This window comes from Manis javanica, chromosome 14 (assembly GCF_040802235.1).
Source record: "Manis javanica isolate MJ-LG chromosome 14, MJ_LKY, whole genome shotgun sequence".
NCBI classification, from domain to species: Eukaryota; Metazoa; Chordata; class Mammalia; order Pholidota; family Manidae; genus Manis; species Manis javanica.
The window spans coordinates 80,274,234-80,345,426 of NC_133169.1; the positions used below are offsets into that span (position 1 = coordinate 80,274,234).

The following is a 71,193-nucleotide window of genomic DNA, read 5'->3' on the forward strand; positions in this document are numbered from 1 at the left end:
GTCAAGGGCAGGGCCTGCAGAGCTGTAGGGACTGTTAGTGTTGACTAAACAAATGATAGCACATTAGAAACAACCAACATACTCAGTATCAGAGGACCTGTTAGACAGAATATACAATCAAAACAATCTCTTGCAGCTAATAAAAATATTGTAAGAATGACAGCTGTGCAACTGTACAGAAAAGTGAGTGTGTATACTCAGGATGGGGGGAAAAGTACTATAATAGTTAAAAATGAATAAAGAAATAAATCTACCATAAAAAAAAGAGCCTTTACCTTTCTGAGATACATACTTGAATATTTATTGGTAATATAACATCTGGAATTTGCTTCAAAAGAATCTGGGAGTGGAGAGAAGTAGCTTAGGAGTATAAGTGAAATAAGTTTGGCCACGAGTTAGTAATTATTAGAGCTGGTTGATGGGTATAAGAGGGTTCATTATATTGTTTCCCCTCCTTTATATGTTTTTGAGGTTTTCCATACCAAAATATAAATTATCCTCTAAGCATTGTTTTTTAGGAAGTTATTTGAGAGCATGGCTCAGCACTTCCCAGGAGAAAGAGCAAGATGAGACATTCAGAAACGGTGTACCCGACTCAGGAAAGCAGTTCCAGGAAGTCCCAGTATGAGGGCGGAGAGCTGTGCAGCTGGCCCCGGAGGCCGAGCCGCCGGAGACCCTGCGGAGAGGTGAGGGGCCAGAGGGACGGATTCATCGGAATAGACAACGGCTTGGAAAACTCACCGACTGCAAAAAAAAAAGATGGCAATTATGCTCCCAAACTAAAAGTATACAAGAAAGGCTGAACCAAATATGAAGCAAATGGAAACACAGCGCAGAGTTGAGTTGCAGGGAATCCTTTCTCGTGGTTATTATAAAGTCAAATTGTTTTGCCTTTTAGAATCAACTCGGAAAAAGTTTATAGAATATTCATTCTGGTTAAATTAAATATAAATGTCATCAAACTGCATAGCGTGTAAGGGAAGGAATAGACGGTGCAGGGAAGGTGGATGGTAGACTGGGAGCTCTCACGCTCCCATCCTACAAAGTGCAAGTTAGCAGTAGATCTGTGCAAGATGGATGAGGCAAAAAATTTAGGTTTAAGTATATTTTTTTAGGTTTGAGAAGTGACCTGAGGAGGAACTAGGAAGTGTTTGGTGATGGAGAAGAGAGACAAAAGGTAATAGAAGTCAACTAAGCCATTTACTATATTAGGGTGTTCAAGACTGATAAACCGAGGAACTTTGATGTAAGCATAGTACGTGGATATGGAGGTAACTACTGCAAGTACCAAAACCCAGAACCAGCTGAAAGCTTTCTCTGGAGGATGGGGAGCTCTAGGTCAGAGCGCAGCTGCTTCCATTATAATGGGGTCCTTCGTGCACGTATTGCTTTGATCAGAGGCCATATTACAGAGTGTCTTGTGAGCCATTTAAAATAGTTTATAGAGTTTTACACAGACACCAAGTGATATGATTAGATCTGTGTTCTAAATGGATTACTCTGGCTGCAGGTAGAGAATGGAATGGAGGCAAGCCCCACTGGGGGCAAGGGAATGGGGCAAGACGGGAGGACCACCGCAGAAGTCCAGGCTGGAAAAGACAAAGGCCTGGCAGAGCAGTAGAGAGAGCTGGATGGATTCAGGAGGTAGTAAAGAGGGTACAGAACAATCGTGCTGATGCCCAGGTCTCTGCCAGCTAGGTGCGCAGTGGTCCTTTTCTTGAGCTGGAGAACTCTGGGGGAGGGACAGGAGAGTTCTGGAAGAAGATGGGCAGTTCAGTTTGGACATGTTGAGTTTGAGCAATTGAAGATGTGTGAGGCCCTCAGCAGTCTGGCACCAATCACCCTCTGCAACCTGGTTCTTGCACCCCACCTGTCCTCACCCCGTTCTCTTGTCACTCTGAGCTTCTTGCTGTTGCACAAACATACTATGTCTGCCTTTGCTTCCTCTGATGCCTCTGCAGAGAATGTTTTCCTCTCCTCTCTCAGCCTGCAGAGTTCCTGGTCATTATTTGGCTCAAATACCCTGTCTTCTCAGAAAGCTTTCAGATTCTCCCAAGAAGTGCCCCCTCCGCTGGGCACCCAGCACAGTAACAGATCGCTGTCTAGCCCTGAGCACATCCTCCCATAGATCTGTTTATATGTCTATGTTCCTCACCAGGTGATTATTCTATAGAGGAAAGGAACTGTTGCTTATTATACTATATACTATAAGCATGAAGATATTACATTGTGTTTGTCAGCTCTCTCTGCTGGGTGATGAGTACCTGGAATGCCACACTGTAGATGATTCTGGAGGGATGCGGGCAGGGCAATGTGGTGATGGGGTTCTGGGAATATGAAAGCCTGCCAGGGTGAAGGAGACAGGAACCAGGAGCTCAGGATGAACTAACAAGAAACACCTCTCCCAGAGCAAAAACAGTCTGTTGGCCTGACATCTCATCTCATAAAATACCTGCTAGAAAGAGAAGCCTGCCTCAGGATACCAAATGTACCAGCCACTGGGAAATTTTTCTCTAAAAATTTAATCTATATATCAGGACTCTCTGACACACAGGCACAACATGGGTTTTAGTTGAGACATGCCTGGGCCAGATCTCGTCACAGCCCTGGGACATCTGAGTCCTAGGGCCCCAAGGAAAGTCATTTCAGGATGGAATCTTCCAGTATAGCAAGATGTGGGTAAATACTCTTATTTCCTTCTAACCTTTGGTATTAGCTTTCTGTAGCTGCCATACGAAATTGCCACAAACTGGGTGGCTTAAAGCAACAGAAATGTGTTCTCTCGCAGTTCTGGAGACCAGAAATCAAAAGCAAGTGTCAGCAGGCCGCACTCCCCAGAAGACTCTAGAATGTTTTCCTTCCTTGTCTCTCCCAGCTTCTGGAGATGCCAGGAGGTCCCTGGCTTGCTGGGCTGCATTGCTCCAGTGTCTGTCTCTGTCTTCACTTGCCTGTCTCCTCTTCTGTGTCTTATCCTTTCCATCTCTTATAAGGACACTTGTCAATGAATTTAGCAACCACTTGAATAATCCAGGATGTTCTCATCTCGAGATTCTTAATTTAATTCCATCTCAAAGGTCATTTTCCAAATAAAGCCATATTCATAGTTTGGGGATATAGGCATATCTTTCTGGGGGGATGCCATCCTGCCCACTACACCATCTGCATGGAAAATGCAAGTAGAACATAGGACCTGTCAACTTTGGGATGTAAACAATTTCTCTTAAAGGAGACATACACAATATTCTTTAAGAATTTAGACTGAATAGTGAAAAACTACCACAAAAAAGCAGCAGCAAAAAAGCCCAAACCTAACCAACAACATTAACATGATTGTTTCTGTCTTTGTTGTCACAGTCACACAGAAGCCTCTGTGCAGACTGTGGTCTTATTGTCTCTCCCCTGGAAGCTTCTAAGGCCCAGTGTGTTGAGCTCTGAGGACAGTAGATCATTGTGACATTTTGCCAAAAATTTTTAGTTAAAAAAGAAAGGATTATTTTGCACAGGAAATTCTATCATCACTGCTAAAGAAGAGAATGATTGGAGAAGGAAGAAGAGAGGAAGAAGCACGGGGCCACGCATGAGGGGCCACGCATGAGGGGCCACGCGCAGCCTCCAGCCTTTCCTGCCGAGAGAGACCCTCGTGGTTTGCGTTTTAGTCTGGATGCGGGAGCAGGGCCTTTCCTCTTAGCCGAATGCCCTGAGCACATCTGTATTTCTGTTCCTGGCTCCTGCTCCAGCCATTCTGTCTAGAATTGGAGTCCTGTAGGGTTTGCATTGCATTGCATAGATGTTTGCATTGCTAACTATGTTATACTGGCCTCTATTTGATCAACATCTGAGAATGTAACCAGAAGTTTACATTCAGAAAAGTCCAGGAAAAACAGCCCCTCCATGGCCTCATTCCTAGCTACTGAAATTAATGGACTCTTGAACCACATTAACCTATTGTTTACAGACTCTCAGATGAGAGTCAGGTATGTAGACAGTAAATTCTGCCCCTATTTTGAAAGGGACAATCCAAGTGATGAGAGTCACTGCCATGTGGCAAATTGACATTTAGCAATGATCACTGAACATATTGAATAACTATTGGATAGTTATTGAGAACAGTGCCCTCTGACCCTATTCTGAAAAAGAAAAATCATAGCAATGAAAATCACTATTTATGTGACAAATTGCTGCCATTTCATCATGATCAGCATCTCTTGAACATTCAGAGTTATATTCCAACTGATGAAAATATGGTATCTTGATCCTGGGAGCTTGAGCCATCTTGGGAATAGGTCATGAAAAGAGACCTACATCATCCTTGTTTGCATTTAACAATGCTAATATTTCATCGATGCTCAGTCAGATCAGCAAACCCCGTTCTACTTGTGATTTCTTCCTCAGACCACACAGTCTCAGAGGCAGAGCTCATCTGTTTCTTGCTCATTATTCAATGTCACAAATTATTACGCTGAGGGCTGTTAAAACTGTTCTATCTTCATTTAATAGTCTCAAAGCTGCCAGTAAGCAGCTCTTCTGAGAATGTGGAACTCGCCCTTTGGCTACCTGTGCACCCCAACTCCCGCCTCCCGCCACTCCCCCAACTGCACGGACCTCAGCATGACTCCCCCAACATGTCCTGTCTAGAAGGGAAGGTGTCCATCAACATATACTTTTCAGTCTTTTGGTATAACTTACTTCAGATTGTCTTATTTTGAGCTCTCTGCTAATGAGCTCATAGCACCATTGAATAGAAAGCTGTATAAGTTGATGTCTAAGGATTTTTTCTATGTGTACCCATGTTGGTAAGTGGAAGGTAAGTTAAGCAAGGTATACTAACTGGGACAAGAGTTTAGGTAAGAGCTGAGCTGTTCTTACCTGCCATCTTTAAAGCCAGATGCAGTTGGTGGATTTCACATTTCCAAACATTTGGTGCTGTCTTCTTCTCCAAGCCCATCTGAAGGCATATTCCATAATGCAGTGGAAGTCTGGCCTCTGGGTTGCTGATTTTGTCCACCCTGACCCAAGCAGGTACTCCACTTTACAATTATGGAAATGGTTAAATAGCACTTTGCAGGTCTTTCAGATTCAGCTTTCCTGATTTGGACACTGACCTATGTGAAAGGAATACAGAGTCCCAAAATGTCACTCTTGAGGGGAAAAAAAGAGGCTTTTAAGTCAAAACTCATCTGTGAGGTCTTTCCATGTCTCCGTGGACCAGGCCTGCTGGTTCCCTTCCAAGCAACCAAGCAAGTCTGAGGAATCACATTAAGTGGCCTGAAAAATGAATCACAAATATAAAAATTCAATTTACAACAGGTGCAAATGATCTGAGATTTGCCACTATGATTTAGAAATAAAGAAAGTCCCTCTGACCTTGGAGAGGAGTGGGCTTAACAAGTTGCAGGCCTGAGAAAGAAGAGGCCCTTTTTGCTTCCCCTGGGCTCCGTAAGCAAGAACAAAACATGATTTGTTCCAGTCTTAACTGCAAAAGATTGGTATCTGTATCTGGGCAAAGTCCCTTTACAGCCACTCCGGGCGGCCCATCCCCCTCATGTCCTACAGCTCCTGCCTACAGGTGCCAGACACTCCTCTTCTTTACTGATGATGATACACTGGGGAGACACCAGGGGGCACAGGAGCCAGACTGGTGCGCTGAGCCTAATGGAAGGGGCTGATGCACGTGGCTACCACCACGACAGGGACAGTTACAAACATAAAGGATCCGGGATGGGACTCTGTGGGCCCAGGCATAGGGTTCAGAGTGTAGTGTGAGTTAGAATAGGTAACACAACGGAACATAACACAGATTACAGAGGGCTTTTAATTTTATATTTATTTAATAATGTGGCTTTAAGAAACACAAAAGGCCTTCTTTCTACCCTGACCTCTCCCAAATTTAAGATACTGAGATAGGAACAAGTGGCCCTCCTACTGCTTTTACCCATGTTCAGGACACATCATAGAATCTGGACAGAAAAAAGAATTCAGGACACATGATAAAACCCTTGCTATAAATATACATTTTACATTTGATTTTCCTGATGTTTACAGGCAAACTGCAGGGTCACTGGAAGAACTGATTCAATGGCCTTACTGGCAGCACGGCACCAAAATTTAAAGCAGTCTGGGGAATTGGATGTCATTGGCATCTTTATTCTGTTTGCTCACACTATAAGCTAATCACTTAAAATATTAAAGTAGAGAATGTTCAGATGCACAAGTGTGAAGATTTAAGGTGATTTTTATTTGAGGAATTTTTCCTTTTATTTATTAAATATTCAGAATATTGATTTTAAGCAATTGGTGATCTAATTTTGCACAGTAAATAAGCACAGACTTTAGAATCAGACAGCCTGGGGTTCTGGTTTGAGCTCAGCCAATTATTAACTGTGACCTTGGGAGCTTCCCTTTGTATAGATCAGAGACTAAAGCCTATTAAGCACTGTCAATAAACTTTGCTTGTACAAGCAATTCCTTTTTTTAATATAAATGAACAGTATTTTATTAGTTTTACATATTTTTAAATTAAGGTATCATTGATATACAATCTTAAGGTTTCACTTGAGTAACACTGTGATTTCAACATTTACCCATAGTATCAAGTCCCCTCCCCCGACTCCACTGCAGTCATTGTCCCTCAGGGTAGTAAGATGCTATGGAGTCACTACTGTCTTCTCCCTGCTGTACTGCCTTCCCCGTGACCAACCTACATTACCTGTGCTAATCATAATGCCCCTTGATCCCCTTCTCCCTCCCTCCCCACTGCCTTCCTTTGGTAACCACTAGTCCCTTCTTGGAGTCTGTGAGTCTGCTGCTGTTTGTTCCTTCAGTTTCAAGCAATTCCTTTTGAATCAGTATTTAATCCCTTGCCTATTCTTAGTGATCATAATCAGAATGAGTTCAAACCACACAAATCAATAATGATCTTTAATGGGAATCTTCTCCTTCTCCCCTTGAAGACTGGGGATGGTAACAAAATTCTAAGTTGATTAAGGCTCTGCTACCTATAAGTTAATGGCAATAATTTTTCCAAGGGACCCAAAAATTTGTCATCAAAGAGCTAGGAAAATAAAATATAAAAGTAGCTACTGGAATGAAAATTGCAACAAAGGGAATATGACTTTAACAGTGAAAACAGGACATATAATGCAAATTCTGTTTCTAAATCATCTTTGCCTCCCCTCCCTATCTGTCCCCACCGCCCTAGCTTGATGACCCTCACCACCTTTTCCGGGGACCCTCCGATCACCTCCTCCAAGACTCCCTCCTCCCTCTGTTCACCACCAGCACTGGTAACTGCAGGCAATAAAGAAACATGGGTTATGAAATAATGTGTGTGTGGTCTAATTCTATCTGTATAGAATGGTATATAGGACTGTGAATATATTTATGGATGTATAAAGAAAACCCCCACACAGAATAAACTTAACAATTTTGAAAGTGGTTCTCTAACATGTTCTCTAGTCTTTATATTTTAGAAACTATTGAGAATTAGGAAAGTATTATTTTACAATCTGAAGATAATTAAAACTACTTTTTAAAAAGAAAAAATAAGAAAGAAAGCTTTCAGTGACATTTACTGCAAATAGGAAAAAGACCAAACTAGAATTTAAGGTCCTCCAGTCATGACCCCAGATTACTTTTTCAGCATTATCTTCTCCCGCATTTCTGACATGTACCCTAAACCGAATGCTAGGCACTGTTTACCCTGAATTCAGCCTTCACAGTCCAACTTCCAAGCTCAGCCTATTTCATAGCCTGCATTTTGACTACTTCCTTTGGGCCTGTACCTGCTGGTAAGCGCATGAAGCATTCATTTCTTATGGATATGTAACAAAATTGTGTTTTCTCTCCTTCGATAAGCAGTAAGCTCCTCAAAGGCAGGTGTGTCTTCTTCCCAGAATACCTGGCTCACTTTCCTTCATCCAAAAATAGCCAACAGAAGTATGCTAAAGAAGCAGAGAGGATGATACACCTGGGGCAGCTGAGAAGACTTTTAGGGTGGGATTTGAGCTGGGTTAAAGAAGAGGTAATATTTAGACAGAAAAGACAGCTGATTACACTTACCATTGGATTCTTTCAAAGATTTTATCATTCTTAGATTACTTAATACTACAGAGAACATTGATCCTAAAAGTTATCTTTTATATGGGAGATGTATCTTCTTATTTTGCACTTTCATTCTTAAACTAAAAGAATACAATATTTACAATGAAAAACTAGTTAAAAAAGAAAGTGTCATCAGACTGAGAAGTGACTGGTGGTTACCGTCGAGGAGGGGTTGGAATGGGTGAGTGATGAGGGTGAGGGGGATAAAGGGGCACAAAAATTCTCAATGATACAAGTTGGTCATGGGGTGTTAGTACATCGCGGAAAAATATAGCCATTGGATCGGTAACATCTTCCTAATGTTGACAGATGGTAACTGCACTAGTTGGGGTGAGGACTTAATAATATGGGTAACTGTTGAACCACTGTGTTGAAAGCAATATAAGATTGCATGTCAGGAACCCTCCTACACTGTTGGTGGGAATATAAATTGGTGCAACCCTTGCAGACAGCAGTATGGAGGTTCCTCAAAAAACTAAAAATAGAAATACCATTTGATCCAGTAACTCCACTTCCAGGAATTTAGCCAATGAAAACAAAATCCCTGATTCGAAAAGATGTATGCACCCCTATGTTTATCACTGCACAATTTGTAATAGTCAAGGTATGGAAGCACTGTAAGAGTCCATCAACAATGAAATATTATTCAGCCATAAAAGAAAATAAATCCTGCCATTTGCAACAATATGGATTGATCTAAAGAGTATTATGCTCAGTGATATAAGCCAGGAAAAGACAGACAAGTACCATATCATGTCACTTATTTGTGGAATAAAAACAAAGCAAAACAGAAGGAACAAAAAGTAGACTCATGCATTTTGGAAACAGGACTGAAAACAAAAACTGCCTCTGAGGAAAGCGAGATCTTTCACATTTTACTGTTCTTTTTTTTTTTTCAATGAGTAATAACAATAGTAGTGACTATACTACTAATGATAATTTGAATGTTTACTGTGGGCCAAGCATTGTGCTAAGTGTTTTGTGTTTATTTTCCCACTGAATCTCACAACAACCTGATTAGGTAAGTACTGTTATTATCATTCCCCTTTTATAGATCAGGAAACTGAGGCATAGAGTCTCAAAAAAGTAGCTCAAAGTAAAGCTAGGATTCAAGTGTGGAATTTTGACTGCAGTCTTAGTCTCTTTAAAGACACGGGGTGCCTCTGTTTATATATTTGTAGTATTGTGTCTCTAAATTAAGAAATTGACCCCACCTCAGCTCTGGCCGTTCCTTTGGGTGTAAAAGCTTCTCCGACCCAGCTGCCTAACTCCCTGATCTCTTCAAGCCCTTGCTTAACTGTGACCTTCACAATGAACACAGGGTTCAAAATTGCAACCGGCTCCTCCTCTGCTTTACTCTGCTTTATTTTTTCCCATAGTATTTATCTAGCACATTATACAGTTTTCAGATTCGCCGTATTATTTCTGCTCCCCCTTCCATGTGAACTCCACTAGGTCAGGGGTTTTTATCTGTCTTGCTAACTGTTGTATCATATCCTGAAAAGGTACTGGCACAAAACCAGATGCTCAACAAGTATTTGTGGATTAAATAAGTTTTTAAAACGGTGTAATTCCAACTTTGCTTTCTTTCTTTACATTATAAGCATGTATATTCATGTATGATGGGAGAGAAGAAAAAAATTCAAAATGGTAGTGGTGATTTCAAGTGATATGTTTCCTTTATTATCGTTTTTGTTTCCCTGTGGCTCTATTCCTAAAATTCGATGTTAAAATTCATTATTTTAATCATGAAAAAATTGCTTTGAAAGTCTCTCCTAAACCTCGGGTAGCATGCGTTGCCAAGCACAGCTAATTATCTTTGCGTTTCAAACAGAAAAACGGCTTCATACAATTTGCAGCAATCGATCACTGCAAAGGTATTGATATTGATGGTTCTGAAGTAAATGATTGCTTTTAAATACTCGCCCGGTATACTGTGGTTAAATATTCCTTCAAGGAATAAAAGTCCTTGCCTCGCCTGTTGACTGCGCATCCCCGAGGAACACACCCACCCACCTAGCAACCGGGAGCAGAGCTGAAGCACAGCGCTGCGCCTTTAATTCCCGGGTTTGGGGGAGGGCGGCGGAGAGAATTTCCGCTCCCCCCACTCCCTCCGCAGCCCTGGTGGCAGTTGTCACCTGTAAGGCGAGCACCGCGCGCGGGGGATGGAGCCCGGCGCCCACTGGACAGAATAAAGAGGCAGAGACCTACCCCGAAGCCTGGGGGCCCAGAGGGGAGGCGGGGGTGGGCGCGCGCCACCGCCCCCAGCGCCTTTCTCCAGGAGACACCTGGACTCCGCGGCGCGGGCGCGACCAAGGTCCAGCATCGGGGACACGCCCGTCCGGCCCCGGTGAGCCTGGCCCAGGCTGATGCGACTTCCGGAATCCTGCTCCGGCGCCGCGACGCCCACCTGGCCCAGCAGCCGGGACCCGAGGGCCGGTGGGAGGCGACGGCCCCGGCTCCCCCGCACGGCGCTCGCTGACCATGGCCCTGGCCGCGGCCGCGGCCGCTGCGGCGGCCGGGGTGAGCCAGGCGGCGGTGCTGGGCTTCCTGCAGGAGCACGGCGGAAAGGTGCGCAACTCGGAGCTGCTGAGCCGCTTCAAGCCGCTGCTGGATGCGGGCGACCCGCGCGGCCGCGCCGCCCGCAGGGACAGCTTCAAGCAGTTTGTCAACGACGTGGCCGTGGTGAGGGAGTTCGACGGCGTTAAGTTCGTGGTGCTGCGGAAGAAGCCGCGGCCCCGCGAGGGACCAGAACCCCTGCCCTCCTGCGTCCCCAGCACCTCCGCGCCAGCAGCCGCGCCGTCGAAGCTCGCTTCCTCCTCACCGGGGGAGGCCGCTGCCGCAGAGGCTCCAGCACTGGCCTCGGCACAGCGGTCCGTGGAGCCACCCGAGGACCCAGCCCTGCCATCGCAGCCACCGGACGCCCGCCGGCCTCTGGCCTCCGAGCCCGCTCAGCCGACTGGGGCGCTGTTGTCTGGCCCAGCACAGCAGTCAGGGGGGCCCTCGGGCGCTCGGATTCCAGCCTTTGAGCTAGTCCAGCCTTCCGAGGAACTCCCTGCAGATGTGTCCCCACCGTCTAGGGCACTGTCGGCGGCGGCCTTGTCCCACCCGGAGGCGTCAGACCCGGAACCTGGGTGTGGGGAGACAAGAGGGCCTCCACCACCCCGTCCGCGCGCGCCGCCGAAGCCCTGCATGTTGCCCGTGCGCTGCGTCCCGGGCCCCGCCGCGCTCCGGGTCCGGGCGGAGGAGCAGGGCCTGCGCCGACAGCTGTCGGAGGAGCCGAGCCCGCGGAGCTCCCCGCTGCTGCTTCGGAGGCTCTCCGTAGAGGAGTCCGGCCTGGGCCTCGGCCTCGGTGCGGGCCGCTCCCCGCACCTGAGGCGCCTGTCGCGCGCCGGCCCGCGCCTGCTGAGCCCCGACACGGAGGAAGTACCCGCTGCGCCGCCGCCGTCCCCCGTGCCCCTAGAGCCGGCCGAGCACGAGTGGCTGGTGCGGACGGCCAGTGGCCGCTGGACTCACCAGCTGCACGGGTTGCTGCTGCGCGACAGCGGCCTGGCGGCCAAGCGCGACTTCATGTCTGGCTTCACGGCCCTGCATTGGGCCGCCAAGAGCGGCGACCGCGAGATGGCGCTGCAGCTGGTGGAGGTCGCGCGGCGTGGGGGCGCGCCAATCGACGTGAACGCGCGTTCACACGGCGGCTACACGCCACTGCACCTGGCGGCACTGCACGGCCACGAGGACACCGCGGTGCTGCTGGTGGTGCGCCTGGGTGCGCAGGTGCACGTGCGTGATCACAGTGGGCGGCGCGCCTACCAGTACCTGCGGTCCGGCGCCTCGTATGCGCTGCGTCGCCTACTCGGCGACCCTGGTCTGCGAGACTTTACCGAACCCGACGCCACCGCTGGAGGTAGTGGCAGTCTTGCGGCGCGGCGTCCAGTGCAGGTGGCAGCCACTATCCTCAGTTCCACCACCAGCGCGTTTCTGGGTGTCCTGGCCGACGACCTGATGCTCCAGGACCTGGCTCGAGGCCTCAGGAAGTCGGGCTCCCTCAGCAAGTTCTTGGGTGCCTCACCCATAGCTCCTCGTAAAAAGTCAAAGACTCGCAGTGGCTTGCCGGCCTTTTCAGAAATCTCTCGTCGGCCCACTGCGGGGCCCCTTGCCGGTCTAATGCCCAGCCTCCCCCCTACAGCCTGACGGTCCTTGGGGCTACTGCTTGGAAGATCTAACCGGGCCTGCCCCTCATGATGTAAGCCTGCCCAAGCCGGCGCCCCAGCCACGTGTGGCTCTGTCCTGTTTCCAGCTTTGTCCACTGCAGCCTGTTTTACCCAGGTGGGCCTATGCTTCTAGCTTCTGTGTGAAGCTTGCCCTCCTCTCTCCAGAGATGAGATCCAAGATCTCAGGGAGAGCCTCACTATGAAGAATTCCAGAAATCAGGCTTGAACTCTGAAGGCTTGGCATTTAGGATGAAAGGTTAAGGGGCCCCTGAGTGAGTTCACCAACCAATGCCTCTGCCTCTAAAAGACTCCCAAGCCAGAATTGCAGCAAGGGTCTTTTGAAATGTTGACTGATGTTGGATTGTCAGCTTTAAGATATGTAATGGTTTTTGTAATTTGATGCTTTTATCCAGTTTTTCAATTGAAATGAGGTAAAACAATTTTCATAATAACCTTTTGAAATTATATTTTTCCACTGTTAAGCAAAATGCTAAGAAATTTTCAATCTTTTGTTAAATATTTTGGAATTCTATTTTAAAGAAATAGATGATCAAGATCTAAAGGTATTTGGTCCCAATCAACAAAACCCTTAAATGTTTATCTACCTCATTTTAGGCAATCAAGGCTCTCGATAGGGAGTCTTGAACACAGAATGTGACCATTGTGAACGTACTTAATTTCAGTTGTACTGTGAATGCTAAATTGTAGGAAACAAGTACATCTTGGGAGTAAGGTGATTTAACAAGGAAAGAAAAAGGGACATTTTGGCAAATACTTTTAATTTGTGGTTGTCTTTACGGTGAAATATAAATATCTTTGGCACTAGTGGGTGGCTACTTTGATTTGGCATGAATATTTTAATTTTTTTAAGTGCAATTTATTTGTGAATTGCACCATTGTGCCATGTTTCTGAATCTGTGGTTTTCAAATCAGGCTGAGCTTTTCACTGCATTAGGTGAATATTCAAAGGAAAAACAATGTCATAATATTACAGCAAAAAAAAAACACAAAAAAACTGGTTAAACAATAATGGATACACTTAAGCAACCATTTTATAAGAAAGTTCTGTACAAGTAAAAATTATGTGCTAACCACTTTAAAAACCATCTGAAGGCAAACAACTTATTCCAAAATAGCAACTGTAGAATTTCTTTGCACAGTGACCTTAGAGTGGCGGCTTAACTTTTCTGGACCTTTACTCCTGTCTGTAATTGAGAATGTTTGTAGGTCTTGCCCAGATTTCCCACGTTCAATTAGAATGGCTCTTTTTCTGTTTTAAAGGTGTGGAATCTAATTGATCAATCAACCTTCTTTATATTGGGGTAATGCTCTACTTTTGCAAATCGTGTTTGCATGTCATTAGTTACATCAAATGATTTGTGTTGCACAGGGCAGTGGGGCTCCCCTGCTATCTATACATACATCAGATTTAAATTTAATTTAAGATTTTAATTAAATATTCGATTTAAGTAATGAAATAGTCTCACATTTTGTTCCTGCTTGTGTGATGATTTATTTCCCTTAAGTATTTTATAGCTCTTACTACTGTTTTTTTCGTAGTTTTTTTCTTTTCATCTACTTAATTTCTTCCTTTTCTCCTCATTCTTCTTCTGCTTTTTTTCAAGCATTCTATTATTGAGAATGTTTGGATTGCTCTGCAAAATGAAAGGGTCAACCACATACAGATATGGTAGCCAAAAACTGTAGATAAATGTAGGTAGGTCCTAATCTGACCCTTTCCTCCTTCCTTGCCTGGAATTCTACTAAACTGCGTAAATTGTTTTAAAATGCAAATGAGATCTTCTGCCTCTGCAGAAAAATTGTGGGAGGCAATAATTACAGCAACCTTGAGGAGCTGAAGGTCTAGAAGACAGAATAAGGTACTAGCGATTTCCCATGGTAAAAGAGAGGTTTGACTGCGGGGAATCAATGTCACAAACAAGGGATGATCTGTCTTAAGAAAGACAAAATCTAAACTAGCAAATTCGTAATAACAATAATTCTTATTTATTGCACATTGAAATCACAGCAGACTTACTTCACCTTCCAGAAGAAGCTTTGTATTTGAGAAGGATGTACTTCAGCCAAGTAAAGTACAACATTTGGCGAGAGTTTAGGATCAGTAAGAGTAAAACTCAGGTGTTAGAAACCACTGCTTCTTCCTTACAGGCCAAGACTTTCTGAAACTATAAGGTAAATCACTAGGAAACTACAGTTAATGTAGAAGGGTATTTTCCACAACTGACAAAAAAATAGTCGTCTGCAAGATAAGGCAGTTTAGGTGGTTGGAACTGTCACAAGGAAGAGAATTACTTCTTTTAGTAGGGGAGAAGTTGATCATTGATGCAGATGTGTATGAGTCATATCCAGAGCAGGCTTTTTAATAAAGTTCTCCATTTCCTCTAAAGGAGGCTGGAGGTTGTTCTTGAGCACAGCTCTCTTACCTAATGGAGACCAGGGATTGCTTGGGTAATACATATGTGACCTGTGTTTATTAAGTGCCAGGCACAGTTCTAAACACTTGGCAGTTATCAATCACGATCTTACAAGGTGTGTACTGTTAGTATCTTAATTATAGAGTGAGGAAATTGAAGCCTAGAAAAATCGGAATTAACTTGTCCAGGTCTCACGGCTATTAACTGTCAGTCGAGATGGCATCCCGGTGCTCTTTTCCACTACATTGTCCTATTGCAGAAAAGCAAGGTGGTCTCATCTCAGCTCTTTGCTCACTTAGTTACCTTTCACAAGTTATCCAATTCTCCAAGCCCCATCTCCCTGGCAGTGCCCATCCCACAGGCAGTGGGGAGGGAGGAGCACAGGGAGTGAGGCAGCAGACTTCTTTGTGAACTGCAATATACCATCCTGAAATACCAAGGGGGCTGAGTTGTTCCCAAGGGGTGTCTGGCTGCATCCCAAGGCCAAACAGCTGATCTGTGGCTCTGCTTTACATGATCACCATTCTTTTACCATGTTAGTATTTGTATTCATAAAGAACAATGGGGTCTGCTGGGAAAAAAATATTCCCACAAAAGGGAAGTTACCCCATATTCTTTATGTGCTATCTCTTTAGTTAAAATAGATATAACAATGTCTTTCTTAATGCAAAGTCCTCTAGTGTCCCTACCTTCCAGGCGTAAACCCCTGAATCAAAAGCATCTCTCAACAGTTATAAAGCTGAGCCCACTCAGGCCCCACAGTCTCCCTCTGTTTTGGCCTTTACCTGGAAGAAATTATTTGACCTTTTAACGTGGTTTCATAAATAGACTCGCTGTTGCTCTCCAGATAGCTTTTTGCCTTGAACCTCTTTGTCCTGGCCTCACCGTCCCAGAACTGCCAAACCTCTGGACTTGAAGCAAAGGGAGCTCAGGAGTTTCTGCAGGTGGGAAGAATGAACGAAGAGGTAGTGAGAGAAATGACAGGCAGAGAGCCTGAGACAGAGACTAGGAGGCAGGGTCTGGAGGCCGAATGAGGGTTATCAAGCTGGTGCTGATCTAAACGCCAGACAACCAACACCCATCGTGACGGTCTAAACTGTACCCAGGCTGCGAGAGTAACCGACGGGGTCGCCGAGAGGCTTGCCTTACAGCAACTGCTGCCCTCCCAGCACCCCATACCCCATTCCGCTTTCACCTCGTCTCTCCGCGGTCCTCAGCCACATTTGACCTAAATTTCCTCCAAAGCTTCTGACTGGCATGTGAGGAATGGCACCGCGGTCTGTTCCTGCGAGGATCCCTGAGGTTCACGCCAGCCGCCCGCGGAGGGCTGTGGTGTGCAGAGCAGCCTCCTGAAGACAGGACACGCGGGTTTGGGTCACCGCGCAACACTGCTTCCCTATGCAGTTTCCCATGCACAGTCTGAAGGGGAAAAGCGCACTAATTAAATCCATATTAGGGAGAGCAGCGGGGGCGGGCTGAGGCGAGAGGCGGGGGCAGCAGCAGGGCTGCCTGTTGCCCAGCAACGAGCCCCAGCGAAGCCAGCGCTTGCTAAAGCCCGGAGGCGCCGCGGCGGGCAGGGCGCCCACGGCCGAAGGAGGTGGGGGCAGAGACCCCAGCGGGGACCGCAAAACCCTCTTTTCCATCCTGGAGAACTAAGTAACGCTCTTTTTTATACTGGTTTGGTACATCAACACTGCCGTCTTCCCCAGTTATTAACCAACAGCTTTCCAGTAAAAACCCAGTGGCAAAGAAAAGCGAGACAGCAAAAAAAAACCTGGCTGGCCGAGTTTCTTTCCGACAGGGCAAAAAGGCTCGGCCCCAGCCTTCAGGCCCAACAGAGGCCCTGCTCACCTGGGCAAGCCCAGGTCCCTGAGGCTAGCTAGCCCACTGGGCCCGGGAGCTGGGGTGGCGGCAGGAAAACGTGGGTAGTTTTCATCGCAACGAGAACAGTGCCCTCTGCTGGCAGTGTCCTGGGGGGTGGCATTCCCCTGGCTTCCGGTGCCCTTACAATTCTGGTTGTGGTGCCAATACAGAACGACGGAGAGCTCATTCTTGCTCTCTAAAGGAGTGTGGAAAGGAGACAAGTGGGGCAAGAGAAGGCAGAGGCACAATGGAAGGACGGGCACAGGAGGTATGGCCCTAATTTTGGGGTTTTCCCAGTCTGGCTGGGACCACCACAGAGGCCTCTTATTTCCCCATGGAACCACCCCCCACCTCCAGAACCAAAGTGCAGTTCAGTGGGACAACTGCTCCCCATGCTCATCCTGTACTGGGGGTACTTTGTCTGATGTATGCAATTTTCACTGGCCTAAAAGACCATGTTAAGTGTGTTTCTAAAAATATCACAATGGTTGAATGCAAAGTGGGGCTGTACAGGGCAAAAAGCAGAAATAAGAATAAATTCTATCCAGATCAGGTCTCCGAGTGAGCTGCCCAGCCAGGATGAGGGCCTTGGAGGGGAGGCCCCACCCACAGTGTTCAAAGGAGAGAAGCAAAGCATAATGTTAGAACCTGCAACTGCCTCAGCAGAAGCCCCATATGTTTTCTATAAAAAGGAACAATGTGAGCATTGTTCTGTGCTCAATAGTCCCACTGTTAGAACTAATGCTTTGGGTATGAATACGACCATTTTAAATTCCCAACCAGTTGCATTTACTGACAATACATTTCAGAAAACAAACCCAGAAGCAAGAGATTTCTCATTTTGGGGTCAGTTGGCTTTAAATACACATACACATGCCTTTTAATGTGACCGACTTCCAAAAATACACTGAACATTTGCATGAACAACGTTCTTGTCCCTAGACTTGCAGCTACAAACACTAAAGCAGATTTTCACATGCATATTTGAGAACTTAACATTGATTCTGTGTACACAGGGCTGATGCACAAATAAAGGAGAGTATGAGTCTTATGTTTATACCATTCCAGCCCCTAATTCCCGACTCCCAACCCTAGCCTGTCCCCAGATCAGCATCTCTAGCACACAAGTGGAGCTGCCACTCCGGGTTCTCATCCCCTGCATGGTAGGCCTCCAAGTCCCCTAAGCCTGAGCTTCAGCTCCCACCCCCAACTGCCTCCTCAAGCCTGGGGGACCCAGTGGGGTTTCCAAAGGAGAGTTGGATAAACTCTGTTTTCATAACATAATTGAAAGAGGAAGAAAGTTCTTTCTGGGTCTTGGAATGAATGTACTGGAACTTTGGAATGTACTGGAAAATCCAAGTGTACTGGACATTTGTCAGGGTTATTAGGCAGCAAAGTAACTGAACCTATTCTCTATCCCTGGAGTCTTGAAGGGAAGCAGTACCCTACTTCCACTGTGGGACTGTGGGCTTGGGTAAAAACAGCAAAGGAGAACTGGACTCAGCCAGCCAGGCCTAGGCTTCTGTTGTGTGACAGTCACTGAAACAGTTAGGAATTGGGGCATGGGGGCAGTAGCGTTGAGGGCCCAGCATCCCCCCGATTCCTCCTGTCTTCAGGCCTTTTCTCTCCAGTCTTCCTAGCAACTGCCGTCCCTCTTCTGCTCTAGGCAGGCCCGGTGCGGATCTATAGTTTGTAAACAAGATAGCTTCAGATCTTTTCACATCATTACTGAGAGAAGAAAAGGTCATTTTGCAACTTAAATTGAAATACAACTCTGCCTTCTTTCCCTCCAACCAACCCTGACCAGGCCTCTCATCACAAAAAGGGGAAATACTAGTTTTTAAATCCATAAATTAATTACCAAATAATCCATAAGACCCAGGTGGAGCCACAGGAGAACACCTGGAAGAAGCATTCTGGGAAGGCCCGGCCTGGGTCTTCTCCTTCCCCAAGGGAAAAGAGCGAGGAAACCGGGGGCTGTCCCAGTCATGTTGGTAAGAGGCAGGCGCCATGCTCCCCACCCCCACCCCGCCCCCACGGCCTGTAACTAGGTGAGGGGAGCTGGGGAGAGGGGAGGTTTATCGGAAGGGCGGGTTCCTGGGGGCCAGGTTGGCCTGCGGGGTGGGGGAGGATGGCCAAGGTTGCTCCTGACGGCGTCCAGTTGATCCTGAAGGACTCGGACCCGCTCGTCCAGGCTGCGCTGCTGGGCCAGGCCCGCGGCCTTGCCCGCCAGCAGGGCACTGTAGGCGTGCAGCTCTGCAGCTGACAGGGCCTGCATCAGCACCTCCCGCAGGGCCAGCTTGCACCGTGCCACGTGCCTCTTCAGCTCCTTGGCATCTTCCTGCTGCCACACCAGGAGCCCCAGTCGCTGCAGGAGAGAGGCCTGGAGCCACAGGGAGAGGGCACTGTGAGTGGGCCGAGGGTGCCAGCCAGAGCCGGCAGGCCCATCACCACCCTCTAACCCCTAGCCGGAACTAGTTACTTGTTCATCAGGGTCACAGTCTGCACCAGCCCTAGCCAGGGCACCGCGCACGCGGTCCAGGCGACTGCCAAGCAGCATAAGGAGGCCAAGCACCTGCTCTAGGTCAGCCATGAACCCGCTGAACCGCTCTAGCTCATGGGGTGCACAGGCCTGGCCCACTGCAGCCTTCAGAGCAGCCCCACGCCTGGCCCACTCCTGGGCCGCCCCCTGCAGCTGTTCCTGCTCAGCCTGAAGGACCTGCAGCATCTTTTGGAGGAGGTGAGCTAGCTCCACCTGCAGGGAGAACCGGGGTACTTAAAGCTGGGGCCAGGGCCCAGACTTACACAGACTCTGGGCTCTTGCCCCACCCAGCATCCAGCAGCCCTTCCACACTCAGTTTCTTGACTTGGATGCTGTTATTTGGCTCAGGGAGACCCTGGCCACATGGTTGGTCAGGCACAGGGTGGGTACTAAGGTTTTCAGGCCTTGTCTCCTCCTGAGAGGTTGGCAGGAGCTGGGTGGAGCTAAAGAGATAGCTGGGGACAAGGCCAGAGCTCCCTGGGTTGTCCTGCCCCAGACTGCAGGGACAATCCCGAGTCCCTGGTGACCCCCTCACTCACCCTGACTCGGAAGGACCAACAGCCTCCTCTCCAGTCTCCCCACAGTCGGGCCTCATTGCAGCTCTGACCTCAGTTAAAGGAATCAGCCCATCCAGAAGCCCCACAGGTGGCTCTGGGCTGGGATAGGAGTTAATAGTGTCACTCAGAGAGGGATCTAGTCTGGCCAGCTCCTGAACCAGTTCCTCGAGGTGTGGACTGGACCATGTTGACCTGGAACCAGGCTGGCCAGTGCCCCAAACTAGGGCAATGTGGGAGGGAGTCTCTGGGGAATCATTGCCTGGAGGTCCCAGGGTATCAACTGAGAAAGATTTGAAAGGCTCATTCTCTGCAGCTGTGTGGGGGTCAGTAGTTAGCAGTCCAGTGGGGTCAAAGGTTGGGATGTCACCATTTGCAGTTCCTGGGGGCCTATAGCAGGACCTGTACACACCCACAGAAACATCTATCCCCTGCCAGCAGTCGTCTATCGCTGCAATCTCTGGGTGCTCATTGAGGGAGTACTCTTGGGGGACTGCAGCATGGTCAGCTCGTAGCCCAAGCCAGCTCCATACTGCTGGTCAGAGGCATGTACACTGGAAGTGGAAGAGACATTGAATTAGAAAAAGCTCTGGCCAAGACAAGTGGCGGCTTCCAAGGGCCACCTGCCCCCACCCAGCCCACCTGGGTTCCCAGGCTTCACCTAGGAGAGAGTTCCCTGCCCTTCAGGCATTATGTAGACATGTGGAAAGGGAAGGTCTCACTCTGCTTGGAAGCAAGAGGGAACTCACTTGGTTGGGAGCCCTGGGGGCACATGAGAGTCTGGAAGTGACCTCATCCTGACCAGCGGGGCTTCTTCCAGGAAAACTTCATTATCAGGAAGGGATGGGAGCCAGGCAGACACCATATAGATCTCGGAGACCCTCTGCACACACGCAGGACTGCTCTGGAGGCCCTCTGCAGGACATGCCACTGCGGCTTCCTTCTGATTCAGGACTCTGGAAGCAGGGACCCCATACTGACCACAGTGACCAGGAAGGAAGCTCTTGGTGCTGCACCAGAGACAATAGGGTGTTGTGAGGGGAGTAGGGGATGTAGTTTGCAAAAGACAGTAAGGAAGCTCAAACTGAGGGTAGGTGGGAAGCCCTCTCCTTTCCTGCTGGGCAAGAGCTATGAAAGCTGCCTCCCAGTTTTCAGCCCCCCGAGTGGTCTCTCTCTCTCTCTCACCTGCAAAGTGTGGTCTTAAACAATGGTCTGGGGGTTTCTGCTCCTTGGGGAACAGCCTGGGGGAATGGCAAACGGATGAAATGTGGCTCAAGTTTTCAGTCTCCCAGATGCTCCCCACCCCAAGCCTGCTGCACCCTCTATCTTCCATACCTGGATAATGGGCATGCCCTCTCCTGGTCCTCCCCAGGGAGCCAAGACTTCACCTGAAGGGCTTCGACTCTGACTGCGGGGCCTGTAGGCAGCACTGAGCTTTAAGGACCCAGGATCTGGGTCTTCTATGCCAAGGGTCTGGGGCTCAGACAAACCTTCGAACTCGGCCAGTACTCCATGCTCCTGGGACCCCTGATGCTCCTGGGGCCTGGGACGGCAAGAGCTGGAGCAGGCCTCGCCGCCGCCTTCCCCGACCAACCCACCACCGCCCCGACCCACGCGATCCAGCCTCCCTGGCTCAGTGAAACACCACTTCCGCTGCTGCTTGGCGAGGTCTCCGCGCCCACCAGTTTGTGGCGCGGAAGCCCCAGAGCGCGCCGATTCCACTTCCCCGCCCGGGTGGCTGAGCGGTGCGGAGCGCGGGTGCGCCGCCGGGGGCCGTGCGGGTGCGGAGGGCCGCCGGCGGGCTGGCGGGCTCATGCGGAGCTGCTTGCGCTGGAAGGACGTCTCCCGGAGCACTCGCCGCTGCGCTCCCCGCAGCCGCTGGCGGTAGGCGGCCCCTGAGGCCGGGGGGCTGGGTGGCTCGGCGGCCCGCGCTGCAACCTCCGCCTCCGCGGTCAGCGCGTACAGCAGCGGGGTGGTCTGCCGGCTGAGCGGCCCGGGGGTCCCCCGGACTTCTGGGGGTCGCGGCCCACCACGTACCGCGGCTGCGGGGATGTGTGCAGGACAGCGGCGGGCGTGGCGGGGGCCGGGCCGCCCCACACCACGCGCACGTACTCCCAGTCGAGGTAAGGAAGGACGCCGGTCCCAGGCGACGGCGTGTGTGGCTCGGGACCTCCAGAGGCCGCGGAGAAGGAGCTGTAGGCCGAGTCAGCGCGTGCAGACAGCCGCCGCAGATCCAAGCTGTGAGTGGATGAGGCTGGGGAGGTGCGGACATCCCCAGGACCCAGGGCCTCCATGGGCAAATGCTGAGGCTGGCCAGCTCCGTGGGGCCCGGTGGAACACAGCACGAGGGTTAAGGAGCTCTGGGTGAGGCTCAGGACAGCCTGCTGGCTCCTCCAACCTGGACAGCCAGGTTGCTTACACATCCCCTCCCTCGGCACACAATCCTTAGGTCTGGCATTTCCCTCTAGGTCAGGGATGGCATAGGACCACCCAGCGAGCTTAGCTCAGGGACAGGAATTGGTGAGTAGCCCATTCTCCCCGCCTCCCCCACCCCACCCCCACCCCCAGGACTCTCCTGGGCTGAGGCCCTGACCTCTACCCTGGCTCCTCCTGGAGCACGGAGAGTGTACCCATGCTTCTTCCCTCCCAACCCTGTCCCACCCAGGCTTCTTCCTGGCTGCTTTCTTAGCCTCTCCCTGTGATCTTTCCCTGATAAACAATGGTCAAGAAGTTCTGAGGTCACAGGGGAGCCAAAAGAGGAGGCGGGAAGACCCAGACCCAGTGGCAGGGGCAGCTTCACAGCCTCCCGCTGTCCCTCTGTGCCTGTTATGTTCCAGGTGCTTTCTATAAATATTTATCTTGGTCCTCACAACTGCTATCTGCATTTCACAAATGTGGACACTGAGGTTCAGAGGGGGAAATGACTTGCCCAGGAACACACAGCTGGTAAGGGGCAAAGCCCTGCCTGGAAGCTGGGCCTGCCTCCAAGCTTACTGCAGCCAGAACCAACTTCCTAGAAGCAAACCCTGCTGAAGCCAGTTTACTTCTCTACCCAGATGCCTGCAGCCTCCAGCAAGGCCCAAACGCCACCGTGGGAAAGTAACCCCCACCTCCTTCAAAACACTGGCAGGTTCCAGAATATACGGCCTCTATTTCAGAGACTGCCTTTTGTCTAGGCCCACCCCCTTCTTCTTCCTGCTACTCTTGCTCCTCCTAGAGAGCAAGACTTAGAGATCTCACCTTCAGGGACCCCTGCAGTGCCCATCACAGCACTGGCCACCCTGCATTGTGATTGTTGGCTTGCTTGTGATCCCCTCTTCCCATTCCCGCCCCTGAGCTTCCTGAGGACACGCACTGCACTTACTCATCTCTGCAGCCTAGTGCCTGGCAAGCAGCAGGTGCTGAAGTATTTGTTGAATGGCGGACTTGCAGGGAGTAGACAGGGGTGGCTCTGGTGGAGAAGGAAGAGGGCTCTTTTGCTTCTGTCCACTCTTCTCTCCCTATTAGTCTTTTCTGGGGAGGTGAACAGGAGTGAGGCAGTTGCCACCAGGACACTGACCATATTGCTTGTGTATTAATAGGAACTCAAAGATCAGACAAGCACAGCTTAGAGGAGGACTGGCAAGAAACCAGTACCTTCCTAGTTCTGGGAGAGGAGCGAGAGGAGTTGGGTGGGTGTGGCTGGGTCACGGGTGAGAGAAGCTTTGCGTCTTGGGGACCTGGGTCTCCCTCTAGCCTATGTGCTTGCCTTCCCTGAACTGTTTGGCAGGGGATGCAGAGGAGGGTTAGCTGCAGCTGGGGTGGGAACTGAAAAAGCAGGCTCATGTGAGCCATCCAGACACTATTTGGAGCCCAGGATCACCCTCTATTCCCTTCCCTGAGGCCCCAGTACAGTTTGCTGCTCCAGGCAGGTAGGGAGTTAGGGGTGGGAGGATATAGCGTTTCCTAGAAGGCAGAGGTGTACCTGCAACATTTCTCAGCCAACCTGGGATCAGAACATTTTGGTGTCGACCACCTGGAGACATCTTTATGCCAACTAAGGCCAGCCCCATAGGTTGTCCTCACACTCGGGTTGGGGGACCTCTTTTGCAAAGTGTTTCCAGTCTCTGGACTTCAGGAAGATGAGAAGCTACTCTGCGTAGCAGCCCCTAGTGACTTCCTGTAGGAAACCCACCTTAGCTGCCCAGACACTAGCTCTCTCCTCCTGTCCTTCTGAGCCCAGCTTGGGAGCATTGCGTACCCTGGCTCAGGCCGCCCATGCCTGGCCCTGTTGGCTTGCTGCACCTAGAGTCACGGATGACTGTTCAAATAGCAAGATGTTTCCTCAGAAAAGGCCTCAAAAAATCTTATTTGTGAGTCACTGTGTCAACAAAGGACTCTGAGGTCAACAAATAAAAACAGCTTGAATGGATAATGAAAATGTGTATATCTATCTGTTTTCTTATTGACACTTACTTTTCTCAAGGATGCTTTTGCATTGGTGGCCCCAGTAGGCTGATACCGAGGTAGGATGCTTACTTGGTGCCCTTTGCAGAACCAGATGCACCAGGAAAGTCCAACTCCTTTAGTGTGTTTTGGGCCTCATTAAAAAGATCAAGGAGTTTTCACACTGTGATGCTGCAGGGAGCATAATGCAGTCCAGCCAACCCCTGTGGCTGGTGGTGGCCAAAACCCAGGTGTCTTAGCGTAAGGTTAGGCTCTGAGTGAGCTGGGCTGCAGAGCCAGTTCCTGCACACAACAGAGGTCCAGAAGCTGGAGCTCAAAGAGCTCTTCAGGCCTTTTGCCAAAGCTCGCCAGAGCAGGGAGGCCAGCATGGAATCCCTGCTAGACAATGACTGGGGTCGTGCTGTGTGTGTGTGTTGGGGGGCATCTGAGATATATTTGCCCCCTCAATGAAACAGCAAGAAAAGAAAAGGAGACAAAAATGACTCCAGAGTTCAGAGCTGGGGGCCAGGGAGTTGGAGGTGCCAGTTTCAGGAAGGAGGGAGCTCAGATGGGGACTGGTCAAGGGGCCCACTGCTCAACTGGTCTGGGGGCTGTGGGCTTGGCACTGCTTGTGGCAAGTCTGGCAGCAGCTGGGAATTTGGGATGTGGGTCTAGACCTCAGCAAAGAGGTTGGACCAAGTGGGTAAAACAACATCAAAGCAATGGGAGCATATCCAGGTAAGGCGACTAGGAAGGTGGACAGCCTCAAATGATCGGGAATAATCCTAAATTAAATCACACCTCTTTCAAAAGCCACCTCACATCCCACGTCACCCCACATCACAACTGTGGAGGGGTTGCCACCTCTCATGGATGGTCTTCCCTCAAGTTGGAGGCTTACTGTGGGGACGCTACCTGCACTGCAGTCTCCCCGCCACTCTAGAGTTCCTGGGCCCAGACCAGCATTTGGGGAAGTCCCGCGGCTCTCCAAGTACCCTCCGGGCGCCCCCGTTCTCCCGTCCTGTCACCGCTGGTCCCGCACCCCGTGCAGCATCACTCCAGCCCACATGCAGAGTGTCCAGAGGCTCTCGCTCTGTGCCGCGCGCGCAGAAAATTCGAGATGCTGGCCGCATATGTACGTGGGGAGGAGGACCACATACCTGGGACTTCAAGCTGAGAGGCAAGGCGGCCGAGGGAGGGGAGGGGCTCCGGCCTGGCCACCGCAGGAGGCGGCAGAGGCACGCGGGTCGGCGGGACAGCAGGGCCTGGGGCCGCCAGGAGGGCCGATGGCCGCGGCGCCGGGCACTTCTCGGCCTTTCGTGCTGGGTTCACCGTCGGGGAAAGAGGTGACAGTAGGGGACAGCGCGATGGGAGGGCCGAAGGGCGCGACCGGGGGGGGGCGCGTTGGGAGGTCGCCGGAGCGCCCCCCCGCAGCCCGGCCGTCCGGCGGGTCCCCGAGCCCTCTGGGAACGCAGGCCGCGACCCCGCTCGCGCGGCCCGCACTGCCAGGCGCCCCGCCTCGTCGCGTACCTGCGATCCCGGCCGGGACGCGCGGCGGGAAGCCCGGCGCCGAGCCGTGACATCAGGGCCCCGGGCTCCGGCGCCAGACCCCACCCGAGCCTCCGGCCGCCGCGGGGGGTAGGGGGGGCGCACGTCCAGTCCCGGGGGCGGGGGCGGCGGCGCTGCCAACGGCGGGCCCAGAGGTGGCCGCTCACCGGTTCCCCCGCCGGCACAGAGCTGTGGCTCCCGGCAGGGGGAGCGGGAGAGGATGGGGAGGAGGGCGGCCTCGGCCCCCCCGACCGCCTCCGGCGCCGGCCGGCCGCGCAAGTCCCCAGCGCAGGTGTCGGCCCGGACCCCGAGAGGCTCCAGACGGCCACCCCATTCTTTTCAAGCCTGGCCAAGGAAACAGACCCTCCTGATACCTCTGCCCCCCTTGACCAGCTCTCCCTCTAGCTGCTCCGTTTCCAAAACTCTTCCAACCCTTGCACTCCCATTTTTGAGGCCTCTCTTTCCATCCCTCTCCCTACCCTGCATAGTCTAGGCCCTTCGGACCAGCCACCTGACCCAGGGAGCCGGGTGGGAAGGGGAGGGCGCTGTTGGGTGTTCATTCCAGCTGCTTTCACGAGGCTCTTGGGTGCTGGACGAATGCGTATCTGCTATGGCTTGGAGAGGGTTCTCTTCCGCCTTAGAGTTTGGCTCTGTCTTCCTGGCATTTGGGGATCTTCAGAACTCAAAGAGTGCTCTGAATTCACCTACGACGGTGCTTTCCTCTCTGCCGTGTCCTCAGCCTCCTGGACCCCACTTCCCAAAACTCTATCCTATGAGTCCTGGCTAGTTCTCTGCTGATGGTGTGGGATGCCCTCACTCTCCCGTAGAATCAGCATGCCTGGGAGCAGGGACCGTGTCCCCCACCTTGGCATCCTTGGCTGATGAGGTTTGCTGGGACAATAAGCAGGGCCCAGAACTGAGGTGGGTGTCAGGGCTGCCAGTTTCTGGGGACACTGAGAGCCTAGGAAACTCTGTCTCCTTGGATCCTCAGGGGATGGAGACAGTGGGTACCTGAGCCTGGCTTCTGATTGGTGCCCGACTGGCTCTGTTACTTCTTCAAACACATGGGGACCCAGGCATCAGCTTCAGCTGGAGCCCAGGCTCTGGACTCTAAGACAATAGCTCAGCATCTCCTGGCTTTCAAAGCCTACCCTTTAAGATCCTAATCCACATGATTGGTCTCACAATACCAGGAACACAACGCAGCAACCAAGAAGCCAATTCAAAATTGCTCAAGTTTTTAATTTATATTTAAACTTTTATATTAAAAAAACATATTTCTTGAAAACCATGAAGCAGACACAGGGTCTTATCAATTCATATTAACCTACTCCGCCTTCCTGCCCTGTTACTGCCTGTACATACACTATACAAACTCTCTACCTAATTTTCAGAAAACTGAAATCCCGCCCACCCTCGTCTCTCCTCGCCTCCTCTCTTGAGAAAGAGAAAAGCAGCCCCTGACATCTGGAAGTTGGCCCGTACTATCAGCTAGACCTCGGTGTTGCTAGGAGCTGACCTGACATCCATAGCCAAGGCCTTGGAGTTCTCCTGTTGCGCACAAACAATTCCATGGGACATTACATCAGACAAGCGCAGCTGCAAGGATGCTGGACCGTGCTTGCAAAAATAAGACCACTCTGTAATCATATTTTGCCAGGAGCCATGCTACACAAGCTGTGTAGCGAAGCTCAAGCTGGAAGAACACCCCCACAAAGCAGGGGCTTTCACAGCTGGCTCCCCCTATTACCCACCTTGATTTTGCTTTTTCTATTATACTATTGGCTTTGCTTTTACCTGCATTTTTTGCTAAGGGTTAACTAACCTTTGCTGAGCAGTGTGGAAAGGATGAGAACATAAGTTTCCCAGGAGCTTTTCAGGACAGTGCTCCTGAAGAATGGAACACCCAGGGGCCCAATGGCGATCTTGGCATAAAGTACCGAAACCTACTGTTAGTCAGTCAAACATTGACCACCCCATTTCCACTGAGATTACCCCCCTTTTTTATTATTACAATGCTAGTGACACTAGTGATGGAAAGTTTTCTAGAAATAGAGTTATGAGAGAATGTTGAATAGAGTAACCCCGTCTGACACATCTTCTCATGTTTTCTTCCCTCTGCTACTTCTATAGTTTTTTTTTCTTCTATCCTAATTACAGTCATTTACTGGACTTTGTGCCTTATATGTGAGATTACCAAATACCATAATTTTCCAGGAAGTAAAGATACCTCAAGACAAGTGCTGGGCATAGAAGCCATGGAGCATAAATCTGCAAAGAAGTGAAAAAATAACCTTTTCAAATATTACTTCTCTCTCACTTACCAGCTTTACATCTCCCTGTATGGCCCCGTAAGATGGCTGGTTAGCCAGAGACTGGTAAGATTCCTCAAGGGAGGAACAACCTAAGACAGGCACAGTCGCAGGGGGGCCATCAGGTGAGAAAATGGGGGCCAACAGAGGTGAGGCTTAGAACCTCAGCCCCCCAGTTCTGAGAGAAATTGTCTACACCCGTGGATATTTAGTTGCCCTTGTTCAGCTTGGATTAATATGTGGTCTGTAGGCACAAACCTGATCATCTACACCTGCCTTCTTAGTTCTAAATCATGCTTTCTATCTGTATCTTGCATCTACCTACCACATCAACATTTTATTAGAATCACATATAAAGTATAAAAATCAAATGAATAATCATACATGATATTTGATGTGATTGTTTATGGTTTAAGGTTTGTAGTTAAAACAGAAACAGTTTCTATGATATGAATGCCCTTGCATTGTTCACCATGTAAGAACTTGTTTAGTCCCTGCAGTAGTGGAGTCATGGAGACCTGTGTAGCATATGTCAGGGAGATTTTGGTATCCACACAGAAGAAAGAGAAATGTAGATAAGAAGGGGAAATTTAGTTTGCTGCCTACTGTGACCTATAAAGGGGTATAAGGTAAAGATAGATTGATTATAAATTCATTAAAGCTGCTAAGAATATTTTTGTGGGAAAGAATCCTAGCTAACTGTGGCACTAGGTGACCTGTATTTCACCCTGAGCTGATAGACTCCATAGTTGCTGCTACATACTGCACGCTCCTACGGTCACATGCACTACTTAGAAACTGCATTGCATAGAAACTTTAAACACAATAGAGTCCATGTTGATAGGAAAAGTTTCGGTCAAGGAACAGAAAAACAATCACCTATCTAACACTTGACCAACCATGAATAGATTAGAAAGAAAAAGAAAGGAAAAGCTTGCCTATACCTATTAATCAACTGCCTATATCAATTAATCTACAGAACAATAAAAAATAATCATATCCTTGTGAAAAATGGTATAAATAAAGCTGTCATCGGTACTTTGTCGAAAGACCACCTCCATCTGACTCCACGTCCTGTCTCTCCACAGGTCGACTCCGTCCTGCACTTTCGGGCATCCCACCCCTACGCTGGAGCTGGACTCCCACGATTTTGAACACAAACCATGAACATTGTCCAAGTCACAGAAATGACCAAACATCTTGCTTGCTGTCCTGGCTAACTTGAGAGACTACTGTTTCTGTACCAATTGCAGCATTAGCTTTGCTCTTTTTAAATAAGATGTATTAATATAACCAATCATAGAATCACACTTGCTTCCCGATGGCATCAAACACCAAGAAAAGTCCTTCTCACTCTCTCCAAAGTCACTAACACAGGCCCAAATCTTCTAAGTCCTTTCTAATGCCCTCTTCCTGAAATGCCCCATGGTTCTCCACGCTGTGTGTTCACTCTGACTGCCGTACACCCGGTTTGTTCAACCACAGGCGTGTGCCTGGGGGTCTTTGACTGGAGGGCATTGGCATTTCCTATCTCTTTATTACAAAAGCCCAGAGACTCTTGGAGGAACGGAAGGGTAAGGAACTCCCGCAAATTTGGAGTCTCCTTTAGTGGTGGTGGTGGGGAACAGGCTGTGGTGAGGGTGGAGACATGCACATATGTCATGTTTCATGCTATATAAAAAGATGCCCGTGCCCCTCTGTAGTTCAGTACTTTCCCAGGCCTGGGAGACTTGTTTCAAAGCCCACTCCACATGGTTTGGCACTTATAATCTGAACTACTGAAACCGTACCAAAGCAACTGCCCACCTCACTAACCCCTGTGGTTTCTTGCTCTGATTCTCATTCTCTCTGGCGGATTTCGGTGATTTGATGTAACAATGGTTTGCATACTACAGACCACCTTTGTTTAGAGCACTGGGCTAAGTGCTCTACGTATCTTTTCAACCTTGTTATTCCTGAGAAATAGGTATCATTGTAACCCCATTTCACAAGTGAGAAAACTGAGACATGGAGAATTTAAATATCTTGTCAAGGTCAAACAGCTCATAAGCAGTAGAGGCAAAATTTGACCCCCTGGTGGTTGGTTCCAAAGGCTATTTTCACATGACAGGTGAAAATAGCTACAAGTTGTGGACATCCATGCAGGCTTCCTGAGAAAGTAGGATTTGGACTTCAGTTTGAACAGGACTAGAAACTGAGTTGGGAAGATGAGAAATGAGCTGCAGCAAGACCCCATCAAGACTTCCTTCTCTCTGTGTGCCAGCAGTCCAGCATGTGCCTGAGCTAAATTTCATATATGGTTTCCAGAGCTTTATTGCAGATGGCTTATAAAAACATTTCTTACTATAGGTACATTTTCAAGGTACACCTTGATTTTTTATTTGAAGTTTTATCTTGGAGCTCATTAACTGTCAGTACACAGAGGTGTATCATTCATTTTAACAGGAGCGTAGCTATACATTGCATGGGCATAAATACGCTGGATTATTTAACCTAATCCCCTTTTGGACATTTGGGTTAATTCAGTTTTTTGCTATTACTAATTCTATAATAAATGGCCTTGATCATATATCTTTGCTCACATTTGGAAGTCTATATGATAAATTCCTACAAGATGAATTGGAAGTGGGTCCTCCTGTGTCAGTCACCCCAGCTGACACCATATTGATCAGAGAACTGCCCAACCCAGTCCTTCCTCAATTTCTGAACCTCAAAACCATGAGCCAAATAATTGTGAATGTGTAAGCCGCTAAGTTTTGGGGTAGTCTGTTACACAGTAATAGATAACTGTGACAGGGTATGCAAATTTTTAATTTTGGTTGATCTTGTGAAATCTCTTACAAAGAAGTTATACCAATTTACATTCCCATAAATATATGAGTACCCACTTTTCTACATCCTCACTAAAACAGTGCACTGTCAAACTTTATCTCTGAAGTCTGAAAGGTGAAAATAGTATCTCATTGTTTTAATTTACATTTTTTTAATAAATGAAATTACACATCATTTTGTGCATTTAAAAGCCATTTGTGTTAATTTCTGTGATCTGTCCATTTCCTTTGCCCATTTATCTATTAGGCCATTTGTCATTTTCTTATTGATTCATAAGATCTCTTTATATATTAAGGGAGGTAATTTTTTTTCTCTATGTGGGGCAAATATTTTCCCACGTCTGTGTCTTTTGACTTTGTTTGTGGTAGCAGTTAATCTATAAACCATGGTTGAAGTAAAGGATGTATCTTTCTTTTAGACAGCAGCTACATAGCTGTCTTAATTCAGAGATGGTCATGTATTGGTTAAAATACATTAGAGATGAGAAATCTTTCAACAAAATCATGTTATTTTTGAAATCCAGCAAAGCATAAATCAGTACTTACATAAATGTCTACTTAAATCGCACATGTTCCCTTGGAGCATATTTTGTTTGCTTGTCAGTTATGCAGTGTATTCCCCACACTTACCCAAAGACAAGGCTTTATAAGAAGGCAGCCACAGGAAGAAAGTACAGGGAGAATGGAGCTCACCCTCTCCTGTGGGGGCTTCTGACAGGCAAGATCTCCAGGCAAGGTTGGGTAGAAATTCATGGTCCCAGGGATTAACCAAAGTTCCTCTTCAGATCAGCTGTTCCTGGGAAGGAATGCTGGGCTGTCACATTCCTATCAAGTACACTTACCACCACCCTTTCCCTACAGACTCTGGGTGACACCCCAGTCTCCTTTGGCTTTGCCCATAATATCTTAGCTTTTCCCCTATAGCCTGGTCCCAAGTCGGAGGCCTGGGAACATTCCATCCTGCTGGTCTTCCCTCATTCAGTTGTGACCCACACATCCTTGGACAAGAGAGGTTACATGAGAGGTGTGGATATATGCCTCTCTCCTCATTTCCTACTCCTGTGGACCCAGGACAGGTAAGTGGTGGTCAAGTGAACTTTTCCACTTTGCACCTCTGGTTTGCTTCTCCTGGGACCCAGACAGAGTGTCACCTAAACGTCCTTTTGGTTCTCAAGAACAGAAAGAAACTCAAACTGTGAACAAGACCTCCAGCAGCATCTCCCAGAGAGGGCAACAGCTGGCTCAAGCCCAGGAATGGGTTAGACTGCCCCTGCTTTAAGGCCCCAACAAAGGGATGACATGGTCTATAAAGCCTCTCTCCTTAAAGTGTTCTTCTATTTGGGCTAAATCTCCCAATTCTCTGCTTACTTGCCAAAGAGTCACCTGATCAGTCTTATCAATGAGGGAACAATCCGATTCTAGAGCTCTGGGCCCACAGCTGCACACAGAAGCCATGTGGTGGACTTGGTGCGGGACTGGGTCACATCATGCCATATGCATGTGGGGTGAATTTTGGTCATTGGCTCTGGAAGCCAATAATGCATGTCCTTAACATTCACCTAGACGATTCTGCTGGTTTTACCTTATATATCTGGTCAGTTTTTCACATCGAGGAGACTTGGCTCTAAAATCTGTGGGTGAATATCTCTGGCATCCATCATGGTCCTGGCCTTTTTAGGACACTGCTAGGAATGAATGTCACACACACACACACACACACACAGTCCAGTAGGCAGCTCTTTTGATGTCCTAGCAAATCATCTAGCAAGATGAAGAGAGACTATGTCTTTTTATTAGGTGACACTAAAGGAATTCTGGGGCAAATAGCACTAACTGCAATTGCCTGGAAGGGGCAGAGATGGATTCATAGACTCCCCATTGTGGAACAGAGAGAAAGAGGTATTCTCCAATTAGGGTACAGGAAGACCATCCCAGTGAGAAAAAAGAGTGTGACTACATAGCCTCTCAGACCTCAGTGTGAATGGCAGCAGCTGAATGACCCTGGAGATATCCCAGCCTTCCTGAAATTCATTTCATCATCTACAAAAAAGGGGAACTACTACATATTTACCAGGTAATGATTAAATGAGATTTCATCACATACATTCAGAGGCAGCTCACAGCGGGCCTTCAATAAACAGCATCAATTAGCATGATTATTCCTCACTTGGGCTTCTCCTGTGTGGACTATCATCTCAACTAACCCCCAGCCCCAGTGCTGTCCCTGAGGGTTGGCTTATACACCAGAGGTCTCCCATGGGTGCTGCTCAGGCTGTTGGTAGATCCTCTCCTAAACTTTGCTTATTACTTCAAGAGGATTGCTGTGGACATCTAAACACCTTCTTCATTGGGGGATCCCCATAGTAAATAGGTCTTGGGGAGACAGAGCTCCTCCTCCCATTTTAAAAGCCAGCCAGACACAGTGCAGACCTGAGACTTGGGTTTGACAATCTGATGCTCCTGCCAAGGACTGGACTCTCGTGTGAGTGACACAGAGATGCAGGTGAGAAACTATCAGGAGCCTGGGGGGGTATAATGACAGTGGGGGTTCTAAGCTGCTCTTGCTACTCAGCCTCCGTTGGTTCCTATTTTCATAGCCCAGTCCTCCTGCCTTCCGATCAGTTCTGTGAACTACCAGACCTCCTTCCAATACATTCCTTTTTGAGTGAGTCAGACAGAGCTCTTACTGTTGCTTGAAACTGCAAAGTTACTGATATAAAACCAAAATATCTTTCCATACTAGGAAGCCAGTGTTAGGCAGGAGGAAAATCTAGCCAGATTTGGGTGTTCAGAGCTACTCTTTCCCTGGAAGAAGCAACTGTCAGGCAAGAAGGCAAAAGGGATGTCCCACAGCATCTCTGGGGCCAAGAAGATGCAGTTCTGCCCCTTGGTCTTGATGTGGCTGGCGATTCTCTATCAGTTCTTACACAGTCTCAAAACTAGCTACTCAGGAAACAGGACAAAGCAGCATAGGAGGAAAAGGCAGGCAAACTCCTGGTTCAAAGGCATAAACATTTATTATAAAAACAAAAACAAGATTTCCCTGACAAACATAAAATCAAAGGGCAGGTACCTCCTGTTGGGAGTTCTGTGTGCTTCAGTGGTCTGAGCGACTATTTCCTCCCCCAGATTGGGGATGTTCTCAGCAATTATTTCTTCAAATACCCTTTCTATCCCTTTTTGTCTTTCTTCTTCTTCTTCTGGTACCCCTATAATGCAGATAATGTTACATTTGGATTGGTCACACAGTTATGTTAATGTTCTTTCATTCCTCGAGATCTTTTTATCCCTCTGCGTCAGCTTCTCTGTGTTCCTGTTCTCTGATTTCTATTCCATTAACAGCCTGTTGCACTTCATCCATTCTGCTTTTAAGTCCTTCCAGAGATTGTTTTATTTCTGTATTCTCCTTCCCAACTTGATACGTTAGCTCTTGCATATTTCTCTGCAGCTCCATCAGCAGCTATGACCTTTATTTTGAATTCTTTTTCAGGAAGATTGGTTAAATCTATCTCCCCAGGTTCCCTCTCAGGGGATGTCTGGTTTATTCTTGTATCAAATTGTTTTGCCTTTTCATGGCGACAGAGGTAGTCGTGGGCAGTTGGCGCATGTGACAGCTCGGAGAACAAAGTCCCTTTCTGCTTGTCTGTCACCTTTCCTTCCTGTGAGAACAGCGCCCCCTAGCAGCTTGTGCTGTGCAGCTGCATGCTGACGGGGCCTCTGAGTCTGCCCCCGGGGGCTGCAGAGGAGGCTCTGCACGGCTGCTGTGGGCATGGACAGTCTCAGGCTGCTGCACTGCTATGGCGGGGCCGTGCCAGAGTGGGAACGGGTGAGAGGCTGTTTATCACCGCGACGGCCCTCAGAGCTGCACTGCTGCCCAGGGGGTTAGGGCACCCAGAGTTCCCCAGGATTCCCAGCTGCTGGGCTGAGTGTGCCAGGACACTTCCTTCAAGCTGTAAGGCTCCTGTCCCTTTAAGACTTTCAAAATGTACTCCCTTTTCTTTAGTCCCAGGGGCGCCAGCTGTGAGAACCCGCTCACAGGTTTTACTGTTCCGTTTCCCTAGTGTCCAGCACACCATGCACTATGTTGTCTGCACTCCTGGTGTGGATCACTAGGGCTTGGTATTTAGCAGTTCTGGGCTCCCACTTCTTCCCCGCTCCAACTCCTCTCCTCCTGCCGGGGAGCTGGGATGGGGGGCACGCGAGGGTCCCACCAGTCCGTGGCTTGTATCTTACCCCCTCCGTGAGGCGCTGGGGTCTCGCAGGTGTAGATGTAGCCTGGCTGTTGTACTGTGTCTTCTGGTCTCTCTTTTAGGAATAGTTGCAGTTGTTATATTTTCAAAAATATATATGGTTTTGGGAGGAGTTTTCCGCTGCCCTACTCAGGCGGCCATCGTGGCTCCTCCCTAACAAAGACCATTTTGAGAAAGGATTACATGGTTTGTTTCTCTCAAGTGGTTGCAGCTGCTAAGCAGTCTCCTCTCAGGTATGGGAATCACATAATGGAGTTTGAGATCCCACTCACACCCAGGAAAAGGGTAGAACCAACCCTCAAGGACAGAAGGCCTGGCTCTGCCGCATCCTGAGCCTTCTGACTCCCCTGGCCTTTGATACTGAATCCCAAGTATCCCTGAGATGTGCTCTTACCCTGGGCCCTCACCTCTTCTGCAGCTGGCCCCTTTCAATAGTTTCCACTTCCAGCCAGTTTCCTGTTCTCAGCCGTACTGGTAGCGATGCTAGACTGGTGCTCCTTGTTCTTTGGTTTGCATGAGGACGCCTTGGTCTTCTGCATGGTGGGATCTGCCTTTTGTCCCTCGTCTTCAGGAGAGCAGTGGAAACTATTAAAAGGGGCGCTCCGCTCCTGTTCCTGCGTGGTGGTGGGGAAGGTGGTGGATACATTGACACAGAGTGGGTATCATGGCTGCTAAGAGAGGAAGGCCCTCAGTAGAGTCTGGACTACTTCACTTCTACATTCCTAGGGCCGGAAAAAGTCTACGTACTCATAGGAGGACGTCTTCCTGCCAAAGTGTTCTTCGGTCTACCATCTAAGTGGTCTCGCATTGATACTCCTTGTCCTCCTCCTCCTCCTCGTCCTCTTCTTTCTTATTCTTATTCAGCCAAGCCAAGGCATGCTGGAAAACATGGCAGCTGAAGCCCTCACGGAGAGCATTGTCCACATGGTCCTGCAGGACCTCCAAGCTGGGGAAAACCCGGCAGCAGCCCAGGCACCTGAAGCCGCTGTCCAGGGCCACCAGCCACTCAGGCGTCTCGGCCCTGGGGATCTCCTCCTGGGCTGGAGGCTCCCCCGCACTGCCAGCCTGCTCCGTCTCCTCCTGGGCTGGAGGCTCCCCCGCACTGCCAGGCTGCTCCGTCTCCTCCTGGGCTGGAGGCTCCCCCGCGCTGCCATCCTGCTCCCCCTCCTCCTGGGCTGGAGGCTCCCCCGCACTGCCAGCCTGCTCTGTCTCCTCCTGGGCTGGAGGCTCCACTGCACTGCCAGCCTGCTCCCCCTCCTGGGCTGGAGGCTCCCCTGCACTGCCAGCCTGCTCCCTCTCCTGTGGGTCTTCACTGTCGTCGCTGACAGTCAGGAGTTCCTGTGTAGACAAGCCGCTCCATATGTCTGAGGCCTGTTCACCCTTTTTTTCAGCCTCTTCAAAAATAGCAAATACTCTTTTGGTCCTCTTAGAGGCGGGCTCATAGACTTCCACCTCATCCCATGACTCAGCTAAGCCTCTTTTCATCTGGACACGCCTGTAGTAGATCTTCTTGACGCGTGCCCTTCCCAGGTATGGTGGAAAGGAGTCTTCAGTAGAGACGGAGGGAGCTTCCTGTTCCTCCAAGACCTGGGGTTGAGTCACCTCAGGAGGCTCAGTACGAGGAACATCCTGATGCCACTGAGGGATTCCTCCTCCTCCTCCTCCTGGGAAAGGAAATTTCAGACATGAGAAAACTAGAATAAGTGTGTGAAGTCTGTAGGAGTTGAGATGGTCATGAGAATATTCCTATGTGGGCACATGGCCTGGAAGTAGACACATATGTGAAATCACAGAATGCCGTGTGACATACATTTTATCTGAGGTATATATGGCATTGAGCGTGTGGAGGTCTGTGTGTGTTCTGGGACATACCTGGTGAGTGCTTCTGACATTGGTAAGGGGGTGGTGAATGACGGTGTACATGTGTGTGTGGTGCGACAATACACATGAACAGGGGTGGTGCGTGTTCTTACTGTGAAACAGTTAAAGACAGAGCGTGTTGGAGGAAGTGTGCTTGAGTCTCCCAGAAGCGCAGCTCTCTGAGGGGCTGAAGGCTTTGGGCTGAAGGTTTTGTGGGTGAAGTGGTATGCGGAATAGAAAGCCTGTATATGACAGTGCATTCATTTCACGGCGTATGAGAGTTTGAGTGCTTAGGCTGGCTCTAATGGGGGAGCTGGAACAAGTTACCTGTGTGAGAGGGTGCACATTCCTTACGGGTTAGTGTGTAGACAGCAGAGTCTGAGAATGATTGTGTGAGCAGGGAAGGTGGAAGTGTGTATCTGTGTAACGCTCGTAGAGGATGGGAAGGACGCATCTGGAATGAAGGGATGTGTATATGAGAGAAAAAGTGACAGGAAGGAATAGTGGAGCTCTATCTGGTATGAAGGAATATAGGGTGTGTGTGTGTGTGAGTGAGTTTGTGCTGATCTGAGGGAAGAGGTCATTGAATTCCCACCCTGTTACCAGCACAGCCCACCATCTCACAGCTGTCCCAGTGTTCACACGGGGAACTGCCCTGTCCTTGAAAGCACACCCCCCAATTTGTCCCTCTGCAGAGGCTTCAGTCTTAGTTCCTCTGCCCTGAAGCCCTTTCCTGTTTTTGAAGGGAAAGTGGAGTAAGTAGGGATTGGGCCGAGCCACGCCAGCTATTCATCCCGTGCAGCCTTTGTGTCTCCCTTACCGTCCTCAGCAGCACCAGGAAGCTTTCCTGGAGACACGCAGGAGAAATACCCCGAGACAGAGGACTCTTCTCCCGGTGTCTGACTGCGGTCTGGGGCCACACGTGCCTCCGGCTGAGGAGAATCCTCTTGGGAATTCTGGAATTCTGAGGAATGGAATACAAGAAAAGAGATGTGGCATTTTCCGGGATCTCTATCCATTCAAAAAAGACATGTTAAGTCAATAATCAGGTTAGGCATTGAAACCCGCCCCCCATCCCCATGATATTAAGCATTTGAAACTTCACTTGCTCCAAAATATAAGGCAACAATTAGGAAAATTGTGTGCAGTAGATGTCAGTGACACTGGGCATCTTGTGTGTGATGTTTCTAAAGATGTACACTGCAGTATATCAGAGGCTCAGGTTCTCGCCTAGTACATAGTAAGTTGCCTGTATTATTTGATGATATTACTCTACTTACTGGAAGAATATACTTGGAGTACATATACATGGGTTCAGTGTTTCCGTCTGTCAGCTGGGGACCATCAAACAAAAGTGCCCATCTCCTGCCCCCGGGGGGGTTTGGAAGGGACAGGAGAGCCCCCCCGCCCACCTCCTGTCCCCGGCTCCTCTTGCAGGTGTCCGCTCTGGGGAACCTGATGGGGGCCTCTGTTTCCAGAGCTGTGCAGGGCCAGGGCTTGGGGGGCACTGCTGAGTTCTGAGCTGCAGTAGGAGACTCCAGGAGGGCCTCCACGGTTGGCTCCAGACAACCCCTCCCAGCGCTGGCCCCTGCCCTGCTCTCCAGAGTGTACATGCCCTTAAATGGCACAGCTGTCCGCGGCCTACTCAGTGTGCCACCCTCCTCCGTGTCCCCGGCCCACACAGGGCTTGGACTCGGTCGTTCGTCTGTACTTACCATGCTCATCACCTATCTTGAATTTTATACCTTCTCAATTTACAGAATACTTCTACACTGCTCTTTTTTCCCAGTTAAATACATAGATTTCTTAAATCAGCTCTACTGTGGATTTAAATATATCCTGAAAATCCCCAGACAGGTTTCCTTCCTCTTCCTCCACATTTCCAATAAAAAGACTATGCCTTCAAATTCACAAACTTCAGTAAATAAATAGGTAAATTCTTATTCCTGACAAAATAACCTGTCCTCTGTTTAAAAACTGCAGCCCAATGTTTACTCTCCAAATTGCATCCACTTTGTCTCTTACGTGGCTAGAGAGTGTCTGGCGGTGGGGCGGGGATGGGAACATTTGGTGCGCGTCCTATTTAAGTGTGGCGAGTATAATCTGATGTGTATGTGCCTGTCATGTTTCCTCCACAATTTTAGGTAGTGAGTCTAGAGATGAGATGGCCCGGATGTGTGAAGGTGGTGTGATGTGCTGGGTGACATGAAGCATAATTCTGTATTTATGGAGGCAGTGTATCTTCCATGTATTTATGAGTAACCTGTGTTTTATGTGCTATGAAAGGTTCAGTAGTTATATAATATCTATTTGATTTATAGCAAAGACTGTGAGGATTTGAAGAACTTTGTGAGATGTGTTGAGACCGTGAAAGCGTAACAGAGTGGCCACGTGAAGGCTAGATAGGAGACAGGTCACTAGATGGATGGTGGAATTTGGGGATTATGTGAAGGGACTAAGAGCCTGAGAACAAAGAGGAGTTTTAGACGTTGTTATACAATTGTGATGGTTTCAAGCCCTATTGGTGTGAAATACAGAGTGCTACAAGAGTGGGATTATCTGCGGGGTCAGAGACTGTGGTACTGAAGGAATGATGTTAGAGAAAGTAACATTGGAATATATTACTACAATATTGGAAGGAATGAAACAGAGAAAGGAGAGGAATGTGTGTGCAGAAAGTGAGGGTGTGATGGTTTAACACATGTGGATATCAGCTTGGGAGTGTGCGTGTGAGTGGGTGTGAGTAGCTGTGGGTGTGATGGAGTGTCACACCTGTGTGCTTATGAGGACAGGAGGTGGCTGAAGGCAAAGGACTGAGGGGCCACTTTCAAATCTGTGGCCACTCTTCATGCATGAGAGGACACACACGTCACGTCTGGACACGGGGTTGTATCAGCAAACCCCTGTTTGTACAGAGGAGCTTTGCTCTCCTCTGTAAGACAAAGGAGGAATCTATGGGGTCCTGTGTGGGTGCTTTGTTCTGAACCTTTCTGGCTCCCTTCCAGCTGGTTGTGAAAGATTTGTGACGTGGTGAGCAGGGGAGCACAGCTTCCCAGGTTCAGGCTGAGTTAGTCTGCCCGTTTCTCTGTCATTTTGTCAGTTTTCCTACTTTGTCAAACACGGCCCCGTCTGATATGTTGCACTTTTGGGCACTTGTCTTGTTGAGATTTCCGTTGAATCTCAAGGTTGTGTCTTATGTACATGCACTGTATATCTCCGAGGGCAGAAAGAAACTTTGCTGTGTTTCTATGTTCTCTCACGTCTGGACAGGGGTTTGTAGCAGCTTCTATCTCCAGTCAACCGGGACACTGATAAACACCCTCTCAGGCCACCGCTGTGAACCTGCTCTTGAGGTACAGCCTCTCTTTCATCGATTCCGTACATTTTGATTGCTCGCTCTGTGTCCTCCATGCATGGAGACTGCAGTCTCTTTTCTGGCGAGAGCGCCAAAATACAAGTAATCAACAGTTTCTGCTTTTACCCAAGTGTTAATGGCTAGGAGGGTATAAAACGCACATGTTGTCTCTATGGACATTCTTGCCCTATGTCTTGGACCTGTGCTGCCTCAGAGTACCAATTAGATAAAATACTTTAATATTTGTTTACCTGACTACATATGTCACTGGATTAAACACATTTTGTTTTAGTTGCCATAATCTGCATAAGGTCCCCTACCATTGCAAGATGCCATCTCCTATTCCCCAGAACCTATGAATGTTAACCTTAGGAGGCCAATGGGACTCTGCAGATGTGATTAAATTAAGGGAGTATTTGAAATGAATTCCTGTAGATGGCGTGGAACCAGAGCCCTAGGCTCCCAGATTGGAGAGGAGGAGACTGCGGCTGCGCCCAAAGGAGACCTCTCTCTCTGGCTGAGCAGAGACGCTGAGCTCGATCTCTGCAGGTCTGTGTGGACTCCCACTGCCCTGATCTGCCCAGACTTCAGCAGCTCTTCCTCTCTACTTAGCAGCACAAGAGGCCGAGTCAAGAGAGGAGCCAGAGGCGTAGCGTTCTGATTCAGAGGGTCCGTCATGTCCCTCAGGACCCCCAGCTTTGTCTTCCGAAGAGTACCCAGGCGGTGCACCCCATGTGTGGAGCTTTGAGACTCCTGGAAAATGGAGCAAAAGTAATGGAGGCGGCTGATTCGATTCTGTTCCCTCCTACACTCTTCTCCATAATGTACTCTCCCCACTTTCCCTCACGGAAATACTGAGTTTGTCCTAAACAGTTATCTCTGGCTTGGTCAGAGAATTGGCCTATGTCAGCTTTCTGGGTTACTCTCTGGACCCTGTAGTCCAGGCTCCTCACACTCACTCACTCACCTTGCTTAAGATTTTTGGTACCATTGGCTTTCCTCCACCATTTTTTTTGTGGGTGTGTCCTTTACATTCCCCCTCTTAGATCTACAATCTCAGATGAAACATTGGTGAATTTTTATCTTTGCAGAATTTAACTATTTATTATTAGTCAGTGTCTTTGTTTTGCTGACCAAGCTCACTTTTCCTCAGTGAATTAAGATGATCTTCATCTCTAACGAATGTGTCAGGTGTGTGTATCATGCACACATTGTGGCAGAATGGTGTGAGGAATGTCATGTGCTTTGTGTGCATAAATTCTTTAATGTGTGACTAATCTGTTGTTTGCACATTTGAACATGGGATAGTTCTGTGTGTGTGAGAATGGTATGTGTGCTTTGCATCTGTGTTTAAGGTCAGCACGTATCTATGTGTGCAGACGGGGTGTCCTATGATTATGCATGTGTGTGTGTGTTTCACATGTTGTTAGGTGGCTTAGTTGTGCAACAGGATTATTGGGAGTATTCTCTTTGACACTAGGGTAATTAATGTATTTGTGAAATCAAAGGCAACCATGAAAGCACCGAAGGATATGAAAATCAATGGCTGTAAGAGAAAGAATATATGAGTTTTCAATATAGAACTGTTTGAAGATCCAAAGTAAATGAGGGCACAGGACAGAGAGTGCAAGAATAAATGTAGAGTAGCGTGTGATTGATTGTATTACAAAGTAAAATCTTGAAAGATTGAGCTCTAAGAGGTTGAGTAGAATATGAGCACTAAAGCCTAGCCCTCTAACTCTGAGGCATTCACCAATTAGAAATATGTCCATATAGCAAAACACATGTAATAGAATTTTTAGAATATCACCTTTTAGAGTAGCCCCAGATTGAAAGTAACCCAAATGCTCGTAAAAGTGTAATCAATAAAGACACTATTTATGTGCCAAGAATGAAGGAACTACAGTCACATATAACATGGATGCTGATTACAAACACAAGTACAGAGAGTGAAAAGAAGAAGACGCAAAGCATGTATTGCGCACTCATGTTCACATAACATTAAAACACGGGGACAACTAATGCAGCACTTTTGTATGGTTGGGACAAAAACAGAGTAGAGAACTCAGATGCATGTGGAAGATGACAAGGAAGTGAATGAATGATCCGGGGTGCAGATGGGTCTGTATAGGGTTGAACTTGAGAACAACAGCTATGAAAAGATACTGGTGTGCGGGGGTCTCGGACCAGGTATGTCTCTACTCGGGTCAGGACCTGAGGATCCTACCGTGTTGGGCCTGCTTTAGGCTATTAGTTCTGTCACATCTTCCTGGTAATGTAACCTGTCCTTCCCCAGCTCATACTGACATGTTCTTCCATGTTCCTCTGATACAACTCATCCCCTGAGGCCCTCTTCCACCATTTCGTCAAATAACTCTCTGCCCTCCCCTTGTCTCCTTGGGCTCGCTCCTGTCCTTTGAAGTATTTTCCCTTGGGGTTTACTGCTTCCGCTGGGGATTGTATTAATGAAGATGGAGAAGCATTTTGAGTTTCTTTCTGTACTGGGCAGCCTTGTGCTGACTGATGAGCAGAATCACTCAGCTCATCTCTGGGCTCTGCCTAGATCCCCACTACCTACTGCATCCCATTCAGTGGTCCCTTCTTACCAGCGCCAGGAAGCTTTTCCATTGCTTTCTGGCTTTTGGTTGGGACCACTGTGCTGTGTCCATGCTGTAGAGCTGCTTTTGTGGAAAAATTAAATAAAAATGATAGATGTGGTCTGTGCGTGGTGTTTGTATATTTATCCATCTATTCAATAAACAGTAAGAGTCTGCTATGTAATGTCTTCAGTGAACGCACATAGCCTCCATTTATGTGGATAGCATAATACCGTTTTCCCTTGAAAATTTTTAAATGTGTGGTAATATTGGTTGTTCCATCTATAGATCATGAGTGACTGGATTTCAGAAAGTGTGTCTTTGTAAATGGAACAGAGATACGGAGCTAGCTCTAATGAGGGAGGTAAAACAAGTTACCTGTGTGACAGGGTGCACATTATTTAAGGGTTAGTGTGTAGACAGCAGAGTCTGAGCTGAGCATGACTGCGTGAGCAGGGAAGGTGGAAGTGTGTATGTGTGTAACGCTCGTAGAGAATGGGAAAGACACATCTGGAATGAAGGCATGTGCATATGAGAGAAAAAGTGACAGAAAAGGATAATGGGGCCATATCTGGTATGAAGGAATATAGTGTGTGTGTGTGAGTGAACTTGTGCTGATCTGAGGGAAGAGGTCATTGAATTGCCACCCTGTTACCAGCACAGCCCACCATCTCACAGCTGTCCCAGTGTTCACACGGGGAACTGCCCTATCCTTGAAAGCACACCCCCAGTTTGTCCCTCTGCAGAGGCTTCAGTCTTAGTTCCTCTGCCCTGAAGCCCTTTCCTGTTTCTGAAGGGAAAGTGAAGTAAGTAGGGATTGGGCCGAGCCATGCCAGCTATTCATCCCGTGCAGCCTTTGTGTCTCCCTTACCGTCCTCACCAGCAGCGGGAAGCTTTCCTGGACTCGACACACAGGAGAAATACTCCGAGACAGAGGACTCTTCTCCCGGTGTCTGACTGCGGTCTGGGACCACACGTGCCTCAGGCTCAGAAGAATCCTCTTGAGAATTCTCGAATTCTGAGGAATGAATACAAGAAAAACAGATGGAGCATTTTCTAGGATCTGTATCCATTCAAAAAAGACATGTTGAGTGGATAATCACATTAGGCACTGAAACCCCTCCCATGAAATTAAGAATTTGAAACTTCATTTGCTCCAAAATATAAGGAAACAGCAACTATGAAAATTGTGTGTAGTAGATGTCAGTGATACTGGGTATCTTGTATGTGATATTTCTAAAGATGTATACAGAATATCAAAAACTAGTGACTAAAATTGGATACTAGCTCCTTTTTCCTCATGAGAAATTATATAATTAGGGGACATGGGGTACAATTTTTAAAGACTTCCGCATGTCTGCCTGCCTGCCTGCCTAGATTGGTATCTATTTCGATGTATGGAAAGATCGGGATGTCAACATAAATATAGAGGTGTAGAGATACAGCATTTTCGCAGGGAATTCCTGGGCAGCAGCCATGGTGCTGGAGATGCTCTAATGAAGACTTTACACACTCGCCCCAGACTCCTCTTCTGAGAATGTATTTCTGTATTTCTCCAAGACTCTCAGCCTCCCTATTCAGATCTTTTGAAAACCACTTTCAAAGGAGGCAGACACAGCCACATGATACATTTCTGCCCTGGGATTGGAAACGGACACCCCGGGCAGTTCTTGGGCAAGGGGTCATTTATGGCCCTGCTGAGGGGAGGGACTCAGTTCTGAGCCTGGGCCATCACGTTGCCCCGTCTCCCCGCCTGGCTCTTCCTCAGCCCCTTCTCGCTCTCAGCCCACACCACGGTGACTCAGAGTGTCTCCAGCACAGGTGGGGCAGCGGAGTGTGTGCCAGGCTGGGGAGCATGAGCTGCCAGTGACTGCAAAGAAGAAAAGCCTTTCTCCCAACCTGCCCTCTTCCAGGACTTGTCTTGGTTTCACCGATTCCAGAGGGGGCGAGCCCCTGTGCCTGAAACGCCTTTTCTCCGGAGCTACAGTAGTTCTGACCATGTGAGTAAGTTTTCTGCAGTTCGAAGTGATTGGCAAGGACACGTGCCCCAACCAGGCATAGGCATGACGTCCTCCTCTGTGCCCCGCTGTGTTCTTCCCTTTCCTAGCTACCTGGGACGTTGATAACCTGGGGTCTATTTGAAAGCTGAGTGTTCATGATATAAAGTTTATCAGCAGGGAGACTTGCCCTATTCCTTGACATACACTGATTGTTGCATAAGAAATAAATAGGTTCCTTCGTGCATTAGTTACTCAGGCCTAATCTACTCCAACTAATAAACCTTGAGTTGAGTTTTGAGAAGCAAATAATTGGACGTTGTACATATTAAGCAAGCCAGTATATTAGAAACTGCTCTCTGTCATCCCTTGGCTTACTTATGCTGTATAAGCCAGGGGAAGATGCAGAGTCACCTCACAGTCACTACCACTATTTCAGTTTCCCGTTTGTCCAGAAAGAGCCAAACTTTCTCAATTCTACTGTCCTGCTTAAATGGTATTTGTGTGTGTGTGTGTGTGTGTGTGTGTGTGTGTGTGTGTGTGTGTGTGTCCTGCTGGTTTTTCTCTTTCATTAAGGAGCCTCACATTTACATGTCTGTACTCTAAGACAATGAAAGAAAGGTCTCAATGTCTGAGACAATCTAAGAAATCAACTCATTTTCTGTATGACTTTACACTCATTCCTGCACCTCCAATTTTAGGCACTCAAACTTTTTTCCTAATTTTTCATTTACCTCTTCGAGCCACACTTTCATCAATAACTGGATAAAGTATTATTGGAAAACTTGTAACATGGTAAAAAACAAAAGAAACGGAAATACATTATATAAGAAAAATTATACTAATCAATGACTTCATCTGTGATACAGTAACCCAGAGCGGCATGATGTAGGGAACACAGGTCCTACACCACAGAGACAAGGACCTAGTCACAGGAACCTTCTCTTGACCCCCAGATTATCTGATCTCTTAGAAAGACCGGTGCAACCACACCTTTTCCTCCCTTCTGCTTTCCTGCCCTTTCCCATAAGTAGGAATCTTCATTCCTTTTTTTCTTTATAAGACCATTTCCAGACCCCCAATGCTCAGAGAATATCACTGACACATACCTCCTGACATTCTGGCAACTTTGGGGGAACGTGTTGTTTCAAGATGTTTCCTTTTTCGTTTGTGCTTCATGGCTCAGCACTTCAGAGAGTGACTTAAAATCAGGTGCCTTCCTCCCTGGAACTCTGCTGCCAGAGGTTCAAGTGATGGCAGCCAAGAAGCAGGTCAGTATATTCAAGAACAACCAACAACTGGAGAGGCTCTCTCCTCACTCCCTCACTCCCTCACTCACTGGCCTGGCTGGTGCTTAAGTACAGCAGGAGGGCCATTATGATGTAAGTGAGACAGGGTTCCATAGCATTGTGACACGTGCATCAGAGCAGACCACTGACAGGGGGGATCCCTTTTACCCAACACAAACTCTACCATCAACTTGAATTTTTATCTTGCACTTCACATCAAAACTTGAGAACCAATGATATGATTAAATAAAAGACAGTTACTTTATGTATCTAGGGTAACCACATTACTAAATCTCATGACCCTCATCATAAATCCTGTGCTTGTTAAGCATGAAGAATTCATTCCCTGGCTCCTGTTCTAGGCCCCAGTCTCCTGGATATTAAATGGCTCTGCACAGGGTTTGAACTCTACTTAGCTCTATTCTACTTCCAACTTTCCACTGACTGTCTCCTCCCTGAGGGGTCATGTGTATTTCCTTCTAAGTGAGCAGCTGCTCTAGAGCAAGGCCAGTAATCCAGCCAGCTTCAGCCTTCTTTATCTCCAGTAGGTCCTGCCTCACGCTGTGCCTCCCACATGGGCTCGGCCTCTTGGCAGCCACCAAACAGAAGGCACATTTCCCAAGATATTCTCAGCCTTGACAGCTATTGGAAAAACCCAAATCAAAAATTAGATCCTTCACAGGTACCAAGTTGGTAAAAATTAGATCAACCTATACAAATGACAGTAACAGTATGGGTAAAAAAAAGAACCTTCATGATATAAAGTGAAGTATTGAACTATGTAGCTGTTTTGGAGAACAATTAGCCAACATTTTATGAAATTAATGAGTATATCACCTATGAGCCATGATAGAGCCATGGGATGTAAAGCCAGGGTCTTCCTCTCACCCTGAAGGCTCGGAGAAAGTTAAGCAAAAAGACTTGCAAAAGACAGAGTGGGTTGTTGAAATACATGAGCCTGTTCCCTATAGTGGGGAAAACTCAATAAATGTAGGAGCTGTATGGAATCACAAGGTGTCTGCGAACCCACTATACACATGCACCACACATATAACTTACATGCGTGCATGAGGTACATGGTACTGCTAAGATAGGACACTTAACCATGTTCTATGGGGCACACATGGGTCTAAGCCTGTTTCTCTCAGGTAATTCCTTATCCTCACCCTTGGGGAGATTTAGTAATGTGGTTACCCTAGATACATACAGTAATTGTCTTTTGTTTAATCCATATCATTGGTTCTCAAGTTTTGACATGAAGACAAAGCAAGATAAACATTCAAGTTGATGGTAGAATTTGTATTGGGTAAAAGGGATCCCACATCCCCTGTCCTCCCCTCCCCCCAGTCAGTGGTCTGCTCTGATGCACGTGTCACAATGCTGTGGAACCCTGTCTCATTTACATCATAATGGCCCTCCTGCTGTACTTAAGCACCAGCCAGGCCAGTGAGTGAGTGAGTGAGTGAGTGAGTGAGTGAGTGAGTGAGTGAGGAGAGAGCCTCTTCAGTCGCTTGTTGTTTGTGAATTGTTGACTTGATTCCTGTCATCACTTGAACCTCTGGCAGCAGAGTTCCAGGGAGGAAGGCACCTGATTTTAAGTCACTCTCTGAAGTGCTGAGCCATGAAGCACAAACGAAAAAGGACACATCTTGAAACGACACGTTCCCCCAAAGTTGCCAGGATGTCAGGAGGTGTGTCTCAGTGATAACCTATGAGTATTGGGGATGTAGAAACTGTCCTATAAAGAAAAAAAGGAATGAAGATTCCTACTTACGGGAGAGAAAGGGCAGGAAGGTGGGAGGGAGGAAAAGGTATGGGTGAGCCAGTCTTTCTAAGGGATCAGATCATCTGGGGGTCAAGAGGAGGTTCCTGTGACTAGGTCCTTGTCTCTGTGGCATAGTAATCAGGCCACTCTGGATTACTGTATCACAGATGTAGTGATTAATTAGTATAATTTTTCTTATATAATGTATTTCCCTCCTTTTTACATAACCGAGGCCATTTGTTAAGTAAATGGATATTGTTATAAGTTTTCCAATAATATTTTTTCCACTTAATGAAGAAAGTGTGGCTCAAAAAGGTAAGTGAAAAAGTAGGAAAAAAGTTTGAGTACCTAAAATTGGAGGTGCAGGGATGAGAGTGTGAAGTCACACAGAAAATGGATTGATTTCTTAGACTGTCTCCGACATAAAGACCTTTCATTCAGTGTCTCAGGGCACAGAGCTGTAAATGTGAGGCTCCTTGATGAAATGTAAGGAAAAAACCAGCAGGATACACAAACACACACACACACACACACACACACGCATGCACGCACATGTACACACAATACCATTTAACCACAACGGTTGAATTGAGAAAGTTTGGCTCTTTCTGGAAAAACGGGGACCTGAAATATTCAGTGACTTATGTTTAAAAAGTAAACAGGTCCTACGAGGAAGAGCCAATGCTCAGGAACGGGAGGGGACAGATCAGGACCAAAACCGAGGGTCCCAGTGGTGGCTCATGAAGAGAACGTGACATCTGGATTTCAGCACACCCCAGTGGGGCTTTGGGGAGAGGCTTGGGAAGTGAGTCTGTCTGCAATTCAGCTTCAATACAAACAGTGCCTGTTCAGAGATTTTTAGTGTGAACTACAAGACATGCCAAACACGTTCACACCAATTCACACATACATATACAGCATAAATAAGCCAACGGGAAGACACAGAGTAATTCTAATATAATGGCTCTTAATATGTACCAGCTCAAATTATTTGCTTCTCAAAACTCATTATATCACTAACGGAGTAGCTTCATTAGTTGAAGAGTTTCTCTCAGCTAATGCCTTATCCTCACCCTTGGGGAGATTTAGTAATGTGGTGACCTTAGATACATACAGGACATATAGTAATTGTCTTTTGTTCAATCCATATCGTTTCTCAAGTTTTGACATGAAGTTCAAGATAAAAATTCAAGTTGATGGTAAAATTTGTATTGGGTAAAAGGGATCCCCCCCTCGGCAGTGGTCTGCTCTGATGCACGTGTCAGAATGCTGTGGAACCGTCTCACTTACATCATAATGGCCCTCCTGCTGTACTTAAGCACCAGCCAGGCCAGTGAGTGAGTGAGTGAGTGAGTGAGTGAGTGAGTGAGTGAGTGAGGAGAGAGCCTCTCCAGTTGTTGTTTGTTCTTGAATATACTGACCTGCTTCTTGGCTGTCATCACTTGAACCTCTGGCAGCAGAGTTCCAGGGAGGAAGGCACCTGATTTTAAGTCACTCTCTGAAGTGCTGAGCCATGAAGCACAAACGAAAAAGGAAACATCTTGAAACCACACGTTCCCCCAAAGTTGCCAGGATGTCAGGAGGTGTGTCTCAGTGATAACCTATGAGCATTGGGGATGTAGAAACTGTCTTATAAAGAAAAAAGGAATGAAGATTCCTACCTATGGGAGAGAAAGGGCAGGAAGGCAGGAGGGAGGAAAAGGTGTGGGTGCGCCGGTCTTTCTAAGAGAACAAATTATCTGAGGGTTGAGAGGAGGTTCCTGTGATTAGGTCCTTGTTTCTGTGGCGTAGGACCTGTGTTCCCTACATCATGCCACTCTGGGTTACTGTATCACAGATGTAGTGATTGATTAGTATAATTTTTCTTTCATAATGTTTTTCCCTTTATTTCATTTTTTACAATGTTACAAGTTTTCCAATAATACTTTTTCCAGTTAATGATGAAAGTATGGATCGAAGAGGTAAATGTAAAATTAGGAAAAAAGTTTGAGTGCCTAAAATTGGAGGTGCAGGGATGAGTGTAAAGTCATACAGAAAATGAATTGATTTCTTAGATTGAGAGTATAGACATGTAAATGTGAGCAGGACACACACACACACACACACACACACACACACACACACACACACCCTTTTAAGCACACACACACACACACACACCCTTTTAAGCACACACACACACACACACACACACACACACACACCCTTTTAAGCACACACACACACACACCCTTTTAAGCACACACACACACCCTTTTAAGCACCATAGTTGAATTCACAAAGTTTGGCTCTGCCTGGAAAAATGGGAAACTGAAATACTGGTAGTGACTGTGAGGTGACTCTGCGTCTTCCCCTGGCTTATACAGCATAAGTAAGCCAGGGGAAGACAGAGAGCAGTTTCTAATATAATGGCTTCCTTAATATGTACCAGGTCCAATTATTTGCTTCTCAAAACTCAAGATTCATTAGTTGGAGTAGATTAGGCCTGAGTAACTAATGCAAGAAGGAACCTATCTATTTCTTAGGTCACAATTAGTGAATGTGAAGGAATAGGGCAAGTCTCCCTGCTGATAGAAACTTTTTATCATGAACACTCAGCTTTCAAATAGACCCCAGGTTATCAACATCCCAGTTAGGTAGAAAAGTGAAGAACACAGTGGGGCACAGAGGAAGACTTCATGCCTATGCCTGGTTGGGGCACGTGTCTTGCCAATCATTTCCCACTGCAGAAAACTTACTCACATGGTCAGAACTACTGTAGCTCCGGACGAAGGGCATTCAAGGCCAAGGGCCTTGGCCCCCTCTGGAACCAGTGAAACCAAGACAAATCCAGAAAGAGGGCAGGTTGGGAGAAAGGCTTTTCTTCCTTGCAGTCACTGGCAGCTCATGCTCCCCAGCCTGGCACACACTCCACTGCCCCAACTCTGCTGGAGACACTCTCAGTCACCGTGGTGTGGGCTGAGAGCGAGAAGGGGCTGAGGAAGAGCCAGGCGGGGAGACTGGGCAACGCGATGGCCCAGGCTCAGAACTGAGTCCCTCCCCTCAGCAGGGCCATAAATGACCCCTTGCCCAAGAACTGCCCGGGGTGTCCCTTTCCAATCCCTGGGAAGAAATATAGCACTTGGGTGTGTCTGCCTCCTTTGAAAGAGGTTTTCAAAAGATCTGAATAGGGAGGCTGAGAGTCTTGAGGAAATACAGAAATACATTCCCAGAAGAGGAGTCTGGGGCGAGTGTGTAAAGTCTTCATTAGAGCATCTCCAGCACCATGGCTGCTGCCCAGGAATTCCCTGCGAAAATGCTGAATCTCTACCCCTCTCTATATCTATATTGACATCCCGATCTTTCCATACATCAATATAGATACCAATCTAGACAGGCAGGCAGGCAGACATGCAGAAGTCTTTTAAAACTTTATCCCATGTCCTCTAATTATGTAATTTCTCGTGAGGAAAAAGGAACTAGTACCAAATTTTAGTCACTAGTTTTAGATGTTCTGTATACATCTTTAGAAATGTCACATACAAGATACATAGTATCACAGACATCTACACCCAATTTTCATAATTGCTGTTTCCTTATATTTTGGAGCAAGTGAAATTTCAAATGCTTGATTTCATGGGGGTGGGTTTCCATGCCTAACATGATTTTTCACTCAACATGTCTTTTTTGAATGGATACAGATCCCAGAAAATGCTACATCTGATTTTTTGTATTCATTCCTCAGAATTCGAGAAGACTCAATGGGATTCTCCTCAGGCACGTGTGGTCCCAGACCAGAGTCAGACACCGGGAGAAGAGTCCTCTGTCTCGGAGTATTTCTCCTGCGTGACGTCTCCAGGAAAGCTTCAATCTGCTGCTGAGGACGGTAAGGAAGACACAAAGGCTGGACAGGATCAATAGCTGCGGTGGCTCAGCCCAATCCCTACTTACTTCACTTTCCCTTCAAAAACAGGAAAGGGCTTCAGGGCAGAGAAACTAAGACTGAAGCCTCTGCAGAGGGACAAATTGGGGGTGTGCTTTCAAGGATAGGGCAGTTCCCCATGTGAACACTGGGACAGCTGTGAGATGGTGGGCTGTGCTGGTAACAGGGTGGGAATTCAATCACAACCTCTTCCCTAGAATCAGCACAAACACACTCACACACACACTATATTCCTTCGTACCAGATACAGCCCCGTTATCCTTTCCTGTCACGTTTTCTCTCATATGCACATGCCTTCATTCCAGATGCGTCCTTCCCATTCTCTACAAGCCTTACACAGATACACACTTCCACCTTCCCTGCTCAAGGAGTCATGCTCAGACTCTGCTGTCTATACACTAACCCTTAAATAATGTGTAAGGTAACTTGTTTTACCTCCCTCATTAGAGTTAGCTCCGTATCTCTGTTCCATTTACAAAGACACACTTTCTGAAATCCAGTCACTCATGATCCAGTCACACATTTAAAAATTTCAAAGGAAAATGGTATTATGCTATCCACATAAATGGAGGCTATGTGGGTTCACTGAAGATATTACATAGCAGGCTCTTATTGTTTATTGAATGGATGGATAAATATACAAACACCACGCACGGACCACATCTATCATTTTTATTTAATTTTTCCACAAAAGCAGCTCTACAGCATGGACACAGCACAGTGGTCCCAACCAAAAGCCAGAAAGCAATGGAAAAGCTTCCTGGCGCTGGTAAGAAGGGACCACTGAATGGGATGCAGTAGGTAGTGGGGATCTAGGCAGAGCCCAGAGATGAGCTGAGTGATTCTGCTCATCAGTCAGCACAAGGCTGCCCAGTACAGAAAGAAACTCAAAATGCTTCTCCATCTTCATTAATACAATCCCCAGCGGAAGCAGTAAACCCCAAGGGAAAATACTTCAAAGGACAGGAGCGAGCCCAAGGAGACAAGGGGAGGGCAGAGAGTTATTTGAGGAAATGGTGGAAGAGGGCCTCAGGGGATGAGTTGTATCAGAGGAACATGGAAGAACATGTCAGTATGAACTGGGGAAGGACAGGTTACATTACCAGGAAGATGTGACAGCACTAATAGCCTAAAGGAGGCCCAACATGGTAGGATCCTCAGGTCCGGACCTGAGTAGAGACATACCTGGTCCGAGACCCCCGCACACCAGTATCTTTTCATAGCCAATGTTCGCAAGTTCAACCCTATACAGACCCATCTGCGCCCCCGATCATCATCATTCACTTCCTTGTCATGTTCCACATGCATCTGAGTTCTCTGCTCTGTTTTTTCCCCAACCATACAAAAGTGCTGCATTAGGTGGCCCTGTGTTTTAATGTCACGTGAACACAAATGCACAGTACATGCTTTGTGTCAGCTTCTCTTCACTCTCTGTACTTGTGTTTCTAATAATCATCCATCATATATGTGACTGTAGTTCCTTCATTCTTTGCATATAAATAGGGTCTTTATTGATTATACTTTTACAAGCATTTTGGTAACTTTCAATCTGGGGCTACTCTAAAAGGTGATATTCTGAAAATTCTATTACATGTATTTTGCTATATGGATATATTTCTAATTGGTGAATGCCTAAGAGTTAGAGAGCTAGGCTTTAGTGTTCATATTCCATCCCAATGCCTTAAACCTCAATCTTTCAAGATTTTACTTTGTAATACAATCAATCACACGCTACTCTACATTTATTCTTGCACTCTCTGTCCTGTGCCCTCATTTACTTTGGATCTTCAAACAGTTCTATATTGAAAACTCATATATTCTTTCTCTTACAGCCATTGATTTTTCATATCCTTCTGCGCTTTCACTGTTACCTTACACTAGTCTCAAAGAGAATACTCCCAATAAACCTGTTGCACAACTAAGCCACCTAACATGTGAAACACGCACACAAATGCATAATCGTAGGACACACCGTCTGCACACATAGATATGTGCTGACCTAAAACACAGACACAAAGCACAAATACCATTCTCACACACACAAAACTATCCCATATTCAAATGTGCAAACAACAGATCAGTCACACATTAAAGAATTTATACACATAAAGCACATGACATTCCTCACAGCATTCTGCCACAATGTGTGCATGATACACACACCTGACACATTCATTAGAGATGCAGGTCATCTTAATTCACTGAGGAGAAGTGAGCTTGGTCAGCAAAACAAACACACTGACTAATAATAAATAGTTAAATTCTGCAAAGATAAAAATTCACCAATTGTTTCATATGAGATTGAAGATCTATGAAGGGGAACAAAAAGGGCACACCCACAAAAAGATGGCAGAGGAAAACCAATGGTACCAAAAATCTTAAGCAAGGTGAGTGAGTGAGTGTGAGGAGCCTGGACTACAGGGTCCAAAGAGTAACCCAGAAAGCTGACATAGGCCAATTCTCTGTCCAAGCCAGAGATAACTGTGTATTACAAACTCAGTATTTCCATGAGGGACAGTGGGGAGAGTACATTACGGAGAAGAGTGTAGGAGGGAACAGAATGGAACCAGCCGCCTCCATTACTTTCGCTCCATTTTCCAGGAGTCTCAAAGCTCCACGCATGGGGTGCACCGCCTGGGTACTCTTTGGAAGACAAAGCTGGGGGTCCTGAGGGACATGACAGGCCCTCTGAATCAGAACACTACGCCTCTGGCTCCTCTCTTGACTCGGCCTCTTGTGCTGCTAAGTAGAGAGGAAGAGCTGCTGAAGTCTGGGCAGATCAGGGCAGTGGGAGTCCACACAGACCTGCAGAGATCGAGCTCAGCGTCTCTGCTCAGCCAGAGAGAAAGGTCTGCTTTGGGCCCAGCCGCAGTCTCCTCCTCTCCAATCTGGGAGCCTAGGGCTCTGGTTCCACGCCATCAACAGGAACTCATTTCAAATACTCCCTTAATTTAATGACATCTGCAGAGTCCCACTGACCTCCTAAGGTTAACATTCATAGGTTCTGGGGAATAGGAGATGGCATCTTGCAATGGTGGGGGACCTTACTCAGATTATGACAACTAAAACAAAGTGTGTTTAACCCAATGACATATGTACTCAGGTAAACAAATATTAAAGTATTTTATTTAATCAGTACTCTATGGCAGCACAGGTACAAGACACAGGGCAAGAATGTCCATAAAGACAACGTATGTGTTTTATACCCTGCTAGCCATTAACACTTGGGCAAAATCATAAACTGTTGAATACTTGTATTTTGGAGCTCTGGCCAGAAAACAGACTGCAGTCTCCATGCATGGAGGACACAGAGCGAGCAATCAAAATGTACAGAATCGATGAAAGAGAGGCTGGACTTCGAGAGCGGGTTCACAGCGGTGGCCTGAGAGGATGTATATCAGTTTCCCAGTTAACTGGAGATAGAAGCTGATACAAACCCCTGTCCAGACGTGAGAGAACACAGAAACACAACAAAGTTTCTTTCTGCCCTCCGAGATATGCAGGGCATGTACACAAGACACAACCTTGAGATTCAACGGAAATCTCAACAAGGCCAAGGGCCCAAAAGTGCAAGGGTATCACACGGGGCCGTGTTTGAAAAAGCACGAAAACTGACAAAATGACAGAGAAACGGGCAGACTAACTCAGCCTGAACCTGGGAAGCTGTGCTCCCCTGGTCACCATGTCACAAATCTCTCACAACCAGCTAGAAGGGAGCCAGAAAGGTCCAGAACAATTTTCCCACGCAGGAACCCGTAGATTCCTCCTTTGTCTTACAGAGGAGAGCAAAGCTCCTCTGTACAAACAGGGGTTTGCTGATACAACCCCCTGCCCAGACGTAACGTGTGTGTCCTCTCGTGCATGAAGAGTGGCCACAGATTTGATAGTGGCCCCTCAGTTCTTGCATCCAGCCACCTCCTGTCCTCATAAGCACACAGGTGTGACACTACATCACACCCACAGCTACTCACACTCACTCACACGCACACTCCCAAGCTGATATCCACATGTCTTACACCATCACACCCTCACTTTTCTGCACACACATTCCTCTAATTTACTTTCTCTAACATCATTCCTTCAGTACCATGGTCTCTGACCCCGCAGATAATCCCACTCTTGTAGCACTCTGTATTTCACACCAATAGGGCTTGAAGCCATCACAATTGTATAACAACGTCTAAAACTCCTCTTTGTTCCCAGGCTCTTAGTCTCTTCACATAATCCCCTAACTCCACCATCCATCTAGTGACCTGTCTCCTATCTAGCCTTCACGTGGCCACTCTGTTACGCTTTCACGGTCTCAACACATCTCACAAAGTTCTTCAAATCCTCATAGTCTTTGCTATAAATCAAATAGATATTATATAACTACTGAAACTTCCATAGCACATAAAACACAGGTTACTCATAAATACATGGAAGATAGACTGACTCCATAAATACAGAATTATGCTTCATGTCACCCAGCACATCACACCACCTTCACACATCCGGGCCATCTCATCTCTAGACTCACTACCTAAAATTGTGGAGGAAACATGACAGGCACATACACATCAGATTATACTCGCCACACTTAAACAGGACGCGCACCAAATGTTCCCATCCCCGCCCCACCGCCAGACACTCTCTAGCCACGTAAGAGACAAAGTGGATGCAATTTGGAGAGTAAACATTGGGCTGCAGTTTTTAAACAGAGGACAGGTTATTTTGTCAGGAATAAGAATTTACCTATTCATTTACTGAAGTTTGTGAATTTGAAGGCATAGTCTTCTTATTGGAAATGTGGAGGAAGAGGAAGGAAACCTGTCTGGGGATTTTCAGGATATATTTAAATCCACAGTAGAGCTGATTTAAGAAATCTATGTATTTGGGAAAAAAAGAGCAGCATAGAAGTATTCTGTAAATTGAGAAGGTATAAAATTCAAGACAGGCGATGAGCAGGGTAAGTACAGACGAACTACCGAGTCCAAGCCCTGTGGGGGCCGGGGACACGGAGGAGGGTGGCACCCTGAGTAGGCCGCAGACAGCTGTGCCATTTAAGGGCACGTACACTCTGGAGAGCAGGGCAGGGGCCAGCGCTGGGAGGGGTTGTCTGGAGCCAACCGTGGAGGCCCTCCTGGAGTCTCCTACTCCAGCTCAGAACTGAGCAGTGCCCCCCAAGCCCTGGCCCTGCACAGCTCTGGAAACAGAGGCCCCCGTCAGGTTCCCCAGAGCGGACACCTGCAAGAGGAGCCGGGGACAGGAGGTGGGCGGGAGGGCTCTCCTGTCCCTTCCGACTCTCCCCAGGGGCAGGAGATGGGCACTTTTGTTTGATGGTCCCCAGCTGACAGACGAAGCACTGCACCCATGTATATATACTCCAAGTATATTCTTCCAGTAAGTAGAGTAATATCATCAAATAATACAGGCAACTTACTATGTACGAGGCGAGAACCTGAGCCTCTGATATACTGCAATATACATCTTTAGAAACAACACACACAAGATGCCCAATATCACTGACATCTACTGCCCACAATTTTCATAATCGTTTCCTTATATTTTGGAGCAAGTGAAGTTTCAAATGCTTAATTTCATGGGGGAGGGGGGTGGGTTTCAATGCCTAACCTGATAATCGACTTAACATGTCTTTTTTGAATGGATACAGATCCCAGAAAATGCCACATCTGCTTTTTGTATTCATTCCTCAGAATTCCAGAATTCTCAAGAGGATTCTCCTCAGCCGGAGGCACGTGTGGTCCCAGACCGCAGTCAGACACCGGGAGAAGAGTCCTCTGTCTCGGAGTATTTCTCCTGTGTGTCGTTTCCAGGGAAGCTTCCTGGTGCTGCTGAGGACGGTAAGGGAGACACAAAGGCTGCACGGGATGAATAGCTGGCGTGGCTCGGCCCAATCCCTACTTACTCCACTTTCCCTTCAAAAACAGGAAAGGGCTTCAGGGCAGAGGAACTAAGACTGAAGCCTCTGCAGAGGGACAAATGGGGGGTGTGCTTTCAAGGATAGGGCAGTTCCCCGTGTGAACACTGGGACAGCTGTGAGATGGTGGGCTGTGCTGGTAACAGGGTGGGAATTCAATGACCTCTTCCCTCGGATCAGCACAAACTCACTCACACCCACACCTGTACACCGTCATTCACCACCCCCTTACCAATGTCAGAAACACTCACCAGGTATGTCCCAGAACATACACACACCTCCACACCCTCAATCCCACATAATCACACCACACACATACCTCAGATAAAATGTATGTCACACGGCATTCTGTGATTTCACATATGTATGTACTTCCAGGCCATGTGCCCACATAGGAATATTCTCATGACCATCTCAACTACTACAGACTTCGCACAGTTTTTGTAGTTTTCTCATGTCTGAAATTTCCTTTCCCAGGAGGAGGAGAAGGAGGAGGAATCCTTCAGTGGCATCAGTATATTCTTCAAACTCAGCCTCTTGAGATTACTCTACCCGAGGCCTTGGAGGAATGGGAATTTTCCTCCACCTGTACTCAAGACCCCTTTCCACCATACCTGGGAACGGCACCCGTCAAGGAGATATACTACAGGCCGGTCCAGATGAAAAGAGGCGTGGCTGTAGCATGGGATGAGGTGGAAGTCTATGAGCCCGCCTCAAAGAAGACCAAAAGAGAATCTGAAGAGGCTGAAAAAAAGCATGAAAAGGCCTCAGACATGTGGAGTCGCTTGTCTACACGGGAACTCATAGATGTCAGCAACTATAGCGAAGCCTCAGAGGAGAGGGAGCAGGCTGGCAGTGCAGGGGAGCCTCCAGCCCAGGAGGAGATCCCCAGGGCCAAGACGCCTGAGTGGCTGGTAGCCGTGGACAGCGGCTTCAGGTGCCTGGGCTGCTGCCGGGTTTTCCCCAGCTTGGAGGTCCTGCAGGATCACGTGGACAATGCGGCCCGTGAGGGCTTCAGCTGCCAGGTTTTCCATCGCATCCTGGGTTGGCTGAATGACAAGAAAAAGGAAAAAGAGGAGAAGGAGGAGAATCAATGCACGATCATGTAGATGGTAGATCAAAGAACACTTTGGCAGGAAGACATCCTCCTGCGAGTATACAGACTTTTTCAGGCCCTAGGAAAGTGGAAGTGAAGTAGCTCAGACTCTACTGAGGGCCTTCATCTCTTAGCAGCCATGATACCCACTTTGTTTAAATATATCCACTACCTTCCCTACAAACATATCTGTTTTATGCTTGGTATCATATCCAGAAACATATTGCCAAGATCATTGTAAAGATGACTTACAAGGGAAACTCCATCAGGCTATGAGCGCACATCTCAGCAGAAACTTTACAGGCCAGAAGGGAGAGGCATGAAATAGTTAACGTACTGAAACAGGAAGACCTTCAACCAAGAATCCTCAACCCAGCAAGATTATAATTTAATTTGAAGCAGGGGTTAAATAATCTCCAGGTGAAGGAAGGCACAAAGAATTTATAACAACAAAACCAGCATTACAGGATGTTAAAGGGATTGCTGTAGATGAAAATGTTCCTAAAGCTAAATAGTTTTGATTAGGACATCTAATACATGAAGGGTGGGGGAAGAAGAAGGAAAAAAAGCACTTTTAGGCTGTGTTTGAAATACAGCAATCAGCAACTTAATATAGACTGTTATATAGTAAGGAAGCTATCCTTGAGCCTTTGGTAACCACAAACCTAAAGCCTATAATAATAATAGATACAAAAAATTAAAAAAGAGAAATCCAACCATAGCACTACAGAAAACCATCAAATAACAAAAAAAGAGAGGGATCAGGGGAAGAAGATGGCATGAGTAGTTCAGAGGAAATCTCCTCCCCAAAACATATGTATTTATGAAAATACAATAAATACAACTATTCCTAAAAGAGACACCAGTGGATGCAGTACAACAGCCAGGATACATCTACACCTGTGAGAACTCAACATCACACGAAGGGGGTAAGATACAAGCCACGGCCAGGTGGGACCCAAATGCTCCCAGACCCCAAAACCCAGCGGGAAGAAAGGAGTCAGAACGGGGAGGGAGTGAAACCCAGGACTGATAAACAACCAGCTCTAGAAATCCACACCCAGAGCACAGACTCAAGGTGCACGGGGTGCTGGATATTAGAGAAACAAAAAACCAAAACCTGTGGGCAGGTCCCCGCAACCGGCGCCCCTGAGACAAAAGAAAAGCTAGTGCTTTCTGCAAGTCTTAAAGAGACAGGGATCCCATAGCTGGACGAACTTGTCCTGGCACCCTTAGCCAGCAGCTGGGAATCCCGGGGAAACTTAGGCACCCTAAACCCCGGGGAGGCAGTGCAGCTCTGAAGCCCCTCACAGCACTAAGCAGCCTGCCAGTTGTTCCTCCAACTGGCACAGACCCCAACACACCAGCCCAGTAGAGGGAGAGTGGCAGCGCGTGGCAGCCACTCCAAGATAGTTCAAACAACACCTGAGAAAGGATCTGCAGAGTCAGACCGAACCAGTCTCCCTGAAAAAGAATTCAAAATAAAAATCATAACATGCTGACAGAGCTGCAGAGAAATATGCAAGAGCTAAGGGATGAAGTCCGTAGGGAGAGTACAGACGTCCAGAGGGAGATTACAGAAGTGAAACAAACTCTAGAAGGATTTATAAGCAGAATGGATAAGATGCAAGAGGCCATTGATGGAATAGAAAGCAAAGAACAGGAATGCATAGAAGCTGGCGCAGAGAGAGAGAAAAGGATCTCCAGAATGAAACAATATTAAGAGAACTGTGTGACCAATCCAAAAGGAACAATATCCGCATTATAGGGGTACCAGAGGAAGAAGAGAGAGAAAAAGGGATAGAAAGTGTCTTTGAAGAAATAATTGCTGAGAGCCTCCCCAAACTGGGGGAGGAAATAGCTCCTCAGTCTACAGAGGCACACAGAAGTCCCGAGAGATGGGACCCAAAGAGGACAACACCGAGACACATAATAATTAAATAGGCAAAAATCAAAGACAAGGACAGAGTATTAAAGGCAGCCAGAGAGAAAAAAGGTCACCTACAAAGGAAAACCCATCAGGCTATCATCAGACTTCTCAACAGAAACCTTACAGGCCAGAAGAGAATGGCATGATATATTTAATGCAATGAAACAGAAGGGCCTTGAACCAAGGATACTGTATCCAGCACAATTATCATTTAAATATGAAGGAGGGATTAAAGAATTCCCCGACAAGCAAAATTTGAGGGAATTTGCCTCCCACAAACCACCTCTACAGGGCATCCTACAGGGACTGCTCTAGATGGGAGCACTCCTAAAAAGAGCACAGAACAAAACAACCAACATATGAAGAATGGAGGAGGAGGAAAAAGAAGGGAAAGAAATAATCATCAGACTGTGTTTATAGCAGCTCAATAAGTGAGTTAAGTCAGACAGTAAGGTAGTAAACGAGTTAACCTTGAACCTTTGGTAACCACGAATCTAAAGCCTGCAATGGCAATTAAGTACATATCTTTCAATAATCACCCTAAATGTAAATGGACTGAATGCACCAATCAAAAGACAGAATAATAGAATGGATAAAAAAGCAAGACCCATCTATATGCTGCTTACAAGAGACACACCTCAAACATAAAGACATGCACAGCTTAAAAGTCAAGGGATGGAGAAAGATATTTCATGCAAACAACAGAGAGAAAAAGGCAGGTGTTGCAATACTAGTATCAGACAAAATGGACTTCAAAATAAAGAAAATAACAAGAGATAAAGAAGGACATTACATAATGATAACGGGCTCAGTCCAACAAGAGGATATAACCATTATAAACATATATGCACCCAATACAGGAGCACAAATATATGTGAAACAAATACTAACAGAATTAAAGGAGGAAACACAATGCAATGTATTCATTTTGGGAGACTTTAACACACCACTCACTCCAAAGGACAGATCCACCAGGCAGAAAATAACTAAGTAGACAGAGGCACTGAACAACGCACTAGAACAGATGGACCTAACAGACATCTATAGAGCTCTACATCCAAAAGCAACAGGATACACATTCTTCTCAAGTGCACATGGAACATTCTCCAGAATAGACCACATACTAGCTCACAAAAAAGAGCCTCAGTAAATTCCAAAACATTGAAATCCCACCAACCAACTTTTCAGACCACAAAGGTATAAAACTAGAAATAAATTGCACAAAGAAAGCAAAAAGGCTCACAAACACATGGAGGCTTAACAACATGCTCCTAAATAATCAATGGATCAATGACCAAATTAAAATGGAGATCCAGCAATATATATGGAAACAAGAGACAACAACAACACAAAGCCCTAACTTCTGTGGGACACAGCAAAAGCAGTCTTAAGAGGAAAATATATAGCAATCCAGCCATATTTAAAGAAGGAAGAACAATCCCAAATGAATAGTCTAATGTCACAGTTATCGAAATTGGAAAAAGAAGAACAAATGAGGCCTAAGGTCAGCAGAAGGAGGGACATAATAAAGATCAGAGAAGAAATAAAATTGAGAAGAATAAAACAAAAGAAAAAATCAACGAAACCAAGAGCTGGTTCTTCGAGAAAATAAACAAAATAGATAAGCCTCTAGCCAGACTTATAAAGAGAAAAAGAGTCAACACACATCAACAGAATCAGAAATGAGAATGGAAAAATCACGACAGACCCCACAGAAACACAAAGAATTATTAGAGAATACTTTGAAAACCTATATGCTAACAAGCTGGAAAACCTAGGAGAAATGGACAACTTCCTAGAAAAATACAACCTTCCAAGACTGACCCAGAAAGAAACAGAATATCTAAACAGACCAATTACCAGCAATGAAATTGAATCAGTAATCAAAAAACTACCCAAGAACAAAACCCCCGGACCAGATGGATTTACCTTGGAATTTTATCAGACATACACAGAAGACATAACACTCATTCTCCTTAAAGTTTTCCAAAAAATAGAAGAGGAGGGAATACTCCCCAACTCATTCTATGAAGTCAACATTACCCTAATACACAAACCAGGCAAAGACCCCACCAAAAAAGAAAACTACAGACCAATATCCCTGATGAACAAAGATGCAAAAATACTCAACAAAATATCAGCAAACCGAATTCAAAAATACATCAAGAGGATCATACACCATGACCAAGTGGGATTCATCCCAGGGATGCAAGGATGGTACAACATTCGAAAATCCATCAACATCATCCACCACATCAACAAAAAGGAGGACATAAACCACATGATCATCTCCATAGATGCTGAAAAAGCATTCAACAAAATTCAACATCCATTCATGATAAAAACTCTCAACAAAATGGGCACAGAGGGCAAGTACCTCAACATAATAAAGGCCATATATGATAAACCCACAGCCAACATCATACTGAACAGCGAGAAGCTGAAAGCTTTTCCTCTGAGATCGGGAACAGGACAGGGATGCCCACTCTCCCCACTGTTATTCAACGTGGTACTGGAGGTCCTAGCCACAGCAATCAGACAAAACAAAGAAATACAAGGAATCCAGATTGGTAAAGAAGTCAAACTGTCACTATTTGCAGATGACATGATACTGTACATAAAAAACCCTGAAGACTCCACTGCAAAACTACTAGAACTAATATCTGAATTCAGCAAAGTTGCAGGATACAAAATTAACACAAACACAAAGAAATCTGTAGCTTTCCTATACACTAACAATGAACTAATAGAAAGAGAAATCAGGAAAACAATTCCATTCACAATAGCATCAAAAAGAATAAAATACCTAGGAATAAACCTAACCAAGGAAGTGAAAGACCTATACCCTGAAAACTACAAGACACTTTTAAGAGAAATTAAAGAGGTCACTAACAAATGGAAACTCATCCCATGCTCCTGGCTAGGAAGAAATAATATAGTCAAAATGGCCATCCTGCCCAAAGCAATATACAGATTTGATGTAATCCCTGTCAAATTACCAACAGCATTCTTCAATGAACTGGAATAAATAATTCAAAAATTCATATGGAACCATCAAAGACCCCAAATAGCCAAAGCAATCCTGAGAAGTAATAAGAAAGTGGGGGGGATCTCGCTCCCCAACTTCAAGCTCTACTACAAAGCCATAGTAATCAAGACAATTTGGTACTGGCACAAGAACAGAGCCACAGACCACTGGAACAGAATAGAGACTCCAGACATTAACCCAAACATATATGGCCAATTAATATACGATAAAGGAGCCATGGACATACAATGGGGAAATCTCTTCAACAGATGGTGCTGGCAAAACTGTACAGCTACATGTAAGAGAATGAAACTGGATCACTGTCTAACCCGATACACAAAAGTAAATTCTAAATGGATCAAATATCTGAATGTAAGTCATGAAACCATAAAAGTCTTAGAAAAAAACATGGGCAAAAATCTCATGGACATAAACATGAGTTACTTCTTCATGAACATATCTCCCCAGGCAAGGGAAACAAAGGCAAAAATGAACAAGTGGGACTATATCAAGCTAAAAAGCTTCTGTACAGCAAAGGACACCATCAATAGAACAAAAAGGTATCCTACAGTATGGGAGAACATATTCATAAACAACAGATCCGATAAAGGACTGAAATCCAAAATATATAAAGAGCTCACACGCCTCAACAAACAAAAAGCAAATAATCCAATTAAAAAATGGGCAGAGGAGCTGAACAGACAGTGCTCTAAAGAAGAAATCCAGATGACCAACAGGCACATGGAAAGATGCTCCACATCGCTAATCATCAGAGAAATGCAAATTAAAACCACAATGAGATATCACCTCACATCGGTAAGGATCACCATCATCGAAAAGACAAACAACAACAAATGTTGGCGAGGTTGTGGAGAAAGCGGAACCCTCCTACACTGCTGGTAGGAATATAAATTAGTTCAACCATTGTGGAAAGCAGTATGGACGTTCCTCAGAATACTCAAAATAGAAATACCACTTGACCCAGGAATTCCACTTCTAGGAATTTACCCTAAGAATGCAGCACTCCAGTTTGAAAAAGACAGATACACCCCTATGTTTACCGCTGTACTGTTTACAGCAGCCAAGATATGGAAGCAACCTAAATGTCCATCAGTAGATGAATGGATAAAGAAGATGTGGTACATAAACACAATGGAATATTATGCAGCCATAAGAGAAAAACAGATCCTACCATTCGCAACAACATGGATGGAGCTAGAGGGTATTATGCTCACTGAAATAAGCCAAGCGGAGAAGGACAAGTACCAAATGATTTCACTCATATGTGGAGTATAAGAACAAAGGAAAACTGAAGGAACAAAACAGCAGCAGAATCACAGAATCCAAGAATCCAAGAATGGACTAATAGTTACCAAAGGGAAAGGAACTGGGGACAATGGGTGGGAATGGAGGGATAAGGGTGGGGAGAAAAGAAAGAGGGCATTACGATTAGCATGTGTAGTGCGTGGGGGACACCAGGAGGGCTGTGCAAAACAGAGAAGACAAGTAGTGATTTTACAGCATCTTACTATGCAGATGGACAGTGACTGTGAAGGGGTATGTGGGGGGGAGGGATTTGGTAAAGGGGGGAACCTAATAAACATAATATTCTTTCTGTAACTGTACATTAATGATACCAAAATAAAAATAAATAAAAAAATACGTAAAAAAGAATGGACTAATAGTTACCAAAGGAAAAGGGACTGGGGATGATGGGAGGGAAGGGAGGGATAAGGGTGAGGAAAAAGAAAGAGAGCATTACGATTAGCATGTATAGTGCGAGGGGGGTACGGGGAGGGCTGTGCAACACAGAGAAGACAAGTAGTGATTTTTACAGCATCTTACTATGCAGATAAGATAGTGACTGTGAAGGGGTATGTGGGGGGGACTTGGTGAAGGGGGGAGCCTAGTAAACATAATGTTCTTCATGTAACTGTAGATTAATGATACCAAAATTAAAAAAATAAAAAAATAAAAACCCTATTAGTTAAAAAGTAAGGTTCTTAACATACTGTTTAACAAACAGACAATAACTCAGCTCACCTTGGGAGCAAAGCAGGCAGTCTTGAGTGACATGCTTCCAGACCAGGAACCTGCTATCCTTGGAGGAAATCAGAGCAGTAAATTTCTTGTAAATAACCCAGAAAATTAATAAGAAACTTAGTGTCTCTTCAAAGATAAATATTTTTGGACCGCTTAGCAGGTGTACATCCCTAGCCCTTTGTCTCTCAACCACCCATAAAACCCCTAGACAATGCACCAACCCGGGGCTCTTTTGTCCCCTCCTGGTGTGAGCCAGTAGCTCTGTACTCTCACTTTAGCTCTAAATAAAAGCCTCTCACTTGCTCTCCTACCTTGAGTGTTTGTGAAGTTCATTCTTCAACTCCACAAACAAGAACCCTAGCAGCAAAGGGGCACAAAAATTTTCAATCATAATGTAGGCTGGTCACAGAGAATAAAGCCAATGATTCTGTAACAACCTTCTTATCAACATAAGTTGATAGTATCTGTGCTAGTGGGAGTAAGGATTTAATAATATGGGTAAGTGTTGAACCACTGTGCTGTATACATGAAACTAAAATGAGACTGAATATCAATAAAAAGGATTAATAAAACTAAAAGCTTGTTCTTTGCAAAAACTTATAAAATAGCAAACCCACAGCAAGAATGATGAGGAAAGAGTATAAACAACATTAGGAATGAAAAAGAATAGTTATCACAGACTTAAAGAGTTTTTTAAGCAAAACAGATTACTCTGAGCAACTGTATGCAATCCACATGAAAAGTTAAGTGAAATGGAACATTTCCTAGAAAAATGGTTTGCCAAAACAAACTCGAGAAGAAATGGAAAATCTGAATAAGCCTATAAAAGAAAGCAAATCAATAGTTACCCTACTCACAAAAATAATACCAAAACACCAGGCCCAGACAGTTTAACAGGCAGTTCTGTCTTAGATACAATGTTTCAGAAAATAGAAAAGAAGGGAAAGCTCTTCAATTGATTTTATGATACCAGTAAACTCTTAAATGACAGACAAGAACAGTTAAAAGTAATGAAAATTATGTGCCAATCTCACTTATGAAAATAGAGAGAAAAATTCTAAATAAAATGTTAGCAAATCAGACTTTAGAAGGCAATATCTCATGACCTCAAGAGCATATCCCGGTAATACAAGTGTAAATAAATTCTAATCTAATCTTTCCATGTAAATCACCACATTAACACATTAAAAAAGAAAAATCTGTGATCACCTCAGTAGATACAGAAAAGGCAATTGATAAAAGTTTTTATACCCAATTCATGATACTTTTTTAATCTCTTAACAAATTAGAATGGAAGGAAACCCCCGAGCACATAAATCAGTTTTGAGAATTATCTCTAGTAATGCCCCTTGGGTGCCATTACTGGCATGTGAAACTAAGCAGGTAGAGAGGACGCCCAGAGCTTGCCCGGCTGCATTCACTCACTGCTGCTGACCACAGGCTGCTGTGTCTCCTCTTCTTCCCTGTTCTGAACAAAACTTCTTGGGCTTTGTCCTACACCTGCCTCCCCACTGGCCATTTGCTGGGGGTGGGGTGGTCTGGGTTTGTCTCCTGATTTCATAAATCAGAGATGACACGGACCTCCATCAGGACCTGGAGAGCTTGCGCATCACCACATCTGGAATTTGATCTGAAGATAGTGACTAGATGTGACCTAGTGTGTGTCCCTACATGTGGGTGAGGAAGATGAAATAGACATTTGGCAAAGATAAGGGCAGACTGTGGCAAAAACTGCCTGGCTGTTCACAACCCTTTCTTCTTCCTTCTGGGTACAAGGGGTACTAGAGAATCCGGCCTTCTTCACCGCTACACGTGGTGAGATGACTGAGTCCTGGCGACTGGAATGAAGGCATACGTGGTGCGCACCACTTCTGCCCTGACTCATAACATCCTATACGTGACCCTCCACATTCTTTCGTTCGCTAGGAAGCTACTAGATGGAAAAAACCTGGGTCCCTTCTGTGATCGTTTAAAGAACTGACCACTCATCAAAAATACAGGATTCGACACTTAAGCAAGCAAGAAACTTATTTTTGGAGACAGACATTGAGATTTTGATGCCTGTTGTAGCAGCTAGTATTATCTTAATAGAAGTAATTAAAACCTACATCAGACTTAAGGTGAAATGTTAAGCTTGTTCCTTTTACAGTCAGCAACAAATGAAGACTGTTCAGTGACCTCCCCTTTCAGTGGGTGCTGGAGGCCCTAGCAAGTACGGGGATGTGACTGCCTGGTGGGTGGGGGTGGGGGGGAGGCAGACAACATAAGATTGAAAAGGAAAGACAAAAATGTCATTATTTACTGTGTATCTAAATATGTGGAAAATCCGAGATTTTCTAAAGACACACTATTAATGATTTTTAACACCTTCCTATGTTGACAGAAAGTAACCGCACTACTTGAGGTAAGGATTTAATAATATGGGTAACTGCTAAACCACTGTGCTGTATACTTGAAACCAGTATAACATTGTATATCAACAATACTTCCAATTAAAAAAAGAATAAAAGAGACTGGAGATTTTGACAACCAATACAGAAACGTCACTTGTGATCTTATATAATAGCAACAAACAATTAGAAAATGTAATCTTTAAACAATGCACAATTTATAATAGCACAAAAAACACAAGGTTTAAAGAATAAATCTAACAAAAAGGTATGCAAGCGTTTTATAGAGAAAATATTATGCTTACCAAAGACACTTAAAATACTTATATAAATAATTAGATGTGTTATGTTCATGACTAGGAAGGCTCAATATCCAAAAGAGAAAACTTCTTCCCCAAATTAATCTATAAATTTCATGCCATTCCAATCAAATCTAATCATATGCTAATGAGACCAAGAATAGCCAAGACAATCTGGGGAGTTGGAAATGGTAGGATTGATCTTAAGATTTCTTACAAAGCTATAGTAATTACAACAGTTGTATTTCTACAGGGATGAATAAATACACCAATGAAACTGAGCAGCAAGGAAGTCAAAACAGACCTACATACAAATGGGAGCCAGATACATACCACAAGAGGAAGTTCTCAGAACAAATCAGGGAGAAAATACACGCAACTCAGTCAATGGTTCTAAGACAATTAACTTTCCATATTAAAATATGACAAAGTTAGAGTAAAAGTATAAAACCTTAAGAGGAAAACATAAAACATCTTGAAAATTCAGGGTAAGAAAACTTAAACAAGTAACTAAAAATACAAACCATTAAGGAAAGACAAACATATCTGCCCGCAGAGGGATACGTATTTGTACTTGCTTGCGTATAGTAGGCACATAAAGAAAGTCTGGAAGGATGCACAAGAAATGAGTAAAAGTGCTGGAGGGGTGACAGATGGGGGACAAGAGAGGAGATCATTTCCTTGACACTTAAGAGTATTGTTAACCATGTGAGTATAGTACCTATTTAAAAGTACATTTTTTAACATCTATATACCAGAAGATACCATAAGCAAAGTGAAAAGACAGGCCATAATCTGAGGCAAGATGTTTATAGTCATGTAACAAAGTATTCATATCCAGGCTACTACTAAAGAAATTCTTAACAAGAAAACACAATCCAATAAAAACTGGGCAAAGAAATGAACATGCAAATCATAGAAGTGAAACCTGATGGCCAATAAAAAATTGAAAGGTTACTCAATTCCATTAATAATCAGGAAATGCTATTTAAATTTACACAGCAATACAATTTCACCCTCCTAAGTGCGGGAGTAATTAAGTCCAGTAATACCCACTGTTGATGAGTGCTGCAGAAACAGGGACTCACACACTTCTAAGTGGAAGTGCAAATTGGTACTACCACTTTGGAGAGCAATTTGGCAAAAACTAATTAAGTTAAAGACGTGTATATCCTGTAATCCAGCACTACAATTATAACTATATACCCTAGAGAGACTCTAATGTATATGCACAAAGAAACATTTAAAGAATGCTCATAGCACCACTGTTTATAATAAAGACAAATGGGAAACAACCTAAATGACCATCAGCAAAAGAATAAATTGTGGTATATTTACAGCATGGATTGTTAAGTGAACAAATTAGAGCTACATCTATTAACATGGATAAATCTCAAACACAAAGTGGAGTCTACATCTTGACTATTGTAAATATTGCTACAATAAATACAAGATATGGAAGCAATATAAGTGTCCATCAGTAGATGAATAAAGAAGTGGCACATATATTCAAAGGAATATTATTCAGCCATAATGAAGAATAAGCTCTTGCTATTCTTGACAACATGGATGGACTGAGAGGTTATTATGCTGAGTGAAATAAGTCAGACAAATACCACACATAATTTCACTTGTAGGTAGAATCTAAAAAACTAAACAAACGAATGAACAAACAAAATAGTAATAGACTAATAAACAAAACACAGAGAACAGACTGCTGGTTGCCACAGAGGAGTTGGGAGAGGAGGGGGTGAAATATATGAAGGGGATAAAGAGGTACACACTTCCAATCATAAAATAGTCATGGGGATGGAAGGACAGAATAGAGATTACAGCCAATAATACTGTAATTTCTTTGTGTTTTGACAGATGGTAACTGCACTTATCAGGGTGAGCATTTAGTAATGTACATAATTATCGAATCACTGTGTTGTGCATCTGAAACCAATATAATATTGTATATCAACTATATTTCAATTAAAAAAACAAGGTTGAAGAGGGAAAAAAACATGGTGGCATGAGAAGTTTGGTGGAAATCTTCTCCCAAAACCACATATATTTTGAAAATACAGCAAGTACAACTATTCCTAAAACAGTGACCAGAAGCAACAGTACACCAGCCAGTCTACATCTGGGAGAAGAAAACATCTCACAGAAAAGGGTAAAGTAAAAACCCGCCACCCAGGGGACCCGAGCACACCCCCGACCCCAGCTCACCAGTGAGAAGAGGAGAATCAGAGTGGGGAGGGAGTGGAAGCACAGGGCTGCTAAATACCCAGCCCTAGAAATCTACCCTGGGAGCACACACCCACACACTGCAGGGTGCTCTGGAGATCAGAGGGGCTGAAAAGCAAAGTCGGAGACTAAGACTGTGAAGAGGTTCCCATGACAGGCTGCCCTGGAACAAAAGAAAAGCAGGTGCTTTGCAAGACTTCTCACCAGTCAGAAGGCTGCTAAAGGGGCAAGGGTTTAGCAGAAGGAACAGGTGGACAAAATCAGCCTGGCACACTCAGCCCAGCAGGTTGGGAACTTTTGGGAGCTTCAGGGGCTTCATCCCCCAGATTGGCAATGCAGCCCCAGGTCCCTCACTGCCATAAGCAGCCTGCCACTCCTTCCTCCCCGCCAGTACCT

The 71,193-nt window shown here is 46.3% G+C and overlaps 3 protein-coding genes, 3 long non-coding RNA genes and 1 pseudogene across 6 annotated transcripts in view; 2 read left to right on the forward strand and 5 right to left on the reverse strand.

The window, feature by feature from the left end:
• Nucleotides 1-286: 286 nt before the first annotated feature.
• Nucleotides 287-16,223, reverse strand: LOC140845952 (uncharacterized). Its single transcript, XR_012124869.1, has 4 exons — nt 15,942-16,223; nt 15,532-15,684; nt 4,867-5,102; nt 287-744 (listed from the first exon to the last, which is right to left on the reverse strand). It is a non-coding gene; the product is annotated as an uncharacterized lncRNA (long non-coding RNA).
• On the forward strand, nt 9,486-14,692 carry LOC140845951 (ankyrin repeat domain-containing protein SOWAHA-like). Its single transcript, XM_073221288.1, has one exon. The coding sequence runs from the start codon at nt 10,585-10,587 to the stop codon at nt 12,289-12,291; it is 1,707 nt and encodes a 568-aa protein (XP_073077389.1). The 5' UTR covers nt 9,486-10,584; the 3' UTR covers nt 12,292-14,692.
• Nucleotides 16,224-17,156: 933 nt separating the features above from the next.
• On the reverse strand, nt 17,157-22,281 carry LOC140845953 (protein Shroom1-like; annotated as a pseudogene).
• Nucleotides 21,465-29,387, forward strand: LOC140845954 (uncharacterized). Its single transcript, XR_012124870.1, has 2 exons — nt 21,465-21,589; nt 29,079-29,387. It is a non-coding gene; the product is annotated as an uncharacterized lncRNA (long non-coding RNA).
• LOC140846266 (uncharacterized) lies at nt 23,063-26,164 on the reverse strand. Its single transcript, XM_073222034.1, has 4 exons — nt 26,158-26,164; nt 25,661-26,013; nt 25,291-25,452; nt 23,063-23,218 (listed from the first exon to the last, which is right to left on the reverse strand). The coding sequence occupies exons 1-4, from the start codon at nt 26,162-26,164 to the stop codon at nt 23,066-23,068; spliced, it is 675 nt and encodes a 224-aa protein (XP_073078135.1). The 3' UTR covers nt 23,063-23,065.
• Nucleotides 29,388-33,831: 4,444 nt separating the features above from the next.
• On the reverse strand, nt 33,832-36,820 carry LOC140846182 (uncharacterized). Its single transcript, XM_073221748.1, has 2 exons — nt 35,819-36,820; nt 33,832-35,685 (listed from the first exon to the last, which is right to left on the reverse strand). The coding sequence occupies exon 1, from the start codon at nt 36,554-36,556 to the stop codon at nt 35,864-35,866; it is 693 nt and encodes a 230-aa protein (XP_073077849.1). The 5' UTR covers nt 36,557-36,820; the 3' UTR covers nt 33,832-35,685; nt 35,819-35,863.
• Nucleotides 36,821-57,555: 20,735 nt separating this feature from the next.
• LOC140846224 (uncharacterized) overlaps nt 57,556-71,193 on the reverse strand; it is a 14,249-nt gene continuing 611 nt past the window's right edge. The window contains exons 2-3 of the long non-coding RNA XR_012125181.1: nt 65,874-65,931; nt 57,556-58,825 (exon numbers count right to left, since the gene is read on the reverse strand). This is a non-coding gene — a long non-coding RNA (uncharacterized lncRNA). The remainder of the gene's footprint in view (nt 58,826-65,873; nt 65,932-71,193) is intronic.

Bases quoted from the DNA above. Each gene is read 5' to 3' on its own strand.
- LOC140845951 (XM_073221288.1), top strand. From the start codon at position 10,585: ATGGCCCTGGCCGCGGCCGCGGCCGCTGCGGCGGCCGGGGTGAGCCAG.
- LOC140846266 (XM_073222034.1), bottom strand. The intron at 25,453-25,660 runs GTACGCGACGAG...CGGTGAACCCAG, and splicing joins CGTCCCGGCCGGGATCGCAG to CACGAAAGGCCGAGAAGTGC. The intron at 23,219-25,290 runs GTATGTGGTCCT...TCACCTCCCCAG, and splicing joins CTCTCAGCTTGAAGTCCCAG to AAAAGACTAATAGGGAGAGA.
- LOC140846182 (XM_073221748.1), bottom strand. From the start codon at position 36,556: ATGAAAAGAGGCTTAGCTGAGTCATGGGATGAGGTGGAAGTCTATGAG.